The following is a 62604-nucleotide window of genomic DNA, read 5'->3' as shown; positions in this document are numbered from 1 at the left end:
ATCCCAACTTGTGTTTCAAAAGATTGATTTTTTTCTTTTTGCATAAAAAGATACTACCATATAGGGCCTATAAGATGATATTACCAAGCTGACATACATAATTTGCCTAATCCGTAATTTCTCTATCTAATTTTCTTGAAATTTTTAGGATATATCGGTTATTTTTATACTTCCTATATTTAAATTTTCTTATTTTCATATATGGTGAAGTTGCCATATAAAGATACAAAATGATACAAAAACAAAAACTTTTGATCGTTTACTAAGGGAGAAATTTATGCACATTTTACGGATTTTTGGCTCAAATCTGTACTTAGATTGGAAGCTTTTAAAAGCTGACATAATTCTAGTTTGTTTGAAAAATCATACTTATATGATATACTCAGTATTTTGAAACTTTTGTCCCTTAAATTAATTTAACTTACATTTGAAAATGTCTTCCATTGTGTAAAAATTATAACTAAATTCATTGTTCTATAAAATTTTGAAATTTCAAGGCCTTTTCTAATTCCTAAGGATATCAAGATGCTTAGAATTTTGTTGTAAAATTTATCAGAAAAAATTGGAACGAATCTATGCTTATGGTGCTCTTGTTAACATAACCAAGAGTATTGTTTTTAGCTCACCTGAGCTGAAAGCTCAAGTGAGCTTTTCTGATCACCCATTGTCCGTCTGTCTGTCTGTCTGTCTGTCCGTCCGTCCGTCTGTCTGTTAATTTTTCACATTTTCAACTTCTTCTCAAGAACCACTGGGCCAATTTTAACCAAACTTGGTACAAAGCATCCTTGGGTAAAGGGAAATTTAAATTGTTAAAATAAAGGGCCAGGTCCCCTTCCAAGGGGAGATAATCAAGAAAATACAAAAATAGGGTGGGGTCATTAAAAAATCTTCTCAAGAACTAGTGGGCCAGAAAAGCTGAAACTTATGTGGAAGCATCCTGAGGTAGTGCAGATTCTAAATTGTAAAAATCATGATCCCCAGGGTAGGGCGGGGCCACAATAAGGAATGCAAGTTTTACATAGAAATATATAGGAAAAATCTTTAAAAATCTTCTCAAGAACCAGTGGGCCAGGAAAGCTGAAACTTAGGTGGAAGCATCCTGGGGTAGTGTAAATTTTAAATTGTAAAAATCTTGACCCCCGGGGGTAGGACAGGGCCACAAAAGGGAATCCAAGTTTTACATAGAAATATATGGAAAAATTCTATAAAAAATTTCATCTCAAGCACCAGTGGGCCAGGAAAGCTGAAACTTAGGTGGAAGCATCCTGGGGTAGGGCGGGGCCACAATAGGGAATCCAAGTTTAACATAGAAATATATAGGAAAAATCTTTAAAAATCTTCTTCTCAAGAAACAGTGGGCCAGGAACGCTGAAACTTATGTGGAAGCATCCTGGGATAGTGTAGATTCTAAATTATAAAAATCATGACCCCCTGGGGTAGGACGTGGCCACAGTAGGGAATCCAAGTTTTACATAGAAATATATAGGAACAATCTTTAAAAATCTTCTTCTCAAGGACCACTGGGCCAGGAAAGGTGAAACTTATGTGGAAGCATCCTGAAGTAGTGTAGATTCTTAATTTTAAAATCATGACCCCTGGGGGTAGGGCGGGGCCACAATAGGAAATCCAAGTTTTACATAGAAATATATAGGAAAAATCTTTAAAAATCTTCTTCTCAAGAACCAGTGGTCCAGGAAAGCTGAAACTTATGTGGAAGCATCCTGGGGTAGTGTAAATTTTAAATTGGAAAAAATTTTGACCCCCGGGGGTAGGGCGGGGCCACAATAGGGAATTAAGTTTTACATAGAAATATATAGAAAAAATCTTTAAAAATCTTCTTCTCAAGAACCAGTGGTCCTGGAATCATCCTGGGGTAGTGTAGATTCTAAATTTTAAAAATCATGACCCTGGGGGGTCACATTAGGGAGTTATAGTTTTATATAGAAATATATTGAAAAAATCTTGTTCTCAAGCACCAGTGGGCCAGGAAAGCTGAAACTTAGGTGGAAGCATCCTGGGGTAATGTAGATTCTAAATTATTAAAATAAAGATGGGGGTTGGGAGGGGGTAGGGGCCACAATAGATGTAAGTAGAGGGGAAATCTGGTAAAGAACTGCATCACCAAAGCTACTCAGGTGAGCGATGTGGCCCATGGGCCTCTTGTTATGGTTTTGAACTTGTTCTAATGGATAAAGGATGGCAATCATTATCTTTCAGAGCAGTGAGCGTCACTGATTAATTGTCGGTACTATTGTTCCTTTACTATGAAGAAACATTTCCTTCAAAGGAATAAAAATAGTGATAGTGTACTCCAAAAGCAAATTAAAATTGTGACTCAGTTGATATCAGGAAGGATGTTCACATCTCTGGTTTATAATTTAGGAAAAAAACGCGCATGAAATATTTTAGTTGATGCAATAGTGTTTAATGGAGGGTAAGTAAAATCTTCATTCATTGGATTATTTTTGTTTCGCATATTTGAAGCATTATAATATGTTGAATTTATGGTCAATTTGAATGCTTATGTGCATTTTGGGACGCCGTATTGTCATGCCCGTAGCAGTGGTTTCAATCAGGACGGGGGGGGGGGGGGGGGGTTGGCTCCCCCCTCCCACCCCCCAAAAAATCTGACAATTCAAAAGAAAAAAACCCTAATTACTGTCCATATCTTGAATTTGCCAATTGTCGACCAAAATTAAAAGGGAGTCCCCCCCTTTCCCACATTCTACGGGCATGTTATCCATAAAAGTACTCTTAAATTATCATGATATTGTCGTAGACATTTTTGTTAATTAATATTCAGGCGCTTGGTTGGACGATCCGCATCTTTCTTTCCTCATTGCTGGAAGTCTTATAGAAGCTGTTGGAGATCCAGGAAATCAGCGACTGAGAAGACATATCATGGATGTTATGGATCGGTTAGTATCTTCCAACAATGACATAGAAATCATAAGATCAGGGGGCAATGCAGAAGGATTTCGAATGCGAGGATCAGATGTTGACCAAATGCATGTCACTAAAGGAATTAAAGTTGTAACAGATATTCCAAAATCTTTGGGAAAGTATTTGGCGGTTGTCAGAATGATTAAGAATGCTGATGATCCTCCAGGCTACGTTAAACTTATTGTTCTGACACCTCGAACACCCTTAGAACACATTAGAAATGCAATGAAAATGGTGGACGGGAAATATTATTTACTGAACGAAGCATTTTTAAGAACATTTCAAACATCTTCGAAAGATGGGGTTCGTCATGGTCCTTGTGTCTTGGAGACAACTGAGTACGGGACAGATCATGATAGAGCCTATTGTTTGGAGTACAAGGGCTGGCCAGTCTGCGCAGAGGAATGGGTCAGACGCAAACGAGAATATGGATGGCCCTCTAGAGAACTTATTAACAGAATAAAAAACACAGGATGCCACGTGATGGCGGTAGGATCCAAAAAATTAAATTTACAGATGGAAGATCTCGCTTCATCAGATGAATCGTGCTGGACAGAAGATGAATTGCAATGGCGAATATCGTTTTCCGTTGTTGAAAAGAAATTAGTTTACACCTTCAATGACACTCAGTTTTTGACGTACGGAATTTTCAAGCTTTTAAATCAAGAACTATTTTCCAAAGATCCTATTCTGAAAAAAGGTATTTGTTCTTATTTCCTCAAAACTGCATTATTTTGGACGATTGAAGAGACACCATCAGAATACTGGAAACCAGAGCGGCAAGTTTTTTGTGTTAGCCTCTGCTTTCGACGTTTAATTACATGGATGGAGAATGGATTTTGTCCAAATTACTTTGTTAAGGAAAATAACATGTTTTTAGGAAGACTACAAGAGTGGCAATTAGCATATATGGCGACTCGGGTTTCAGAGCTATATACAGAAGGTTGGAGGTGTTTGCTAAAATGTCATTCCTTGTATCATCTTAAAAAGGCGCTGGAAACCGCTCGAAAAACAATAACACCATATTCTTTTCCGATCTCTAACCCAGAAGAAGATTTCAGAATTCTTAAATCTAACCCTATCAGCGAGACTACAAGAGAACAGATTCTCGATCTAGGGTTGTTTAGTGAAATTCTTTCAATGCACGCAAAACTTCCATCTGTAAAAGAGCTAGAATTGGAACTTAGAAATTCTGCAACATTAGAGATTACAGAAAAGTACCTAGAGACTTTAGATATTGATATACTGAGACTTCGTCGCTACCAAAACCTCTGTTATCTTGCTCTTTTTTACTTTAATATCTCTGTGATGAAAAGCACACCACGTAGTCGTTATAAATACATCAGGAAAGCATTTTCGTACTTGAACCATGCTCGATTTGCGGATATCAGCAAAGGAAACTTAACTCTGGCTACAGCTCACTATTGTCTTGGAAACTTTAAAACAGCTCTTGAATATGTCAAACAATACGAGGACATTTTGGAACATTGTCTTGGATACATTTATATAAGCGTCCGCCACGGCTGTTATGCTGTTGGGAACTATGAAGAAAACTTCTGTGGACGACAAATGAGTGCACTGGAAAAAGCATCACTGGCAGTCTCGTATGAATTTGAAGTCCACAGGATGATGCCGCTTGTTCCTATTGAAATAGCTTTAGAAATTTTCTTAATGAAAAACACTGAATCGCGTCTTGTCATACCACCAAAAATGTACTCGGTGTTTCTAAAAATTCTTTGCCAATCAAATTTGTGCAATCTGAATGAGGTTGAAAAATTGTCACAATCATTGAAATACTGTCATCAAGAAATCAAAGGAGATTTTCAAAAATACAACACAGACCGTCTCTACTTGAGCTACACTATGCTTGCTGTGACAGCAATCAAACTAGGGAAGTATGAAGAAGCATTACGCTATTACTGTCTAGCCCACAACAGTAAGAGAAGATTGATGTGGCAGTCTTCACAGTGCCCGGAATGGCAAACCAGAACTTCTGGTCTATTTTACATTGCCCAACTTCTCAGAATTTTAATGTGAAAACGACTAAATTTACATTGAAACGCTTGATTCGATTTTCTGTCACTGACAGTAAAATTCTACCATTAACATGCTAAACTGATACATGTATCCTCTTCCCAAATACAAGTATGCTTTCTAAGCAAAGTGGTGTATTTTTCAAGGAATTTTAAAGGAAAAATCTCTCTTGGTAATTAAATGATTACCAGTCTGCAAACTTCTTTTGTTGTAATAACCTCTTGGCCAAAATCCTTTTAACCTTCACAATATTTAGATTAACCAAAAAAAATAATCAAACACGCTTCCATCAATATACAATTAAAATACAGATGTAAAGGGTTTGCAAATTCTTAATACATTTTTTATTATATTTCTAAAACACAGAATCCAATTTAACAAAGTTTTCAGGTCTTTTTTTCATCATTAAGTCAAAGGCTAACTGGTTTTTTTCATACACAGGTACCTGTGGACAGGAACCCCTTCCCCCACTATACATTCCTGGTCAAAATATTTTTCTCTTGATTTATTCTTCTAGTTCTTATTTACAATGCATTCCATATGAAAAATCCTAAATTCAGATTTAACGATTTCTTTAAAGTCATATCCGTGGTATTATGAGATTTAACAATTTCTTTAGAAAGTCATACTCGTGGTATTATAAAATAATAAAAATATAAGAAAAAATTTTTGGACCAGGGGTGTATATGGGGGGAGGGTATCCTGTCCACAAGTACCTGGTGCTTTCATACTGATTGTTAGGCCATTATTTTTTTTACACAGTGAATTGTCGACGAATTTTCCCATTTTTTGGAACATGACAAGGTGCACACGGTGGGTGTGACCGGTCGACAGGGGATGCTCACTCCTCCATGTCACCTGATCCCATCTCTGATGTTTTGGAGGTCCGTGTTTGCTCTGCTACTATCTTGTATTGTTTCATTGACTTTTGAGCTCGAATACTGCTTGCTATCACCGCATATTTTCTTTTGCCTAATGTCTGGCATAATCTTTTTCATAACTATAGTTGAACGAAGTTAAAGCAAGAACACTTTAGTTTTGTTCTAGATGTTCAATATCTAGGCACTGTAAAGTTTGTTCATGATTGAAATGGTTGGAAACAACAGTTCGGGAATATCCGTAGGAAATGCAGGGCGTTGACCAACTTGAAATTTAGTGATATGCAAGACTGAACTTATTTTTATGATGAAGAATGTTACTAACATTCAAAACATAATTATAAGTTTAAGGAGCTGACAAGTTGAGCCAGTATTGGTCCCAAACTCTAGTTTGTGTTCTGCAGTTAAAGAATCTCAGTATGGACTTGCTTTAGCTTCTTTAATTAATCCAATATAAATATACAGTTTTTTTCAATGGTTGGCACTGTAGCTCTCCGGTCTATCAGTATTTATAGTTTCGGAGAGCTACAGTTCTGCAGTTAAGTAAAAGATATTACAAGGTGCCTAGAAAATTGAATTAATGGCGAATAATGTTAATCAAATTAAAATTTTAGAAAAAAAAACCCTAAATCTTAATTGTAAGGAATGCTACCGGCCTTAAGATAAATTTCTGACGGATTATTTGAAGGTATACTAGGCTACTATATACAAAACAAATTTAATAAAAAATGAAGTGACTAAAAATTCAAATTCAGTTGATTATACCTACTTGCACTATCGAGATTATCAAATGTAAATATTATACATGGATTGTATTGTCCCAATGGACTTAGATTCTTTGCCATACGGTTAAACAGTTTCCTCAGTCACAGTCTTAGAATGCTATAAAGTTTTCCTTCGTGCTCATTATCTTAAACACAGACGACACGAAAAGTAAATATATCTACAAACACACACACACACCCTCACACACACACACACAGAGAGAGAGAGAGAGAGAGAGAGAGAGAGAGAGAGAGAGAGAGAGAGAGAGAGAGAGAGAGAGAGAAGCAATGCTTTCTAAAATACATCTCTTTGTTGACAGCTACAAATGTACATCCCTTTGTTTGTGACTCACTAATATTATATGTACCTAGGAGATAATTTTTTAGAACATATTCCTGGATTATATGTATATTTTTGAGTATGGGTGTTAACCTAGGTTGCTCGAATTTCCTGGTTATGTCATATACTCTAAAGCAATATGTATTTTTGGCCATATGAACATATATTGAGAACTTGTAAGGCAGCAATAGAAGTGTGCCTCAGAATTATTTCCTCATCTGTGTAGGAACTGTAAAATTGTGGTAATCAATGTTCAAGTCCTAATTAAATACATCATAATTAATCATAAAATTATGCCAATAACAAAATTAGATTTATGAATCTCATTCTCTTGCCTTTTCTAATATAATTCTTTTTATAACTCATTCTTTGAATCAGCTTGTAATAAATTTATACTGCGAAATAATAAGATGACATGAAAATTGTAAAAGTTATGTTTTGTTCATTTGTATACAAAACAAGTTTTTCTGGAATGTTTTTTCTTTTTTGTATTTTTTCAAATGTTTAGTCTAGAATAATTTGAGAATGTCGCTCTCGTCTAATGCATTTTCGGTATATGAAAAACTTTTTTTTAAAATAAAACATTTTACATGTTTACTGTTTTTGATCGTGCTGCAGCATGAAAATCAGAATATAAAGTCTTATCTTTGTACTTAGGTAAGTGAAAATGAAGGAAATATCAGAGTTTTAAAAAGATTATGTTCTAAGACCTTTTGGAGATAGCCCCCAGTAAGAATAAACTAATTTTTACATTTTTATATAATATGCTGATATTTTCCCCTGGAATCCATTTCCTGAAATTTATTTTGAATAAAACCCTGACATAACACCACAAAAAAGAGAAAAAATCAGGAAATTCTCCATTATATCTTTCTTTTTTTAGCCGGGCTTATTGCTCAAAGAGCAATTGCCGGCTTAAGTGATGCTGTTCAAGGCAGGATGTTAACCCCATAGTCGCCATTTTAAAGTTACGTGCAAAAATATAGTTCTTACTCTCAACCGCTTTTGAGATAATACAAACGCTAAATAAAGCAACAAAAATAAAACGAAGTTTTATGTATATAAAATAAACATTAGTAGTAATGACTTTGAAAACTTCATAAGTCAAAGTTCATCAGCGTAAGGATTTTTGATAATCGGTGTTACCGTAGTTCTCTACACATACGAGGTAAAGCAGGAGATGGAACCAGACTGGCCTGTTTGTTTACATTCAGCCGCGGTACCAGATTAATTCTGATTCTGTCAAAATCGGACCGTGGTATTAGGATTGAAAAACTCACTCTCAGTGTCTTATCATTTATATTAATAGTTTTAAAATAATTTTTTCATCAGAATATAAACGTGATTCATGTAAGAAATCCATTCTACTCTGTAAATGAGCCCGGTGTCGTATAGCGAGACTTCCCCCATAGTGAGGCTTCCCCCGAAAGGCTCACTATATAGTGAGTCTTCCCCCCGGAAGGCTGGCTATATAGTGAGCCTTCCCCCCGGAAGAATGGCTATATAGTGAGACTTCCCCCACGGAAGTTTCACTATATAGCCGTTCTTCCGGGGGGAAGGCTCACTTTATAGCCAGCCTTCCCCCATTCATAGCGAGACTTCCCCTCTTATTATAGTTTCCGGAACATTGTTTTATTATTTTAAAAAATTCTAACAGTGTTAATTTATGACGAAATTATTTTCCATATATATACATGTATTTATATATTTATTTTATATGCATGAACAGTTTGAATATCGTTTTAACTGTTTGATATCCATTATAACATATGCATGTACATAGAGATGATATATATAACATGTATACCCTAATCCTTTACATGTATTGATAACGAATAATTTTATTAGTTCACGAGTCACTTATTTGAAATGTTCTGATTGTTTTCAGCATTGGAATAAAAAAAAATTGGTAACAGTTTTGTTTGTTTGTTTTTCTGTTTGTGTACAAACATTAGCTATTTACACATTAGATATGGTTCAACCGATTTAATAAAAAATGTAGAGAAAAGAAGAAAAATTTATAGTACTTTAAGACTATGCGAGAAATAAAATAATTGTGCTCGAATGTGAAAAATAAAACATGCATTCCAAATCTCAATTATGATTTTCTTAGTTCCTAACTATATTTATCGAAAGTTTCATGTACATAAAGTTTAAATCTACTTTAAGGATAATTTTAAGCATCATTTAATAGATATGCTGAAATGTAACATAAGTGACAATTGCAATGCAGTATATATATTTTTTTAATTTTACATATTTTTTATACGTGTATTCAAACATCCAATCGTCCAAACCCAGTTTAATAAAATATCTTTAAATAATTTTTAAAACATGACCAAAATGAAAAAATAATTGTATGAATTGATGTATGGGTGTGATGAGCAGGGGATGCAAACATTTTCATACAATTTTTCCGGTCATAAATTTAAAAAAAAAAAGGGGGGTTAAGCCCTATCCATGCATCCGGTGCCTTTGCTAAAATATGCATGACAGTCAGAATTTGATTTAAAGTGTATTAGAACTCAGATCCATCTAATTTGATTTTATAGTGATGTAATTTCATTAATATCACGCAAATTTAATTTCAAAATGAAATACAAATCCTAAAAATACTTCATAAAGTTTATAAAAGTTAAAAGGTCCCTAAAGCATACAATAAATATTTAATTATGTCAATGTATATAAAATCCAAACCGAAAACCGAAGGGGGAAGACTCACTATGGTCAATATGGGGGGAAGTCTCACTATATAGCCATATTTCCCCCCAGGGGGAAGACTCACTATATAGCCAAACTTCCGGGGGGAAGTCTCACTATGGCGGAAGTCTCACTATATGACACCGGCTCTCTGTACTTCTGAGTACTTTGATTTTTATTTTTCAGATGAACAATTTCCATTGTAGTGGAAGGATAAGATTATGGCAGGTAGGTTACTAAACACTACATTAAAACAAAAGAAAAATAAAAAATCATCAGGAAGAAAGAAAATTTGAATACTTTGTATTATAGAAATGTCAGTTGATTGCATTGCAAGATTTGTATTAATTTTTTAATCTTCAAAGTGCATTAAATTTGGGACGAAAGAAACGCAGTTTGAAATATCTTTCAAAGTGCTTTAACAGTGAACATCAAGATTTATTTTTACCAAGGAAACGCTAAACACACTTTTAAAAAATCGTAAAAAACAAAAATTCTGGACTTAGGTTTGTCATATACAGCATTATCTTCTTATATTTCTTAGCAAAAATTTTTGAATTGATCTTCCCTTATAGAGAACGAGAAGCAGGCAGGTAGATTGTCCCTCAGCCCAACTTTTTAAATTATCTTTCCTAACCAAATATAATTTATTTACATATTTAAACTTGTATGACATTGATATACTTTCTCAATAACTTTGAGCTAACGTAAAATAGATGAATTTTTTCTCAGAAAAAGTAAAAGTTTTAAGTGCACGAGGTAAAAATCTCACTCGAGAGGGAAAAAGAGATTTTCATAGTATGGAAAAATCACTCCCTTTTCCCTACGAAAAATGTCACTTATCCACCCCTATATCTACCAAACTTGTTTACAGACAGCTGGATGGAATTAATGAAAAACAAAACAAGAGGCCCATGGGCAACATCACTCACCTGAGTAACTTTGTCCGTGCTGTTCTTTACCAGTTTACCCTCCCCCATAATCCTATTGTGATCCCGCCATACCCCTGGGGCCATGATTTAGACAACTTAGAATCGACACTACCCAGGATACTTCTACATTAGTTTCAGTTTTTCTCAGTGATTCTTGATAAGTGGATTTTTAAAGATTTTGCCTATGTATATTTCAATGTAAAACTTGGATTCCCTATTGTGACCAATCCCTACCCCCAGGGGCTATGAATTCAAAAATTTGTGATGCTACCACATAAGTTTCAGCTTTTCTGGCCAAATGGTTCTTAAGAAGATTTTTGAAGATTATTCTTAATGTAAAACTTGGTTTCTTATTGTGGCCCAGCTCTATCCCCGGGGTCATAATTTGAACAATTTAGAATCCTTACTACCCCAGGATGATTCCATTTAAGTTTCAGATCTTTTGGCCCAGTGGTTCTTGAGAAGAAGATTTTAAAACGACGTCACCCTTATTTGTCTTTTTCTGATTATTTCACCTTGTGAGGGACCTGACCCTTCATTTTGAAAATTCAAACTTCCCTTCACCCAATGTTTTGTACCAAGTTTGGTCAAAATTGACCCAGCAGTTTTTGAGAAGTTCATACGGACGAACAGACCGACAGACGGTCGGACGACGGACAACAGGTAATCAGCTTTCAGCTCAGGTGAGCTAAAAAGAACTAAATTGTGTTATTTATTAAACAATCATTCCTTCATTATTTTAAAAAGTTTTCACATTTATGAGAATTTCCTTTGGGAACAAGACAGCCCCTGAAATTCATTAAAAAACGACATACAGCGATTGCAGAGGCGTATATTGGATGTTATAGACAGAGTCAGCGAATTGGACAATCGAATCGAGTTTATACGGGCCGGTGGTAACGCAGAGGGTTTCCGTTGAGAGGTTCAGACATTGATCAAATGTACGTTGACAAATTAACAAAAGTTGTGAGCACTATTCCAAAAGATATTGGAAAGTTTGTAGCTCTCTTAAGAATGGTAAAACCCTTCGAAGTTCCAAAGGGGTATGTTAAACTTATTGTATTGACACCGTTTTCTCCTCTACAACATATTCGAGAAGCGGCAATAAAATTTTCTAACGAATATTACCTTTCAAATGAGGTTTTCCTGCGCTCTTTCCAAAGCGGGGTAAAACATGGACCCTGTATGTTGCAGAAAGATGATTTTGGTACGGAACACGATAGAGCATTCTGCTTGGAATATAAAGACTGGCCGATCTACGCCAATGAATGGATCAGCAGAAGAAGAGAATATGGATGGCCTTCAAGTGACCTTGTGAAAAAGATTTCGAGAAGTGGATGCCATTTGATGGCCATTGGATCCAAATCTCAAGATTACACTGCATTTACATGTTCTATGTCGAAGGATAATTACCAATGGAAACAGGACCCATTCCAGTGGCGGTTGTCTTTCTCAGTAGCAGAGAAAAAAACTCGTGTACTCATTTAATGACACACAGTTTCTCACATATGGAATTTTAAAACTTTTGAACAATGAGGTGTTCTCTAAAGATTCTATTATGAAAAACTGTTTATTTCTTATTTTTTAAAAACATTAATGTTCTGGACGATCGAAGAGACACCATCAAATTACTGGAAACCTGAACGACTTGTGTTTTGTGTCGGGGTTTGTTTCAAACGCTTACTTGAATGGTTGAATATTGGGTTTTGTCCCAATTATTTTATTAAAGAAAATAATATGTTTCAGGGTAGAGCTCAAGAAAGCGAATTAGAGTACACATTTGACAATCTCTCTGAAGTTTACAAAGAAGGTTGAAGGTGTTTACTTCGGTGTCATTCTTTACCGTATTTAAAAAAGTGTTTGGAGGATGCACGACGAACAATGCCGCCTACGTATCAAAATGAAGATTTCAGATCATTGGTATGTTCTAGAAGACACATTGAAAAGGAAGAAAAAGAAGAAACCCGCGACGTTGGAGTCTTCAGCGAAATTAATTCAATGATTGTAGCCATTCCAGGGATAGATCCATTAGAGAAAGAGCTCCGAAATTCTGTAACAATTGAAATGACTGAAGACTTAGACCAGGTGGATTTGGATATTTTGCGATTACGCAGGTATCAAAATCTTTGTCATCTAGCTCTAATATACCTAAACATGTCACTTAAGAAAACCACTACACGCAGCAAGTACAGGTTAATCAAACGAGCCCTTTCCTACTGGAACCAAGCTCGATTTGCCGACATCAGCAAAGGGAATTTAACACTTGCAAGAGCTCATTATTGCCAGGGAAGATTCTCACGAGCTTTGTATTATATCAGGGACTATGAAGAAATAATAGCTAAAAATCTTGGTTTCTTGTACTTAAGCATCCGATATGGTCTCCATACGGTTGGGAATTATCGGACAAGTTTTTGTGGACGCAGACTGAGTTCGCTAGAAAAAGCTTCACTCGCAGTTTCATATGATTTTGAAGTCTTTTCAGTGATGCCTCTTCTCCCAAATGAGCTAGCCCTTGAAGTATGCATGGTGAAAAAGACCGATTTTCGCCTATGTATTCCACCAAAAATGTACTCTTTATATTTGAAAATACTTTGTTATTCCCAGTTAGGCAATTATGGTAAGATTAAAGAAATATTCCCTCTGCTAAAAAGCCATCTCTCCACGACGAACAGAAGAAGTGAGCATTTGAACTGTATCATGATTGCAGACACAGCACTTAAAATTGGGAACTATGAAGAGGCTGTGCAATATTATGGTCTGGCTCATAACAGCAAGAGAAGATTAATCAGGGGACAAAGTGATATCTCCGAGTATCAATCAAGAATGTCCGTACTGTTTTACATTGCATTCATGCTTCGACTTCTATTGTGACATTTCCGGTAAACAAGAAAATAGTAAAATAATTTACAGACTAATAAGTGAATATATTATGTTTAACGAATCATTTTGATGAATTTTCTTGATTTTTTTTTTTTGTGTTTTTTGCTTGATCTGAGGGATCAAGATAAAACTGTATACTGCTTTTATAATTGTACATTATTTCGGGGAGTGGGGGGGTTCAATATCAATATTGCAACATTACAAAGTGAACTGAACACAAATGCAGCACGTTCAATAAAATAAAACGATATATAAAGGACTATGTATCACTCGTAGCAGCGACAAAAAGGAAGCGAAAGGTGTAACGAATGTAGAGGATTTATATACCACAGTGACGATAGAGGAAACGGGAAAATTAATATGGCGTATGTCTATATTCAAGATAAAGTCGTGGTCAGTATCCAGACTTGAATTGAAAAAAGTGTTTTCTGCACGTTGTTTGTTCATTAAAGACACTTGCTTTATTTAAATTTCTTCATCATCAAAAATAAATACTAACCCATACCAGAGGTACAGTGACCTCTCTTTTAATTGATGCATTCCTATTCAACACAATGTGGATCAAACCTCAAAAGAATCCTAGTTTAATTATTAAACACACGTACACATGTACAGCATCTTTAATTTGGATTACTGCTCAACATTTTCCTGGCTGCAAACGAACTTCATCCAAGAAGAAAGACGTATTCTTCTTCTTTATGTAATTCTTGTCGTGGGGCGGTACTATGTTGCAATGGTAGGGATTGCAGCATGAAAATTTTATTATAATCTGCAAAATTTCATGGAAATTGAGTTAATTGTCAAATTGAAAATTCAAAAATGACCGGGTGATAGTAAATGCAAAAATATTATTGTTGTAATTAATAAATTTTCTTACACCCTTTCAAACAATTAGTACAATATTCACATAAATATGAATTTTAAAATCCTACTACAGTATCATTTTCCTCGTATACCCAATAATCAAATTAAAAAAATTAATATCAATAGGCACTAAATTTTGATTCAAAGTATTTTCTTCTTAGTTAAAACTCCCTCACTTGTCCAAATCCTTGTGGCACGTTGACACATTTAGATCCTGTGATTCCCTCGTAGTGACCGAAGTTTTGGTTGTAAAGAGTCTTAGAATGTTTATGTAGTCCCTTCCATACCACGGTCAGGTAATTGTTCACCTTAAATCTGTGGTATCGATGCCGGGCTTTCTGTGTGTAGGAGAACGTTAATTTATAGGGTTTTCCTGCAAGTTTACAAAAATTACATAATTTTACAACCGTGTGAACACCTTCAAACATCTTTGATAAATTAATACTGATGTTTTTGTTTTTTATCAGAAATGTACATGATTTTGATTAAATATTTTGTGCATCATAAGACAGTCCCTAACCTAAATATAGGTCCTCACTGGTTACGCGGATTGTCTTACTATATTTGGCTCTCGCAGCAAGAAAGTGATGTTGCTGAAAAATAATCCAGTTTATTTTTTACTCTTTGTAAATATGGACAATAGATGAATTTAACTGAAATAATAAAAAAAAAATTAACAAATATTTGGAATCTTACAAATTTTAAGGCCCAGTATCCGGTGGTAAGATCTACATGTGTTGGCTTCAGGAAGCAGTCGGTGTAGTGGGAATACCCGCAGTTATCTCCTACAAAAGATAAAATGCTACATTCGATACTCATATTCAACAAGACAAATTGAGGCCTATAAAGTTCTTGTTGATTTCCCCCCTTTGAATCTCTTACCAATAGCGTAGGGGTGAATTAATTTATGCTTGTGAGATTTAACTCTAAATAATACTTACTTCACGAGAAAAAAAACCCAGAACTTTTCAAAAAGCAGACATTTAAGGAAAAATAGGTTTTATTTGCACCAAGTTACCTGTTGCGATGCAGAAATTCTTGAACTACTATTGAAAGGGAGAATTACTATTTATCCATTGCAGAAATTTGTCGAGAAACACCAATTTAAAATGTTTCGCCCAATAGAGAGAGCTTGCTTATTACGATTTCTTGAATGCATCTTCCCACTTACGCGTAAGTTTTGTGTTCAAAAAAATTGAACTTCTTTCTTGATTTTACAAAAGCAAAAATCTACCTTTACAGTGTTTTCTCACAATTAACATGATCGGAAAAATCTCCATGAAATCTTAATAATGAAGAGAATTTTCCCCTTAAGTCTTTATAATGAAGAGAATTTTGTAAGTATATACCGGTATCTACCTCTATACTGGCAGTTGTATCCAACGTAACTTCCGGTACAGGAACAAACGCATTGTCCTCTTTCTATCACCACACTCCCCCCGTGCTCACAGACGACGCCTTTACATCGACCTGTAACAATACACATCTCTTACTAAAGTCTGGCCATTCCCTCCTCGAATAACTGTATCTCTTCGTAATACCCCCCCCCCCCGCATTAGAATAAAAAGGAAATCATAATTATCTTCTGAATTTTAATCTGTATTTATGAATTGTTCTCTATGCTGTTCTATATCCCATTAAATGATTTTTGATATCATTACCTAGCAATATCACCTACTTCTTCTGCTTTGCTGAATGGCCTTGTGTCTTTCTTCTGCGTTGTCCTCTCCGTCTGAATAATCGGTCAGAGAATGAATCTCGTGTATCTCATGCACATCTACTCCATGATAGCCATGCTACAAGAAATTAAATTATTAAAAATTATTGTAATGAATTATTAAAACAATGAAGGAGTACCTTTGCATAACAGGAGGCCCATGGGCCATATCGCTCGCCTGAGTAACTTGACCATGCTGTTCTTAACCAGGTTCCCCCTTATAATACCTACTGTGACCCGACCCTATCCCCAGGGGTCATGTTTTGGACAATTTAGAATCTGCACTACCCCAGGATATTTCCACATACGTTTCAGCTTTTCTGGCCCAGTGGTTCTTGAGATTATTAAAGATTTTTCCTATATACATGTATTTCAATGTAAAACTTGGAATCCCTATTGAGGTCATGATTTGGACAATTTTGAATCTATGTACACTACCCCCAAGATGCTTTTACATAAGTTTCAGCTTTTCTGGCCCAGTGGTTCTTGAGAAGAAGATTTTTTTTCCTATATATTCCAAAGTAAAATTTGGATTTTTTTTTGGCCCAGTGGTTCTTGAGGAGATTTTTTGATGACCCCACCCTTTTTATATTTTTATGATTATCGCCCCTTGTAAAGAAACTTGTTCCTTCATTTTTGCAAATTAAAGTCCATTTTACACAAGGATGCTTTGTACTAAGTTTGATTAAAATTGTCCCATGGGTTTTGAGAAGAAGTTGAAAATGTGAAAAGTTTACAGACGGACGGACAATGGGTGATAAGAAAGATAACTTCAGCTTTCAGCACAGGTGAGCTAAAATGGAAATGGGGAGAAAAAACGTTTCTATTCAGATTTTGACTTTAAGTTTTCAGTTATATGGTCACAAGTATCGATGCAAAAATCAGAAAACATCTGGAAACCATTTAATGCAAGGTTAAATCTTCTGGTCTTTACCTTTGTATCTCAAAATCAGTTGGGTCTTCTTTAAGTCGTAGAGAGCAATGATATAAAATTTTATTGCAAAAATTACAAAAGAAATAAGATCATAGTGTCGTTATCATATCATCTGGAAACCATCTTGTGCAAGTTACGAATTTGTGACCATGACGTTTGACTGGTACATGCATCTCAAAAAGTCCAGGGTATGCAATAAAATTTTATATTTTGAGATTAAAATCTCAAAGGTCTAAATTTTAAATACTGCAGAAAAATATATTCAATATTCTTTAGGGTTTTTCAATGAAATTATATATACTCTTTCCTATGACAAAAGTGTTATTCACAGACAGACAGACGATTGAACACATTCAACAGTCCCAAATACATGTTAGCATAAAAGTAAGGATAGCTACATGGCACAATCTGTAGTTAAAATACATTTTTGCTAACTATGACCCATTGCTCCCCCCTAACAAAATCTTTATCATCGGAAACAAAACTTGATTTCAAATCACTTACTCGTGTTAGTCTTAATTAAAAATACTATATTTCAAAGTTATTTATCAAAATATTTACCTCTATGCCCTGCCCTTGGTTTCTAGCAGCATAGTAAATTGCCGAATTGAGTTGTTGTATAGTCTGGTCTTTCTTTTCTGGTGGATTTAGAATATCTCTAAGTTGCTTGCTGATGTAGGAAGCTTCAAACTTTGGCATGAAAATGTACAGCATAAAAATGCCTAAAATAATATTACTTTTAGACGGCATTTTCTAACATCTGAAAAAAATACATATGACAAATCTTTAATCAGAGATTAAAAACACAGCGGTTTATTTCAAACTCGCTTAAATTATGAATAACTTGCTTACAAAATATCTCCGTCTCCAGATACCTCCTGACTTGTATGTTTTACGGAGAATGACATATTGTACACAGTTCTCTATGGTAAATATCCACGTTATTCGCACAATTAAACACAACAGGTAGAATTGTAGATCGGTAATACTGAAACATATAAATACTGGGGTAAATATAATCTTCTATATGTTTTATCCCTTTGTGTTAAAACATGTAGAAATAAATGAATTACTGTGGTACATTAACGCGGGGATTATCAAGACTTTAAAAAGGGTTTTCCAGCGAAATCAATTTTTTGATCGTTCAGGACAATCCGAAAATAGAATAGAATAGAATACTGTAACGCACATATTTTCGAAGGGTCAATTTTTCGTGGTTTGAGGAAAATATATTGGTTCATGGGGATTCGATTTCGTGGTTGAAGAATCTTTCAGTACACTAGTAATTACATGTAATTATATATGTGAAACATTGCATTGTGGTGGACATTAATTCGTGGGTCTTTTCATACCTTGAAAACCACGAAAAATAAACTCCCATGAAAATTAGTGATATCACAGAATTTATTCAACTAATTTGGGCCTATTCGAATGAGTGGTATCACCTATTTAATTTGAATAAGTGATATAACTTACTCGAATAAGTGATATCACGAATTCAAATTGAGTAGGTGATATTACCTATTCAAATAAGTGATACCACCTATTCGAATAAGTTTTATCACTTTTACGAATAGGTGATATCACCAATTCAAATCAAATAGGTGATATCACCTATATTTGAAAAGGTGATACAGGCGCGGATCCAGAAAATTTTTCCAGGGGGGGGGTCCACCCCAGTCAAAAGAAAAATCCAATCCCAGAAATTTCTTGACAAGCCAAAAAAAAAAAAAAAAAAAAAAAAACTCGCCCAAACGTCAAAAACCTATTTCGTGGTGGTGGTGGTGGTGGGGGGATGTAGTCTATGACTTCTATTCCCTCAAATCTTTCACTTTTCGTACCCATTTCACACATATTCGCATTTACCAGGGGGGGGGAGGGTGTCAGCGTTTTCCAAGGGGGGTCCATAGTAACTTTTTTCTTGCTTTAGTATATAATAACATTTTTTTAACCTTGTAAATTCCGGGGGGGGGGGTCTGTCCCCCCGACCCCCCCCCCCCCCTCCAGATCCGCGCATGTGATATCACTTTTTTGAATAGCTGATATCACCTTTTCGAATAGGTGATATCACTTTTTGGCTGTAAATACCAAAACGGTGCCTCATACAACAAACTAAGAATCTTCATTTGACATAAAAAATCCATGAATCACTTTAATGCGGACATTATAGCAAAAAAAAAAATGCAATTTATCCTCAGTCGGACTTGAGCTCAGGTGCAGTAACGACAGAATCTCTCAGTAAGTACTGCGGAGAATTTCATCATAGTGCCCCAAATCAATTTAAACGATGAATGCGTTTCATGGAGCACTATAGTTAACTAGCCGAGACTCGTAACACCTGATTCAAAAGTGGGGAGGGGGGGCAATTAACTTCCCAGAAAATCTGACAAGCAGAAAAAACACTTATTAACTGTCCCAGATCCTGAAATTTGTCAGTAAAAATGACAAAAAAGCGACAAAAGGGGGGCTAGCATCTGAAGGAAAATACTATGCTCAGAAAAAAAGGGGGCGGACCCCATGTATCTTCCTTTGTTCCTGAGGAGCCTGGGGCCCGTTTTATAAAAGAATTTACGACAAAGACCAATAACTGTATTGTTGAATTTTTGCAATATTCATTATTTTGTTCCAAAAAAGTTATCATTAGATTTGAATGTTTGTCGTAGACATAAGTTCTTTTGTAAAACGGGTCTTACGTTTACTCTTTGGAAAACATGGATCCACGCCTGTCCGTCCAATTGAAACCGAAAGTAGAGTGGTTTTAGATCAGATACGCAAATCAACAGGAAGATCTTTAGATGTAGGCATTAGCTGACTTTTAAATGCATATAAAGGTAAATAATTTCAATTTGCAGTAATTTTAAAAGTACATAACCAATCATGTTCGTGTTTTGTGGGAATTTCTGAAAACGCACATGACAAAAATACCACGTCAGGCACGTGATACCGTAATCACAACAGAAAACACTTTCTGACTGACCTGAGAAAGATGAAGGTGCTAGCCCTGATCCTGGCATATTGTGTGGGGATAGCAGTGTCCATCCCCAGAGACGTAGTGTTCCCACCCCTAGAGGAAGGCGGGAAGAACTGGGCACTACTGGTGGCAGGTTCAAATGGCTGGGGGAATTACAGACATCAGGTGTTGTAATGTTTATTTATTGTTCCCTTTTTCTTTGTCTTTTTCATTTCCCATTTCTCCCTAAATGTTTACTGCGTGTTATTTTCATTCAGTTGAGCAAAGAAAAAGGAATTTTAAAAAAGCCTGACAGCAATTAATAATTTTGAGTTCTCTTTTGACTGAAAATGTATCGGGCCTATTCTGATTTTAAGTTCTTTTTTCATGTACATGGAGCAGGACCTATACATGCCTTTTAAGGATTTATTGATTTAGGCCTATATGACAACTCAAAGACAAATACTCAAATATTTAAATATATTTAAAGAAAGGTAATTATAGTACATTACTTGTCTGATGCATATTATTTTTTTCTACCATTCATCTTTGCGGTCATCATACTCACACATAAAAAGACATTATACTGATTATACATGTTTTACATGTCTAAAACAAATCAAAAATGTAAAGCAAGGAGGAATGGGTTGAGATACATATTGATCAGTAATCTTAAAAGAGCAGTCAGTTGAAATCATGCATTAAATATCTATAGTCTCCTATCATGTGAATTTAATTGGAAAATAATTTTTTTAAAAAATGGTTTAACTATAGTTGATTTTTCACTCATTTTAAAAAACATGCTGTCGTAAAATGAAGTTGTCCTAAAAAATTGTTAGTGAAATATAAATGTTTTTGCAGTATTATTTATGTATTCTGGATAAATTTTAGTCTAAGAACAAACACTATGCATGTAATATCCCTTATCTGAGTCATAAGATAAAGATACACAGACTGAAGATTAATTTTATGCAAAACTTCTGATAAACCTATCCCAGTACCTGTTACAAGGTTAATAAATATCTTATCGTTCCAATGTGTGATGAAAACTGATACGTACTGTTAACCTTCTATGCTAATGAAGGAACCATATAAAATATAGCATGTGATATTGTTTTTAGTACAAGTTCAATATCAAAATTAATTCAAGAGCATAATAAATGCATGATTTAAACTGACAGAGACATAACAATGATGTGAAGGCTATTTATAGTTTGTTGAAGAGTATTTACTGGAATATTAAAAAGGCATTTGGTAAGAAAGGTGCACCTCAATACATTTCTATAATTGCATACCGTATATACTCGCCTATAAGTCGGTCCGCCTATAAGTCGGTTGTATTTAATAAGCTTTCATTTCAGATGGACTGATCTCATATAAAACCTTACTTTTGATAGCTCGCCTATAAGTCGGACAATGAGTTTAAGACCAGAGATTAACTCCCAAAAAACCGACTTATAGGCGAGTATATACGGTACTTTAACTGCAATAACAAGAAGGAAATAAAACAGTCCAATGCACATCATACTTGAACAAAAGTTTGATACCCCAAAAGCTATATCCTAAATACACTTTTACATGAGGATGTTGCTAAAAGCTTTCAATTAAAAAAAAAAAGAGATTTCCTGACTTTCTTTCTTTACTTTCCTGTTCTTTCCTCTCTGTACTTTTCTCCCAACTCTCCACCACTTTTCTTTTCTGAGGCACACCCTCTTCAAGAGTTCTAGCTGTTTCCCTGCCCTCCTTCCCTCTTAACTTTTTTCACTCCATTAAAGACCATTCCTTTATTTCGTTTTGAAAATTTAAAAATTTCAGCTTACAGGCTTATACATGTTTGGCATGAAATTTATGTAACTTGGTGGATCAAATCAAAATTTTTCTTAGAAATACCATATAATCGCTATTTACCACCCTGAACACTTACAAAAATGCGAAAAGGGGGAGGTTATTTTGGTTTTCTAGTTACAATTTTTATGTCATATTTTTACTTCGAAAAATCTTTTGAAAAAAAAAAATAAATTAGAGGCTGACTAAAAGATTGTCTAACTTTTCTGTAAGTTAAAATAATCCTCAAAATTATGCTATATGATTCATTTTTTTCTCCAAGTAATTAGAGACTACACAAGGAAAACAAATTTTTTAGGTAACTTTCACTTTCAGAAATATACTCAGAGACTTCAAAAACGCCTATATGAATTATAAAACAAATTCACAGCTTTGATTATCTAATATTTTGCCTAATAGATATATTGTGTTTTAAACATTTTGGCATGTATCCATATCATCGATAAACGAAATCACTCATCCGTAACTCAGCCCGTCTCACCCGTGCTCACTTTACTTAAAGCTGAACACTACTCGTAAAAACGCATAGTCCGCCATATTTCCTGTTCTTCAACGCTCTCCCTACAACCCGTATATAAGAAGCAGATCGCTTATCAGTTCAATGTATTTCACTGTAGAGATCTGACGAGTTTAGACGTACTTCTTTCACTGCCATGCTACTCGGATGCGAGAAAAATAATCAGAAATTATCAAATTTTTTCTAACAGGATAAAGGTATCATGAAAAATACAGGTCAATACATTACTTACAAACAGAAAATGCACTTAAAAACAAGAAATAAACGCAAAAAATATAAGACCACGAAAGGAGTACTTCATGTAGGCCACGAGTCTCGAGTGTGCAAGCGGGTGTAACGACATTGAACGGTTTATATACCCGTCTGACAGCGCCTATTTATGAGAAGGGTTCAGCTTTAAAGCCGTGCGCATAACAAACAGATGTCAAGATGTCTTCATTAGGCAATATCATCTTCATGCCAGGTTTATGACGTCTGCTTCAAAGTCAAAAAATGTTATAGGGCGTCATGGGAGACATATCCATCCCAGAACTGTGAGACGACGATTGAAAGAACAAGGAAAATTGTGTCAACGTCCATTGAAATGTAATGTCCTTACTCATACTTATGGCTGTTAGAGTGTCCCTCAAAATAATCAAGGATAACTTGATATTATGATTGATTGCTCCCCACACCATAACGCCACCTCCACCGAATCTGCCATGCTGAATGACACAGTTTGCAGCGTGACATTCATGTCGCCGCCTGTAAACCCGTTGTCTGCCATCAGCATGGGATAAGTTGAATTTCTGTTCATCGCTGAACACTACATCACACCAGTTTTGATGATTCGCAAACATATTCCATGCCCATATGATGCGCAATCCTGTAGACTACAAGCGGGTTGGCATTGACGTCTTTTAACCATCTTTCCAGCTCGTCCCAGACGTGTTCAATGGGATAAGGTCGGGAGATCGAGCTGGGAAAAAATGATTTTTAATATATTTCCTACATTATGAAACATAATGTACCAATGACAATAAAAACAATTTCAATAGGCGTTTTTAAAGTCCCCGAGTATACATACTGATTAGGTCATTCTTAAAATCTTATACTTTCAGAAATACTTTACATACGAGTTAACCAATAACCAGCTTTGATTTTCACTTTATTCAAATTATAGTGCAATTTCGATTTCCCGAGAACTGAAAAAGGCTGAGGGGGGCGCTTATAGGGGCAGGGGCGGTTAATAGTGATTATACGGTATAAACTTTAAAATGTTTGGTTTCTTGTTTTCATGTACATGTAGTTCAAGATTTGAGAAGCAGCACTGTAAGGTGTCACTGTAAGCAAAATAAGAGAGATATGAATTGAAACATAATCAACAACAACAAAAAAATATTGTGCGAACACATTTTAAATGTACTTTTTTCAGTCTGATGTTTGTCATGCATACCAAATCCTGAAAAATCATGGAATTCCTGATGAACAAATTGTTGTCATGATGGTAGACGACATAGCAGATAATAAAGAGTAAGCGTTAGTTAACAAGAAAGACACCATAATATCCATGAAATTGGCAACATGCAAACATAAACATTTTTACTTACAAACATCATTCAATTAAAGCAAGCTTACATGTATATATACATTTATAAACAACTTCATGCTAGTACGAAAGTTATGGAAATAACATGTCACTGAAGTAATGTCATGCTGTTAAATGATTCATCTTTATTAAATAATGAAAGGAATAATTAATTTCAGAAACCCTACCCCTGGTAAGATTATAAACAGACCCGATGGAGATGACGTCTATCATGGAGTCCCTAAAGACTACACGGGGTTGGAGGTAAGGTATATTATGGACATCTACATTATTGTCTTGGATATTGATTATTTGGGGGACATATTTTAGGTAATTTTTGTGTCAAACTTGGTCTGCCTAAAAATATCCTGAGAATTTCCACTTCTTTCAGGAAGTAGTTCCAGATGTGTTCTTTAAGGTGCTACAAGGCCAGAAGGATGAACTCCTAGCTAGTGGTATTGGTTCTGGAAAAGTTATTGATAGGTGAGTGAAGATTTTTGCCCCCTGTGAGGTCTGTCTTTCTGTTTAGCTGTATTTCTGTCTGTCTGTAACACTTTTGTTTCCGAGTGACATCTGGAGAAGCTTCGAGCTTTTGTAATGAAATTTTACACAGCAACTCCCTATGGCCTATGGGCCTATTGATTTTGAGGTCAAAGGTCAAGGTAATAAATTCTGTCTGTTTTAACACGTTTGTGCAATATCTCAAGAAGCTTTTGAGCTTCTGCAGGGAAATTTTATACCCTAAAATCTTGAAAATAAGCCGCGGCTTATTTTAAGTTTTGGTAAGAAAGTGGGGGCTTATTTTCAAGACCGGCTTATTTTCAAATTGCGGCTTATTATCAATGCAAAAAACTGGTAAGAGAAGAGAGCAGTCTTGTATTCATTGGCGTTTCCCGGTGTACGTTCTTTTAGGATCATCTACTTTATATTTTGAGAATGCCGATCCCGAAAAGTTAATTTCATTGTATACAGCATATGAATTTACATGAAATATAGACTTGTTTTAAAAAAGTAAAAATAATATATAAGATATCCGCTTGCAATTGAATTACTTGATAAATTAATCAAACAAACACATATTTAAACAACTCAATTTTACGGTACATTGAAATGTAATTACTACCAAGCCCTGCCGATCAGCAGGTTCTTGCCTCGGGCAGTATTACCTGGCAGTTAAATGCTTTACAAACAAAAACTTCCTTTTATCCATTTACTTATTTAATCATTACCACCTTATAACACATCGTTAGCTTGTACAGGTCTAGATGAGATAATTATTGTTTTGACAATTTCATGAAAAAAAATCACCATTTTAGCTGGTTCCGCAATTAAGTTTTTTAGCCAGTAAAAATTGGTAAAGGTTAAATGAATTAAAGAAAGATAACGTTTTATTTTGCACAGTAAATAAATATCGTCAACGTTTTCACTCTTCAAATTTTTAAGACGAGCAAATCGTCTTTCCTAAATGGCATTGTCATGACCGGCTTATTTTTCAAAACAGGCTTATTTTCGAGTAATTTTTAATGTAAGAAATAGATGGCTTATTTTCAAAACCGGCTTATTATTAAATCCGTCTTATTTTCAAGATTTTAGGGTATCTATGGCCTAAGGATGACCCCTTTTTATTTTGAGATCAAAAGGTTAAGACTCAAGACTTATACATTCTTTGTGGGTGTAAAACTTTCATTTCTGGTCGATATCTCAATTAAGGGAAGAGCTTTTAAGCTTTGCCATGAAATTTTGTATTTTAACTCCCTATGGCCTGTGTGTCCTTATTAAAGTGTCTGCCCCCCTCCCCTCCCACTTTGAACCCCCCACCCCCTAGGTTCTTGAAATCAACTTGTTTGGTTTGAATTTTGACCTTGCATTTATCAAACATTTACTTGCTACAGTGATATGTGTATTGAGATTTTAGGAAAAAAAATGTTTTAAGATGTAAAGTTTTCTTTGTAATATGCTAATTGATTCATTGATTCTGATGTTGTAGTGGCCCAAAGGACAATGTCTTTGTTAACTTTGTAGACCACGGTGGTCCTGGTATTATTGCATTTGGACGCAAATTTGTAAGTGCATATAGGACTTTAACATACTATTTTTTTTCCATTTTTTTTTCTACATAAATGTAATATAATAATTGAAGTGTTTGAGAACTGTACATGTATATGACTAGCATATTTTAATTTCAAAATGGGTAAACTCACTTGCTAAGTCAGATAAGAGATATATGCTATTTGTAAAATTAATTATTTATCACTGTCTGATATGGAAAAAAAGAACAACTGTATAGCATTGAGTGTATTTGAAAAAAAAAACCCATTAATGTGTTGATTACTGTAACATTATAGCTTCATGCCATGGACCTCATAGAAACCTTGGATAACATGCATAAAGAGAAAAAGTTTGCAAAGGTATTTTGAAGGATTTTCTAACTGGTTTATCTTGTGTTTCAATACTGTTATGTAATTTGTATTTCAATACTATTATGTAATGAATTTAGAATGTTTTGGTTATATGTTTACCATCTTACAAGAAATTGTTGTTCCCACAGATAATATATTAACAGTGATGACACTGAAAAATGAGTAAAGAAGTGGGGTTGATTGTTATTTTGGATTTCTTCATGTATATCCAGTTTTAAAAGTATTTTAAGTGAACAATGGTTTTATTGTTAGTGAAGAAGGTGGTTATAAAATGAGATGTAGCAAATTAATTGAATCTTAAAAGTCTGTAATGCAAAGGTAAAAATGATTGCTATTTAAAACTTTATAGTCTGGGAAATCACATTTTTCATGGGCAGTTCTTTGCTGTTTTTGGTGATAAATTCCTGTCCTCCACAAATTATTCAAGTTTTAGACTATCAAGTTTGTCTGCCAACCCCAAATGAACGAAATTCTGAAGATTTTTTTTCAATATTTTTCTTTAAACCACAGCATCGATGAAAGATACTAAAAATATAACTTCTTAATTTGCACACATTTTGTACTTGCTTTCAGCTGCTGTTTTACTTAGAAGCCTGTGAATCAGGCTCTATGTTCCAGTATCTACTGCCTAAAAATAAAAACAGTAAGTGACCAGCAATTTTTTTTAATCATATTGTTTGTAGAATTTTTCTAAGCACTTGGCAGCTGTCTACCTGTAAATTAAGCTAAACTTTATAAATTATTGTTGAAATATATCTAAACATGCCTCCTTCTCTCTCTCTCTCTCTCTCTTGATCTCCCTGTTCATTCCATGTATCTCGCTCTTTCATTTTTTGCCCTCTTTCTTATTTCTTAATGTCTGTCCTTTTGTTGGTTCCTCCTTGCATTTCTTCCTCTCCCTATCTCTGACCTGCCTTTCACTATCTCTGTGTTAATGTTATTACAGTTCTGGCTGTGACAGCCTCTAATGCCACTACCTCATCCTATGCCTGTTACTTTGATAAGACAAGGAAGACCTTTCTGGGGGATGTTTTTAGTGTTAAATGGATGGAAGACTCTGATAAGGTCAGTTTACTTTCTCTTCACAGGTTCTTGAAGAAAATATTTGAAGCTTAAGAAGCACCCTAGTGCTTACATATTTATTTTCAAGAGTTGAAAGATGAAGATAAATTTGAATTGATAATATTCAATGTTAGTCAGGATAGGAGAATTTATCATCAGATTTCCTCAAAGCTTCCCCTTGGCTAGTTCAAGCTCAATTCATACAGGCTACATGTCATCTTCATGATTAGAACTAGGAAAAAAAATAGTTCTCTATCAGATTTTTAATTTCCTGTTTGTCTAATGATGTTTTGACAGGAAAATCTAAACAAGGAGACAATTGAAAAGCAGTTCAAGATTGTCAAGAAGGAGACTAATACCAGTACTGTCTGTCAGTATGGAGACCTGGTAATAATGCTCACTTAATACATATACAATGTACACGTTTAGGAAGATAAAGATAAGAACTCAGCCAAATATAGATAGTCTGTATTAGTAAATATTGATTGAAATCACATGAAAAAAAACCACAAACAGTACTTTGTAAATGGTTTGCAAATCTAGGTCTCAGTGTCCCGATTCATACATATAAAATCTACATTTAAATTTTTTATAGAGCAGAACAGAACCTGCTTCATGGTCAGTGAATCACACAGCTCACCAGAATGATGTTCACTAAAAGCTCCATATTTTATAGATGGTTTAAGAAATAATGAATTGAAAAAAAATCAAAATGGAACAAAAATGGACTTATTTAGGAAATAAATATACAAGAAAGGCATACTACAATGTACATTGTAATTAGTGTTTATGATGTTGAATCCATGGATATAATGATCCTTCTGTTGCTCTTTCAGAAAATGGACTCTTTAATGGTGGCAGAATTTCAGGGATCAGGCCAGTCCAATCAAGTTGTTTTACCCATTCCTGACCCAAATGTAGGTCAAAAGTAAACATAGAATGAACATTGGAAATGTTTGCTTAAAATGTCCACATTTACAAAACTGTTTCTTTATTCCAAGGTTGGAGCAGTACCTTCAGAAGATGTTGATCTGCATATCAATATGAACTTGTTCAAACTGGCAACAACAACTGAAGAGAGAAAATACTACTCCGAAAAAATAGCCCAGGAATCCATAGTAAGTCGATGGAGACCTGAGTGTTTTGCCTCCTTTTTATCTATTAATCAAATACATGTAATGGTTTTACTTTGCATTTACATAAATATATTGTATGCATATACATAAAAAAAATATAAATGACTCTTAATGCTACCATTTTGTTTGGAAGACAAGTTTATGGCATAAATTACTATTTCTATAGAGACGAGGAAAAGTTGCACCCCTTATACAGAAGATTGTTTCCATAGCAACAAACAATAACAACAAACAGGTTGAGAGGATCCTGAAGGCGCGGATGGGTTTGTTTAGGAATGAGTGTTATAAGGCAGTGGTAGAGCATCTGGCTGACACCTGTCCCCAGCTAGAACTGAGAGAGGTGGGTCCGCATTACACAGAAGTGTATCCAGCTTCAGCAGTTTTTGTTTTTAAAGATTTGTAAATAATCACAAAAAACCTTGTTCTCCTCCTTATGCACCCATCTTAAGTTGTAATAAGTGGCATACATTTGAAGACAAGGGATTTGTCTATAAGTACATGTAAGTGCAGATATAGAGTTTGATGGTCTGGAAAAAATTGGGATGGATGACCAGAGAGCTGAGGTGCCATCTGTTGAAAAAGTGTTCATTTATTGTGAACAAAGATGTGCGCTGTTTCTCCATTGTTTCTCAGTATTATTAAGCTGCCATCTCAGAATGCTACATGTACTAACTTTGTGATTTGATCATATTACCACCCGCTTGAAAAGTGGGTGGGTATATAGTAATCGGGATGTCCACCTGTCCATCTGTTATGCTTTGGGGTACCCATCTCTTATCCGCAACTCCTCTCATACCACTGAATGAAATTTGATGAGACTTTCAAAGAATCTTTAGTACATATTGCAATTGTGCACCTATTTTACTTTTTGATCCAACACATATTTTGGGTTTCCCATAGCAAAACATGGACACTGCCATTATATTCATATGGGAGGCATAGGGTATCATTTAGTAAGCTCATTGCTCACAGTACTTCTAGTTTTTTTTTACGACTTTCATAACATTTCCCACAGAATCTACATTTACATGTAAGAATATGGCTTGCCAAATTGTCTTTCAGTCCAAAATGACAATATCATTAGACAAAAGTTTTTATGGTCATAATTTCAGGCTCAATAGGACAATTAAAACAATTGTGGGGAATGTTTATTGTGGGAATAGTAAATAAAATGTTGCAGGAGAACAGAGTAAGTAAAAATTTGAGATGACAACTTAAATACATGTATATTGGGATAAATCATGAAAAGGGCACTTACTTTTGTGTGCAATAAATATGTACCTTTTCTCTTGTTGGCACTGTAGCTGTCTGATTGTTCATCCCATATTTTCAGACCAATGAGCTACAGACCTATGGCTAGTTCCTAAGAAGTTCATTTCCAACTCCATGCTTCTCCCAATCCCATCATTTAAGATTTTGCATTTTGGTTCTCTTTTGCTTCTGAAACACTTTTAGGAATATTTGTGAAGTTTTTTTTTTCAATTCTTCTATTTTAGCAATTTGGATATGCTCTCAAACACCTGTATGCCTTTGTGAACCTATGTGAAGAGAGTGTGCCAACTGACACCATTCTGGAAGCCATCACAAAGGGATGCAGCCAATAAACATTGCCGATTCTCCTGCTGAATATTCAGACATTCCAGTCCACAAAAAACGTGCTAATCAAAAATTGTATCATGTTTGTATCGTAACTTGTGACTTAAGCTTCTGTGATAAAAGAAATGTCTGTATTTAATCAGAGTGATATATTTTTAATTCAAACCACATTATTGCTTCTGTATTGTTATTTAAGTTTAAGTGATGGTTGTTATATTTTGTAGACTACTTTTTCTTCAGTGTTTGCAAAATACAGTGCAATTTTTAGTGCTAGCTGAATACATATATTTCCCGGTTATTTCATGATTGTTGATTTGTTGCCAAGGCTTAATGTAGTTGTGAACCTTCTCAAGTTAAATAAATATTTTACAGTAAGATCAGTTTTGTTTGTTTTCAGGTCAAGAATTGAAAAACATCATGGATCGAAAATATTATTGTGAACTATATTTAACTCAGAATAACTTAATTTTGCAAACCATGACATTATTTTTTTAAACAACAGAATTAAAACAAAACCAGTGAATTTTAATAGTAAATTAAAGGTTATTTTTCACAGGTAATTAATGGCAATGTAGTTTGTCCCTTCATTAATGGGCTGGAAGGGAAGACGGGCTTCTGTGGTTGTTGAAATAATTTACAGAACTTTTATAATCCTAAACAAAAATTATATTATGATGGCAAAGCATAATGAACAGTTCGTAATATTGTATAAACATTAATATGTAAAGTTAACAAATGACTTCCTTAATAAGTGATTCAATTAATGCACTGTAGCTCATTATTCTTACTGATATGGAGAGGCACATACAGAGTTGATGTAGGCTTTAGCTATCCATATCTCTAAGAATGTATATTCTCTAAGGATGTAGGCTATGCCTTTCCACATTTCTTAGGATGTAGGGTTTCCACATTTCTTAGGATGTAGACTATGCCTTTCCACAACTCTAATGATGTAGGCTATGCCTATCCATACCTCCAAAGTCTATGTCTATCCACATCTCTAAGAATTAGGTGATATCTGTCTGTAAGGATGTAGACTACGCCTGTCCATATATCTAATGATGGAGGCTATGTCTATCCACATCTCAAGGAAAGTAAACAATGACTATCCACATCTCTAAGAATGTAGATTATACCTGTCCACATCTCTAATGAAGTAGGCTATATCTTTCCACATTTCTAAGGATGTAGCCTATGTCTTTCCACATCTCTAAGGATGTAGGTTATGTCTGTCCACATCTCTAAGGATGTAGACTACACCTTTCCACATCTCTAAGATGTTAGCTGCAGATCTGTAGTGTGATGGTTTTATATATTTGTCTTTGACCATAACGCTACAGATCCCGTAATGCAAAAAGGTGCAATTTACGGCGCAATATTTTTTGGGGAGATTTTCTTCACTTTTCAGCATCGGTCAATCAACTACCTTTCACTCCCTAATTTTAGACACATTCTGTAGCCAATATGTATATTTTATCCACCTCCCAACCATTTATAGTTGTCTCTACAGGCAATAAACTCGCTTGAAAAGAATATTCAGCAATCTAACAAATAATTTTAATCAATCGAGTTTATCACCTGTAGAGACGACTATTAAGGATTGGGAGGTGAATAAAATTATACAGATTAGTTAAATAATGTGCATAGAATTAGGGAGTGAAAGGTAGTTAATTGACCGATGCTGGAAAGTGGAGAAATTCCCCCCAAAAATGCGTAAAAAATATTGCGCCGTAAATTGCACCTTTTTTGCATTACGGGATCTGTAGCGTTATGGTCAAAGACAAATACATAAAAACCATAACGATGCAGATCTGCAGCTATAAGGGTGTAGGCTATGTCTGTTCACATCTCTAAGGAAGTAGTCTATGTATTTTCACATCTCTAAGGATGTAGGCTATGTCTGTCCACATCTCTAAGTATGTAGACTATGTATTTCCACATCTCTAAGGATGTAGGCTATGTCTGTCCACATCTCTAAGTATGTAGGCTACGTCTTTCCACATCTCTAAGGATGTAGGCTACGTCTGTCTACATCTCTAAGGATGTAGGCTATGGATATAGGCTATTTTTTCCACATCTCTAAGGATGTAGGCTACGCCTTTCCACATCTCTTAGAGTGTAGGATATGTCTATCCACATCTTTAGGATGTAGGATAATCTTTTCCCCATCTCTGAAAATGAAAACTATCCCTCCACATCTCTAATAATGTAGGCTATGCCAGTCCCTATCTCTAATAATATAAACTATGTTTATCCACATCTCTAATAATGTAGGCTACACTGGTCCCCATTTCTAAGGATGAAGGCTATGCCTTTCCACATCCCTTAAGAATGTAGACTTTACCTGTTACCTACACCAGACTACATCTCTATGGATGCAGTCTATGCCTGTCTATATCTCTTAAGACATAGGCTATGTCTATCTACATATCTAAGAATGTAGTCGATACCAGCATAGATGTAGACTATGCCTGTCAATATATCTAATAATGGAGGCTATGTCTATCCACTTCTTGATGAAAGTAAACAATGCCTATCCACGTCTCTAATGAAGAATATACCTGCATGCATGTCCACATCTGAAAGTCAACATGATGTAGGCTATGCCTGTCCAGATTTCTAAGAACGTAGAACTGCCTGTTCACACCTCAAATGATATAGGCTATCCCTATCCACATCTCTTAGAATATAGGCTATAACTGATCATATCTAAAGATGTAGACTATGTTTATCCACATCTCTAAGGATGACGGCTATGCTTGTCCATATCTCTAAGGATGTTGACTATGTCTATCTACCTCTCTAAGGATGTGGGATCTCAAAGCATGTTGAACTGCCTGTATACACCTCTAATGATATAGGCTATGCCTATCCAGGTCTCTTAAAATATAGGCTATGCCTTACCGTATCTCTAAAGATGTAGGCTATGTCTATCCACATAGTCTCTAAGCTATCCACATCTCTAATAATGTAAGCTATGCCTACCTATCTTCCTCTCGAAGGATACAGACTATGCCTGACAACATCTTTACGGATGTAGCTATGCCTGTCCAAATTTCTAAGGATGTTGGATATGACTATATACCTTTTTAAGGATGTAGGCTATGCCTTTTCACATCTCTTAAAATGTAGCACTGCCTGTACACACATCTAATGATACAGGGTATCCCTATCCACTTCCCTTAGGATATAGGTCATGCCTGATCATATCTTTAAAGATGTAGGCTATGTCTATCCATATCTCTAAGGATGTAGGCTTTGCCTGTCCATATCTTTAAGGATGTTGGCTATGCTTGTCGATATGTCGAAGGACATAGGTTATGCCTTTCCATATCTCAAGAATGTAGGCTATGCCTTTCCACGTCTCTAAAGATGTCTTTCTATATTTCTTAGAATGTAGGATATGTTTTTGTATATCTCTAAGGACGTAGACCGTGTCTTTCTGCATCTCTAAGGATTTAAGATATTTCTATATGTCTGTTCATCTTTTCGAATGTAGGCTATGCCTTAATTTCCACATCTCTAAGGATGTAGGCTATGTCTATGTCCATTTCTTAACTATTTAAGGTACATTATCCCGCTTCAGACAAATTTGTCGATTACTGATTGGATAAAAGCTAATCACGTGACGCCCTGAAATTTTCCGTATTACGTCTCCGTCGAGGCGTAATATGAAAATCGGGCACGCGATTCCGTTCGAAGCGTTGTTATTGTAAATAAAAATGGCGGCTAAGAAACGGTTAACGTAGGTAGTTTAGTTAAATTTCTTGTTACGATATTTTATGTTGATTGTTATTGGATTAAAACTAATATTTTCATAATGTGCACAAATATTTTTGTTTATATTGAAAAAGGTCTTCAGCGGGATAAATTCGTTACAAAGTCAGTTAGTGACCTAATACGGATTCATACAGGGTGTGAAATGGAAATCCGTATTGGGACTGTGTAACTAATAATATATTTTTGCCAAAATTAATCTGGAACCACAACTGTAAATTAGTTTTGTTTTTCAAGTAGATCTATAATATACACTGACAAAATTATTGGCCAGGGTTCACAGCTCAGTTACATTAAGCATTTTCCAGCACTTAAGATAACTTTTAAACACTATTGGACAATACAATCATGCCAAGAAAATATTAAACAAAAATATTGACTGGAGCGTCCAAATTAGGAGTGTCTGTCTGTAACCTTTAAAAGGCTAATCAACAAAAAAAAAAATCCGTAATATCTTTATAAAATTCAAAACACTTATTTTTATTAAATGATACAAGATACGAGAAGGTAGATATTATGAAAGCTAAATAGGTACTTCTAGTCGCATTCTCTGAAATCTTGTGCGAGAGAGAGAGAAAGAGAAAGAAAGAGGGGGAATGAGAGAGAAGAGTCTATTACAGTGCGACATTTAACTCCGGACACGACATTTGTTCGGACTTTCGCCAACCACTTTTCCAAAGATACATGGAAACCATTTATGTCATCTGGTGGAATTTTTTTAATTGCACAACATGGACTAACCTTTACACGTGAATATCTTCTAGTTTAAAAGATAATATGTTTTACGGTGTGACCGTTGGGGCGAGCGCAGTTGTACCATCAAAAACACTTGAGATCAGCCACTTCGAACGTCAAGCCGCACGAGATATCTTGACTACCTGTGACGTCATACGACGTCACAAAGCTCGTCGGGGCTTACGGAGTCTGCCGAGCGTCTGTTTGAAACTATAGAACAAGTGCAATTTTTGTCGAAAAACATTGCAGAGTTATTTCTTGTTTCTTTGAAAGATTTCTACAAACTGAAAGTCTGATATATGCTTTACGTTATTATTTATTTATTTATTCGGCAATATTCGCGCAAAGGACATTGGGTAGTGCAGGAATTCTGGGAATGTTGCACAGAGAAATTTGGCTGACGTATGTACAGATTTCAATCCGAATTTCCTCTGTTCTTACACGTTAGTCTATTGAGCTCGCTTCGCGACGCTCGCTGCGATCGCTATTACACCTGCAAACAAGAAATCCCATGGGATCATGGTGGGATTTTCTCTCCTAACCAATATCCCACCATTATTCTATGGGAGAAAAATGAGTTCTGTGGGATTTTTTCTCCTACAGAATCAAAACTCCCATTTTTAACCTTACATGGGATTTTTTATCCCATAATTTGTGAAATGGGACAAGAAGTTCTATAATTGTCACAACTAGGATTAAAAGTTCTCTATCAAAATGATTTATAGAAGATTTTATCCTACAGGAAAATGGAAATTGTTTTTATCTCTTTAATTTTTCCCTTTGACAATTTCAGTCCTAGCTCTTTCAATTTATCATTTGACGTTTAGAAAGTACTTGCTATTGCAAGCAAAATAATAGCAGTATATAGATGGAAACAATGTACAGAAAAATTATACAGAAGATTTCGTTATCCTCTCTTTACCTTAAAGTTGTATCTAGGGCCTTTACATTATGAATTTTATTTTGTTTTTAGTTAAATGAGACGATAAGGGTAATAAAACGTGCCGACAAGTGTTATCATCTCTTTGGGTAATGATGTAGATGGGCATTAAATCGGAGTTTATTAGTATTCAAGAGTAAGGCCCGCATGGTACACATGATAAGTAGAATACTAAAGCTAACGCTCAGGTACAACACATACAATCATGGCTCGGTGGATAGTTTTGTTTCTCTGTTTCGGTGAGTTGAATTTCTTAAAACAGTTAAAAGTAATCAAATTTTTGCAAATTAGAAATCGTGATTTCAAATGCAAAGTGTTAACGCTCTTTTTTTTTAGAGGGGGGGGGGGTGGTTACTTTATCTCAATATTTTTAATTATGAAAATATTGTCATAAATAATAAAGTTTAAAATTTAATTAATTAATCTATGTAGTATTTTCTTTCTAATTAAAAGGTTTAGGTGAATGTGTTTACAAGCGATGGCTGTCCAATACAAACTTTGGGAACCCTGCTAACTGGAACGCCGGTCGTCCGCCGTGTGGTAACGATGTGGCGGTCATACACGAAGAGAGTGCCGCAGTGTTCCTGCAAGTGAACACCACAGTTAAACAACTGGTAAATGATTTACGAATTGTGATATAAACCGATTTTTTGATAAAATAGAAGAATTTTGTTCTTTGCGACTTTAAAATGAATATTGTAAAATTTCTGACGCTAAAATACATATAATTTTTTTTAAGACAAACATGTTAAAAAATATCAGAACTTCAAATATTTCCGTTTCCGTTCAGGTGATGCCTATGAACGGCGAGGTAGTGTTCGGATCAAATGCTATTTTAGGATTTAGTGAGCAGCCAGATCACAGCGCCAGCTGTACGCCCTATAGTTCCGGTATGGTTCAGAATCTATGTGATGTTGTAACTGTCATTTTATGTTTCCAATTTATTTAGTGATTCCATTTTAAAAAGTTCGTAGGGAACTGGTCGTTTGGTCGTTCAGACTTTATGCTTATTGTAATAATTTTTTGTTTAAATTAAGTCAAACATGAAAGTCAAGCTCAAGGGTAAAAAATTATAGCATGCTCGGAAACATCTTGTTACAGGCGATGTTGATTAAAAAAAATATGAAAGCCATATCTCTTCTCTATCAAAAGTTATAAGGAAAGATAGCATTTTTGAAAAGTAGGTCAAATTCAAAGTTAAGGTAAAGGGGCAGAAAATCATAGTGTAGAAAATTTAGAAAGGTTCTGTACATGTAACTGGTAATACACGTGAGATAATTATATGAAAGCCCTATCTCTTCTCATTCCGAAGTTATGACGAAGGTTAATCTTTTTAGAAGTAGGTCAACTTCAAGGTCAAAGTCATGGACTAAAAAATCCTAGGTAGAGTTTTTAGAAAGGTCTTGTCACAGGTAAAACACATATGAAAAATAAAAACCCTATCTTCTTTAATTCAAAAGTTATGACCAAGGTTAAAGTTTTTGAAAAGTAGGTCACACTTCAAGGTGAAGTCACGGGATCAAAATCATAGTGTATTTAGAAAGGTCTTGCTACAAGTAATGTATAAGCCTACTTTTTCTTTTTTCAAAGTTATGGCATATTTAAAGTTATGTTTTTAAAAATGCAAATTAGGTAAAACTTCAAGGTCAAGGGGTCAGAAATCATATATATTTGTAAAGGTCTTGTCACAGTCAATGTACTCGTATATGTATGACATGAAAGCCCTATCGTTTCTCATTCAAAAGTTATGACCAAGATTAAATTTTTGAATTGTAGACCAAGCTTCAAGGTCATAGAGTAAAAAATCCTAGTGTATTTAGTAAGATCTTGTCTCAGGTAGTACACATATGAAATATGATTTTAAGCCCTATCTTTTTTCAATCATAAGTTAAGACTAAGGTTAAGTTTTTGAACAATAGGTCAAATTCCAAAGTCAAGGTTACGGGGTAAAAAATCGTAGTTTTTTTTTTTTTTAGAAAGGCCTTGTCACATGTTTTACACATGAAAGCCCTTCCTTATTTCCATCTAATCGTGATTAATTATAAAATTAATGTTTTTTTTTTTTAGATGTTGAGTTTAATGTTACATACCCCAGAGACTGGTTAGATTCAAACAACTGGTGTGAAACAGACTCAGAAACGGGTAACTGTAAAACAACCCCTCGACTGGATTCCGAAAAAGTGCCATGCATGAATGATGATGTTGTTTTTCCGTCTGGAAACTCTTTCTACGTTAATGTGGAGACAGGACTAGATATCAAAATTAACACTCTAAAAATCACAGGAAAGGTAGTAATCTTTCTTGGTATCTTATATGTACACGATTTTTACATGAAACTTGTATGTTATGTATATACATTTAAAATTCTTTTATTTTTAGGCATACACAACGACAACTTTTCAATCTTTTTTGTCCACAAACCAAGGAAAAGGGATGTTTCCACCGCCCCCAAACAACGCCCAGAGATCGACCGTCACTATTCAGAGGCGCCCATGTACGGACCCCACAGGCTGTCTCTGCGGAAACAATCAGGAAGAGGTTATTATTAAATATCTGCCAAGTGTGAGACTGAAATGTTTATTGATACTTTAGCACTTACAACGGTTTTGACCTTTACCCATAGACCTTTTGACCTCCAATTAGGAAGCACGTTTCTCTGGTCACCTCCCATCTCTTTCTCAAGTCTGCATAAGAAAGGCGAAATGGTACCAAAAACTCACAGTAACTAGTCTTGAAAATTAAAATTTATCCTAGAGCTAGCATAAATAGCATCCATCATCTCTCAGATTGCGAGTTTGAGATTAAATACACTATCAAGGTCGCAAAAAATGTAAAGAATATATTAGTAGCTATAATGTTAAATTTATAGTGACTAATTGTTATATTTGTTGTCAGTCGTTATCTTTTACCTTTTCTATTTTTCAAAGTGTAGATTATAACTCCTGAATTCATGGCTTGATTTTTTCTTATAAATAGATGCTGAATCGTATTTGTGCAATACAACAAAAGAGATGCTCCAAAGCTCAATGCCGAACGCCATTGCGGCCACTAGGACATTGTTGCGACATGTGTGGTTCGTACTCAGATTTTCAACTCCTTTTCATGCGATTCGTAAAGATGCTTTATGAAAATTAATGAAACATTCATTGAAAATTATCATCAACATAATTGTTATTGTCATCTTTCCCGGTTGTCCTTTACTTTAAGGTGGAGTTGCCGTCATGAAATACGGAACTGGCTTCCGGTTCACTACTCTAGTAAATGGTATTCACAGAAACGTTATTGACAGAAAGTCCGAGTATAAAGACATTACAATCATCACTTTCAAAGTTTATGAAGGCGGTGTTCAAATGGTTTTAATGGATGATGACGGCGTGAAAGCATCTCAGCTAGCACAAGAAATCAACACGGAGATACAGAATGGTATGGTAAATAACATCAGTAAAATAAGTATATGTATTTGCAAATTCGGTTCCCAATGCTCAGTTGAATACTCTATTTTGTGTAAAACTCTGCCTAGCTTATTTTTCACTTTCAACGGAGTTGTAGGGATATAGAACTAACGCAATGGTGTGTGTGTTTGTTTGTGGTGAATGAGTAAGTGCAGTGCAAAACGGAAGTGACGTAATTTGCTTTGGAATCGATGCTGAATGCTGCATTGGTTCATAGATATACATATGCTCTTTGCGAAGAGATGCTCCACTTTGTGGTGCCCTTGTTTTTGTTATATCTTACTTGTGTTAATGTGCTTTGGACAAGAATAGTAAAAATATGGAATATATAGAGGATATTCAATGTTTTGTAGTTGAATATGGAATTTATTTCACGAGGGGATGCTCCCCTTTGTTGTGTCCTTGTTTTTGTAACATTTTTAAAAAAAATTCTTTGATTTTTTCCTATGCCTTGTCTTTTTGTTACAGTCGCTTTCATAGTTGAGCGGTTGAATAATAATAAAACACTGTAAACATGGATTTAGCAATATATTTTTGGTAATTTTGACAGTTTTATTCGCTGTCAGAATGGTTTTTTTTATTTCCATCCTATAAAAGGAAGATTTTTTTTACAGCAATCTTTAAGGGAAATGTGTTGAAGACACACAGGATAAAATTTTGATATCCTTTCACACTGTGAATTAAAAAATAAAAAATTTTAAAAATGTAATAAATCGGGACGATCATACATTGACATACAACTTTGAATACTATAAAGGGTAATTTATGTGTTGAAACAAAGATCAAATTTGCTAGGGGCTTTGTGCCTGGAATTAAAATTTAAAACATTTGGTATCTTGATTCTTTTTTTGTCCCCCGCTTGAAAAGTGGGGGATATTAATTTGGGTTTGTCCGTCCGTCCGTCTTTCTGTCTGTCTGTAACGCTTTCGTTTCCACACGAATCATCCCTTTGAGCTTTTGCACTGAAATTTTGCATAGCAACTCCATTTTTTTGATTTTCAAAAGGTCAAAGGTCATTTTAAGCAAAGTCTGTTATAACACTTTCGCATTTTACATTTGAGCTATTTGCAATTTTTGCATAACTCCCTTGGCCTAATGCGATTTTCATAATTCAAGTAAATTTATACATTCTGTTTGTTTTTAACACTATCATTTTCGGGCGATATTTCAAGAAGATTTTAAGCTTATCAATGTAGTTTTATACCAAAACTCCCTAGGACCTCTCTCACCCCTCTCAAAGCGCACACACACAGGGGCATAGAGAGTTATGAAAAACAGGTCATTCGTAACAATTAGAACTGTTTAATAAAGGCTAAATTTCAAACACCATGGATTGTGTAAAATTTATTCTATTATATACGTATATGTGAAAAACAAAAGACATTTTCATAGTTTTTATATGTGAATTCTTAATCTAATTTTTCAAATTAATTAAAAATGAAAAATGAAAAAATCATTTACAGTGTGATAAATATTCCATATAAATTTGTTAAAGAATAAGCAATCAAATCTTTATATGCATATTGACATACATGTATTTTATTTGCTTCAGTATACATGTATACCTTTAATAATTCTACAAATTCAGTCAAAGCGGGGGACACGAATTCTCTGAATTAGCTTGTTTTTTAAATTGCTTTGTCTGATATTTACGCTTTTCTATCTATACGTTCGTTTTTAGCATCACTACAAGTCCTCTCCGTACTTTGATTTTTGATGTGTTCGGCGTCCCAGGTTAAGTTTTTTGGAGGTTTTCTAAGTTTTTTTATTTGATTAGACATGCATGAAAGATGCTTCTAATGTGTTTCACTGTACCAGTCAAAGTTTCAAAGTTTCACAGGAATGACATAATGTTTTTGGAGCAGGTTAACATTTTTGGTGCAGTTTTTGGTGTACGGAACTATAAACCCTATGTTGACCAAACTTGCATGGATGGTACATCTAAGGATGCACATAACCAGGCTTGGGCCTGCCACATTTTCCGGTTGAGTGAACATGTTAATTTTTTGTATTTTAATGTGCTTTTCAAAACTGAAAATTAGTCACTACAACTCTACATTTTTAAAACATGTTAATGTTTTTGGTACAGTGAAATCCATAAAAGCAATTTAATTGCATGTTAATAAACGTACAAGCTTCGGAAAGTTTTCTGTTGAGATATAATGTTTTTGGTGCAACCAATGAAATATTGAGAAATTTATAATTTCCTTTGAAATATATTGAACAGGTCATTTTTCAGCGGAACCGATGCCTATAATGGCTAGAAATAGCCGGTTTGGTAGACTTGGCGGATGCTGAATCTGATACATTTTCTGGTGGTCAGGTTAAAGTTTTTGATGCAGTTCATTTTAAGTAACTATGAGCTCTTTAATGACCAAACTTGCATGGATGATACATAAGGTTGAAATGGCTTCAGATGCTGTTGTCCCGTAAAATCGTGGTTTCATTTCTAATTAACTATTAGCCCTATATTGTGCAAAAAATAAACATCACTGGACTTGTTGCTGAAATTTTCACTATTAAAAAGTTTAGTACATATTTTAAGGCTTAATATACCAAACTTGCAAATTTCAAGGGATAAATATATGCTGGATTTGAAATTTTTGTGATGAAACAAAAGTTTTTATATAGTGATTTCAAAGTATGCCAAAATTTCATAAATGTTGCATTTTTAGATGTACACTTTTTGTTGGGTAATTGTGTGACTTTGCCTTATGGATTATAACGTCAACCTATGTTTTGTTTTCATGAAACAGCGTCACGTTTTATCTTTGCGATTTTCATAATGTAATATTAATATACGTATTTAGCAAAAAGAATGTTTAAGACCCCCTCCCCCGCGCACACACACTCATAGAAATGAAAAATCATTCGTAACAATGTGCAATTTTCTTGATTTATTCAATTTATCTATATGTAAAAACAAAAGACATTTCATAGTTTTTATAGTGAATTCTAATCTAATTTCAAATTAATTAAATTGAAATTTATTTTTATTAAATTTGTTGGTCCAACGAACAGCCTTGCTCTGTAAAAATCACTCCAGTCCATTTAGTTTTGATATTACCGAACTCAACTTTTTAGCCTACTACAAGTCCTCTCCGTACTTTGATTTTCTAAGGGTTGAGTTTAATTAAGGTTTTTATTTTTTTTTTTCAGATATAAATGCAGGAGGTTTTAAATACAGCATAATGAGCGTCATAACGGATACTTCATCTGGCGGTCATTCAACTTTTCAAAAGAAAATATCATATCCTAGATACATTTTTAAAACGAAAAGTGAAATCCATAAAAGCAATTAAATTCGTTAATAAGCGTACAAGAAAGTTGCTGAGATATAACAACCAATAAAATATTGAGAAATTTAGAAATTCCTTTAAATATATTCATCATTTTCAGCGGAACCGATGCCAAAGGGAGAAATAGCCGGTTTGGTAGTGGGCGGGGCAGTGATACTGGTGGTCGTTGCTCTCGCAGTCATTTTAATCTATAGACGGAAAAAGAGGTAAATAATTGAAATCTACTCAATATATAACTACTTAGCTTAATAATTTATTACATTCAAATATTTACATTCCATGCATTTTTCCTTATGAAATTCATTAGAAATCCACGACATTCAAATTTCTATAACACTCATTTCACCGTATATTTACAGTAGGAACTATATGCATTTTCTATAATCTGGGAACACCAAAATGCACAATGTTTGGATTTTAATTAAAAATTATAATCCTGTTTTTAAAAATACTACAAATGTGCTTTTAAAATTATTTTGTCACTTTTTTCCTCGCAATGTTTGTTTGCGTTATTTAAATTTGCAACGTCATCTGACGTCACAAACGGCTCTTACGTCTATTAACCGCGTCAGTTTTGAAGGGCGTTAAATTCACATTTTAAAAAAGAAGGAAAATTAGAGAATGTAAATATACGGAACATATTTTTGGCTGTCTTCCCTATAACACACCTGGCCGTTTATCATAAAACGCGCGGTATTCAATTTGTCGGCGCCATGTTTTCGTGTTAAATGTTGTAATGTTGATTTAATACAAAGAAAAAAATATTATCTTTTACCACTCATTTCGAATGCTCGTCCGTCGAAACTGCCAAAAATTAAGCAAATGGTCGTAAACTTTTGAATTTTCATTTTCTCTGCAACCACTGAACCAATTTCAATCAAATTTGGCACAAAATTGATTGTGAAATTGAATGGGGGTGGGGCCAAAACCAAAAATTAATGCAATCTTATATATTTACTAAGCAAATGATTGTAATTAGCATTATTTGTGAAATTCATGGCCCTGGGGTCAAACTTGTGCTAGGGCGGGGCTTCTATTATAAAAAAGCATTATTTCTTTGAAAATCTTTTTTGCTCCTGTGTATTAAATAAACTAACTAAGTACATAGTTATGATGAGCAAGAGTGCCTCTACCAAAATTGTGAATTTTAGCACATTCAAGCATAATATAAAAATACTTTCTTTGATTTTTCTCTGCTCCTATATTTTAAATAAACAAAAAAATAGTATCATGCACTTGTGAAATATGATATATATATACATGAATTCTTTGAAATTTTTCTCTGCTCCTGTGTATTAAATAAACTAACTAAGTACATAGTTATGATGAGCAATAGTGCCTCTACCAAAATTGTGAATTTTAGGGCCCCAGGGTCAGGGTTTCTAGTGTTAGGGCTGGGCTCTATTGATTATATAGTGAAAATACATGAATTCTTTGAAAATCTTCTTCTCTGCTCCTATGTTTTAAATAAACTAACTAAGAACATAGTTATGATGAGCAAGAGTACCTCTACCAAAATTGTGAATTTTATGGCCCCAGGGTCAGGGGTTCTGGTGTTAGGGCGGGGCTCTATTGATTATATAGTGAAAATACATGAATTCTTTGAAAATCTTCTTCTCTGCTCCTGTGTATTAAATAAACTAACTAAGTACATAGTTATGATGAAAAAAAATTGTGAATTTTATGGCCCTAGGGTCAGGGGTTCTGGTGTTAGGGCGGGGCTCTATTGATTATATAGTGAAAATACATGAATTCTTTGAAAATCTTCTTCTCTGCTCCTATGTTTTAAATAAACTAACTAAGAACATAGTTATGATGAGCAAGAGAATTGTTTTTGTCAGGGGTTCTGGTGTTAGGGCGGGGCTCTATTGATTACACATGTATAGTAAAAAACATCTTTGATTTTTCTTCTTGTGCTGTGTATTAAGCAGATGAACTACCTATATAGTTATGAGCAAAGGCCCTAATCTTCAAGAATTGTGAATTTCAAAGCCCCAGGGGCAGAGGTACCATGGAGGGGTGTGGGGGCTGTACTTATATACTGAAAATGAATGAATTGTTTGAAATCTGCTCCTTGGTATTTATCAAATATTTTTGAAAAGCAAGGATTTTTTAAAAATTGTGCAAGATTCAAGGGTTCATGTGTGGTAGAGTCACTACTGATTATTGCTGAGTATTACTGTTTGTTGAAATGCATTTTTTGTTCCCTTACCCTGCCTATGGGTATATCATTAGCAATAATGTATAGTTATGATGATCAAAATTGTAAATGCTAAAATAGCATCTGGCTTAAAACATGTCAGATTCAATCACTGCAGGAAAGTTGTTGCATAATGCTCAGGTGACCTATAAGGCCCATGGGCCTCTTGTTATTACATATGAATAATTTTGAGGTTGGGTATACATGTATGTGCACTAGCGACCCTATTTTGATCAGCAGATTTTAAACCTGTGCTATAATACAGTTAAATCTCTAGGAAAAATCTTCCGAAAAAAAGTTATTGTAACAACACATCCTGATTCAACAATAATGTATAATTAGAAATTTTGAAAGCATTTAAGTGTATTTGGTCGTTGGTTTAAAATTTAACTTTCATTATTTATTCTTTCAGTATACCTGATGATTTAGGATTTAAAGTGTTCGACAAAATCAGTTTTAAAAAACCTAATTTTCGAAAGCCTCGTGTTGAAGTTCCGCCTTCCTTTGGCTTCCGGTTTGGTGGACCGGAAAACGTGGGACCATCTCAGGGCTTTGACAACCCTATGTATGGAAATAATCCACTTGAGGTACATATATATGCAACTGGCATTTAAGTGAGACAAAAAGGGCATTAAAAAAAGACAGTTAAATATTGATCTTAGATTTTTATGAAATATAGCTCAGTCTGTAATATGAGACACTAGTAATTTATTTGATGGCGTTTAATATCCATATGACAGTCTACACCTTTGTTCTTCTGCAAATAGTAAAGGACTTTTGAATTTAATGTTGAGCACACCAATAAGTACAATTTTAAAAAGTTATTTGTTGAAATATACTTTGATTTTGTTTTCAGAACGAGAAGCCAATAGACCTGGAAATGATGCCGAGTTCCGTGCCTCTGGAACAAGAGGAACAGCCTACGTTCGATTCCTCCCGGGGATTTGACAACCCACTGTATGACACCGGGCCTCTAAATGTACGACAGTATTATATAATCCATATACATTGTAATGGGATCAAAATAATGAATGGTTTAAATAACCACTGTTACATCCACAGGCATTTGTTTGGGAAATAAATTTCAACCCATAGTCTAATTTTTATACAATCATGTACATGTACTATGGGTTAAAATTTATTTCCGAAATAAGTGCTGTGGTTACATCTTCTGAATTTGGTCATAGTGAAACAGTATTCATCCGGTTGGAGATTACCCAGTATTGTACACATTAGATCATGTTAGGTAGAGTTTACCACTTAAATATGAACCTAAATTAGCATCTTTCCCCTGGGTTTGTCATTACTTTACCTTGATTTCAGGAGTCAATGTTCACGGATCCATCCGTGGTGGAAAAAAGCTCAACAGACAAGGAATCCACACCCACAAGTTTTGTCAATCCTATTGCCATGATGGAGGAAAAAACAGAGAAATGACACAACAGAGAAAAAGTGCAAAAAAATGCAAAAGAATTAAGAAATGCTATCTCTAAAAGACATCAAAATTGAAATATATTTAGAATAACTAAAATATTAATTTAGGCGTATATATCTGTGTGCATGGCATTTATTTTTAAAATTAAAGAGTATATTAGGCTAAGAATTTTACGATTTTTTTGTTCTTGTTTATTGTTATTATTCATTTATTTTACTCATTTATACAATAGAATTATTGACACTAAGTTGAATTGTTGACATTGAGTTCTCCAGTGTTTGAAACATGTCGATATTCTCTTCCTATATATTCACAAACAGGCGATCCGCCCATCAGAAATGGAAAGTCGTCTCTGATTCTCGGATTTTCTTCCGTCTGTACCATTTTCCCGTGAAGTGTCTGAACTACAGGAGAAGAAAGCTGGTCATCCAGAGAGGATTGTAATTTGTCAATGTCTTCTTTGATTCCAGACTCCGTTGTCTGGGTCTCTCTCTCCTCATTTATAGAAGACCCCGAGGAGGTGTCTTCCCAATAAAGGTCAAAACTATCAGTTGAAGATGAGAGTATACATGTGGTGGAGTTTTCAGCATCAAAAGAAACTTGAGAGTTAATTAGTTCAACACTTTCCGTGGCGTTTGGATTTTTATTCTGAAAATCGCCTTCATTATTATCACCAATATCCTTATCAATATCGTCTGTTTGTGGAATGTCCGTAAAATTATCGTTACTTAGTTCCTCTTCATTGTCATCATCAGATAAAGATGTAGACGATAATTTTGTATCATCGTCATCTTCATCATTTTTGAAATTACAAAATAAACGAATTAATGTCTGAAATTAAATGAAATTAAAATTTAATGTTTGAAAAAAATAGAACATAATATAATTAACATTCTTATAAGACAAAATAAAACGTTAGCTTGTAAAAGTAATGTCATACGTTTAAAATGCAATAATTTCCCTTACCCTTGTAAACGAAATATATTTCCTTTTGTGAAGAAACCAAAAGAATGCTACTGTGGTAAGACCAGTCGCCCATATCAAAAGTTTTGTAGGCCTAGATCTCATTTTGAAAAGAATGTATAATGACGTCACAAAGCAGTGACGTAAAGAATAAACGCATATTTGACTTTCCTATAGGTCATAATGTGAATAATCGTAAAATTATGCCGGCTGATTTTTTTAGTGTCTTAATATTTTTGTTAACTTATGAAATCAAAATATACATTTGTTTTTGTTTTACTGATTTTCAAGCGTTTGGTAGAAACAATTTGGTCACAAAGTGGTGTGTGGGTTTTGTGGATTTAGGGGGGGGCTCCCCTTTTCTGTGCAAAATATACATAAGATGTAAAAGAAATAGGTTTATGTGTGACTGTGGGCCCCTACCCCTATCCCGACCCCCATCCCTCCTTTCAAGATTTCTAGAACCACCATTGCTTGGAAATTGATTGTCCAAATATTTTCAGCAGACAGCATGGGATATAAGGGTAAGAAGATAAAGGCATTTCCTCGAAAGACGCTGAATTGGTAGGTCATTCTTTGACCTCTTTTATCATGCAGTTTCTGTTTGCAGGTATATAGTTTCTTGCAAATATGATCATATATACACACATGTAATTTTTACATCCTTTAGGCTTACTTAACAAGTGGTTTTTAACTACTATGTTTTTCTTGGCTATTGTTACCCAGAAAACTATGTCCCCTCCCCTCTCTGAAAAAAAGATGACCTGTACTAGATGAAAAGAGTTAATGATGGATTTTGATTCTTTTTTCTGCATTTTTGTCGTTATATTAGTAAGTGACACCAAGTCCTTTTTCCTCTGTCAAAAATAGCTTTTGGGTTACATTACGTATCACGAAATATTTAAGTTAGTTTTCTTTGGTTTTCAGAAGGTAATATTAAATTCTTATTCTTTGAACATTTTTTGTAAATTTTATTATTTTGAAGCCAATCTATTAAGAATACATGCAACATAATAAGTGATGCAATTAAAAAGGCCTTGACAGTTTTTAGTGAGCATTTGGCAGTGCAAGGTAATAAGCTCACAGTATAAAGCACTTAGCTGTCGTACATGTAACAAACAAACAACAAACAACATAGAAATCAAGAACCTTTGTCGTGATTGGAGCATTTTTATAGACTTATTTTTAAATCAATGATCCTCTTTAAAAAAAATCTCATTAATTCATAAACAACAGAGAAAAAGAGCAAGAAAGAGTTCGATCCAGAACAATAATTGTCCGGGATTTTCTGTGTACATGTATGTGATGGAAACAAATGATATTAGAAAAGCAGAGAAGTATCAACAGAATATTTATAAACACTGTTTATTTCTTAGATATTACGCAGTTTTTTTAATGAATAGAATAAAACCATTGAATTCCTTAAGAGAATGGATTTTTATTTTGCCTCTCTCTCTCTCGTAAGGACATTGCAATTTTAAAATGGAGACAAAGTTGAAGCGATCGTGAGAAGTCGAGGATATCGTCTTTCTGTACAGAACCAACAATATTTTTTTCCTAAGGACATTCGAAACTTTTAAAAGCTATAAATGAATAATGGATACTTTTTTTTCAAATAAAAGCAATTATGCACAGCTCAGCTGTGAAGAACATTAATTTAGTCCGAATTTTCCGAAACTTCCAAATAGCTTAAAATTATCATTTCAGAAAAAAAAATTGTGAATCATTTTCCTGCTAAATAGTATTAAAATCCTCTCAGTCGACTACATAAATATTCAAAAATCATCTAAGCATAAATCAGTCAATTTCGATTAATTTAGGTCGGTTTAAAATCGACGATTTTATTAAAGCAAAAAGTCATTTCTGACTGCCTCTTTTCACGACTCCACTGATGCGATAACGTCTACTGATTCTCTCCTATAGAAATAGCCGATAAATATAAATAATACAACATTACAATGTCACCGATCATGCTTGCTTTCCTTTTTTACATACACCGAACCAAACGCAAGAACAGGTAGCAGAGTATCTGAATGGCAATGTAACCTGAATCGAGGAACATATTTGTTACTCATTGGCCTATAGAACTCAAAATCGCACTACAAGTCAAACTGTATTTTGTGAAACAAATAAAAATAGCTTTTTAAAGTTATAACGCACCCTTTCGGAAGTAATCACAAAACATAAATAGTAAGTCGCCCGCGTGGCATTGCGGTTACATGTACAGAGTGCGAATTAAGTGAGGAGTAAATTAATTGGTTGAACCGTACTGCGGGACGTTCAGACTGGTCTATTGGATGAATCCGTATAAACCGAGGTTTCGTGTCGCGGAGAGTGCTGGTACGAAATAGATTTCTCACTGCCCAGAGGCCCTGAGTGTGGAATTTAGGTCTAGTACATGTATTTGCAGCTTTCCACCGGCAAGCGGATTTACCACGTCTAAGTGTGAGTGAAAAAAAATTCTATTAAATTAAACAAAAACAAAACATACAAAAAAATGAACAAATGAAGTCATTATCATTAATTTTTTTAAAAACATTTTTTTGAAATTGATAACAAAAGAGATGATGGTCTGACTGTCCAAGAATACTCATTAAAATCTATAATGTACATGTATTTAGATTCTTATGATCTATGCTGCATATTTAGGTTTGTCAAAACTCATGTACATGTATACATGTTTTAAAGTTTTATACCTACATTAAGAAAACACAGACTTTTTCTACTTTTTATTTTAAACCCTTAAAATACTCTTCTTATAATGATGGCCTACTCCGCAATGTTGCGTTGGACTCGGTGATTAGTCTGTGCGAAAAAGTGTACGAAAGACGGGAACAGCAGCAAATATAAAAATGGACTACGACGATCTAATCAAGAAACTTGGCAACTTTGGAAAATTTCATTTTCGACTTTATGTTGTGCTTTTCTTTCCCGTTCTTTTCAATTCTTTCAGCACCCCCATTATTGTATTTTTTCTGGGTGACCAGTCATACAGGTACGTATTTTCACCATCACTGTTTGATTGCTGAATATTCACAGAATGTATTATAAAACACAATGTGTAAAGCAGTTTTTTTAAATATACAAAACAGTTGATGTTGAGTAAAAAAAGCTTGTATTCATCTCTTTCTAATGCATTTTTGTTTTTTTCTTAAAAAATCGAATTAAATTAGCATTTTTTACTGATCTGACTACACTGGTTTGCTATTGTTTTAAAAGATTATCCTTTTGAGTGACACAAAAAAGAACACAATGCTTGAAACGGTATTAATACGATTTTTCTTTATTCAGTTATTTCAGATACCTCTACTAAAAAGGAAGAAAAATCTTGAGCTGAAAAATTCTAATTCATTATTTTTAATTTTTTTTTTAATTATAACATCACGCATTTTATGTGTATCTTTCAAACAACTCAGCATTAGTCTGCTGCATGGGATAGAAGATTTTTTTTACAAGGATCAATCTCTTGGGTTAGGGTTAGCGTTAGAGTCAAAAACTGATCCGTAAAGTTCCTTTTCTACCATTTATATTTTTCAACGTGGGGGTGGGGTGGTCATCTTTCAACGGCGAAAAATAGTTTTCGGTCATTTCTCTTACATCGGCAAGTTAAAAATGTGTAAAATATATTGCATATGCTTTCATAGGGTGGCCAGATATAATTAAAAAAATATCTTTTTATTCTGTAAACTCTCATTTTTTTAACCTGAACTAAATGATAAAAATAGAAAGCAGTTAATATGGAATCTATTTTTCCTTTCTTGTGACTTTTTTGTACTAAATGATCATGGAGATTTAAGTTTGAAAATCGTCTTACCCACACATTCCCATTTATATATTTTACAATGCAGATGTAGATAAATAGCCCAAATAGTGGGTATAAGACCGTGGTATCCCTTTATCAAATACACTGCCAATTTTCTCCAGCTTTCAGGTTCAATGATTTCCCGATCAAAAGATAACACTCACTGGAATAAACTTTATTCCTTGTTTATAAAGCTGTAAAATAAAAACCCCGCAAGAAATCTGGCGAAATTGCTTGTATTTTAAATATAATTTGGATTTCGTTAAGAAAAATTATTTGCTTTCAAACCAAAGTTTTAAATACGTGAACAGCTGGACGAGATCATCCAAGACACTCACTCAGGTGATCTATAGCTATTCATCAGTATTTATTCATGTGTTCTCTGATGTCGTGCGTTGGTCGAAAACGTTCAACTTTTCAATAATATTGGCTGCTGCTCTTGAACTGCTGAACCAATTTTAGCCAGTTTTAGTATTTATTTAACATCAATACAGGAAGGGGTGAATTTCATGACCCCTACCTTCCTTGGAAATGAAAGATGGGACTAAAGCAATGAAAAGTAATCGATGCTAATTTTTAAAAAGCTTCTTCTTTACTCTGAGATAAAGTTGTATTACTAGTATTTGCATGTTTGCAATAAGGATTTAGCCTTGTTCCAAAAAAAAAAAAAAAAAATGTCCTCGGAGTGAGGGGTTTTGATGTAGCTTTTTTCGATTATATATCGAAATTTTTCGTCAGAAAGACTTCATCACTAGCTAGAAAGCCATGAAGGGTCATGGGGATTTTCAAAAATGTATAAAAGTAAACCAAATTATACAATCCGTTCTCTCGAAATGACAATCTGTTATAACGAATAACCAATTCCAATTCGTTCTCACAGATTATCAATGAGTTCCCTCAAATTGCACAATCCGTTATCTCTAATTCATTCTCTCAGTTTAAACAATTCTTTCCCTGGATTATTGAATTCGAGATCTCGAATTATAAATAAGGGAACGGATTGATAATCTGTGGGAACGAATTAGAAATCTCGTACCAATTTTTACTTTTTTTTTTGAGAAATCGACGTGTCCCTTCAGGGCTTTCGTAATAAACTAACATATTGCATAGTTTATAAAACAAAATGTGCGTCTTCCAAAATTGTGAATTTGGTGGCGCCAGGGTAAGGAATTCTGGCGTTAGGTGGGACTGAATTGAATTTAGTATAATTCTCAGTTAATTAAACTTGGACTTTCAGTAAGGCGTGGCATTCTCGACGTTACAAAATTACCGTCTGAAATTTACACAGCTTTCATTCACTGTTGAAAAATCAAAGAGTGAAGAAATTAACCAATACAGCGTCTCCTACGGCAAACAGGTTGGGCTTCAGTCGTCTCATCGTTGTCAACAACAATTTAAAGTTCCTGATGTTTCTTAACCAATGACAATCTATTCGTCATTTGACAGACGCTTATTACATAGCTCCGAGAATGCCACGCCTTACTGAAAGACCAAGGTTAACTGAGAATTCTACCATAGTGTATAATGAAATGCATAATTATTTAGGTAACTTCCTTGATCCGCGGCAAGGCCTATTGTAAAAAAAAAAAATAATAATAAGAGAGGTCAATTTAGAGCCCACTGTGAAATGGTCTTCTGTACTCATTAAATATGGTAATATGATGAGTGTAAGGGGACGATTTATGAAAATTTCGAACAGTAAACAAGCTCAAAAATCCTTTCAAACAGTACAAATCAGAAGCTGAGCAAATACAAACCTCAGAAAACATTAGAGGTGGGATCAGGTGCCAGGTAAGGATCCTCTGTTTAATATCGGCAATATAGGTCTTATCATTAATCATGTCTGAATGCTTCAAAATAGAGAAGTATCTTAGTACAACAATTTTCAAGAACATTTTAAAATTTTTCGCATTAGCTGTAATTTATATAAAAGAGAAGTGTAAAAGTTCTGTTTTCTTAATTTAGCACGTTTGTAAGTTGTTGACTTCATGCGCGGATCTAGAGGGGGTCGGGGTGGGGTGGGTGGAGTTCAGGACCCCCTCCCCCTGGAATTTGCAGCGATATCAAATTGATACACTAAACCAAGTAAGAAGTGACCTTGCCCCCCCCCCCTCCCCGAAAACGGAGATCCCTCTTGAAAACGCGGACCTTTGGTAAGTTGTTATGAAAAGTAATAGGTAAAATTCTGTGTTGGATTTTTTTTTTTGACTGGGGTGGAACCCCCCCCTGAAAAAAAATTCCTGAATCTGCGCCTGAACTTACACCATAACCATAAAGTACTGTCTTCTATATTAAAGCAATATGAGCTGCATTTTTGAGAAATTTATTTTGATGGCAAAATATGTTATTTTGATTAATGTGTATGTACTTTAAACCCTTATAATCAATAGAGCCAGAATCAAGTTTAGAAATGTTTCAGAAGAAATATTTTTGTACAATTAATTACAAATTTAAATTTACAACAAAATTTTCCCACGTCAAAAATGCAGCTCATATTGCTTTAAACAATAACTTTCAGGTGTAAACTTCCGGACTGGCCAAATGACACGTATGCTGTACAAAATGAATACCACCAGGGTATTATAAATTCATCTATACCTACAACGTCTGATGGTAAATATAAAGAATGTGAAATCATCAGGAATGGGACGGCTGGAAGGTGTACAGAGTGGGTCTACGACATATCAACATTTTCCAACACTATTGTCTCACAGGTATAATATGATAATTGATGAAATACATGTATATGAAGATAACGGTCGAACATTACCGGTATTCAAGCTCAAAAGTCCATTCACAAAATACGTATCAGGAGCAGAGCAAATTTATACGGACCTCCAAAAAATCAGTGGTGGGATCAGTTGCCGACCGTGCGCTCCTTGTCATGATCGTGAAATAACGGGGAAATCCGTCGACAATTCTGTGTAAATAATGCCCTAACGTGCAATTAGAAAGAAAAAATAGTACGTCAGCGTTTGACTCAATGATAGATAAATTGTATTTTAATACAAGGTCAACGACCGCAGAACTTACTTAATGACGACTTCTAACAAGACCTTCGATATTCTTGTTTCTTCGACTTGTTTGTCAATAACTTACAGGATCCTCTTTTTAGAAAATTTTCATAAGAATAGAGCATGCTGTTGTGTATCGCCTCAATTGAGTGATATATACTCTTGACATATACATATGATAAGGGCCGGTATATTGCTGCATAAGTAAGGAGAGTTACCAATTGAAAAGTTTAAGTCACGTTTATCATAAAACTTGATTGTTAGATTAGTAAGATTACCATTATTTTTTTTCCTAGTAAAATATCCAAATATGGAACAGATGTGTAAGACTCTGAGGTATCTTTTTTTACATGCTCACTAGGATATATCGAGTCGAAATATGAATGGAAATAACTATTCTTATGAAAATACGTCATAGATATATATATATATATCTACATGTCGATTTGAAAGCCACAGCAAGTCTTCTTCTCATGTATACTTGATGTCTCTGCCCGAAGTCTGTTCGAAAGAAAATCTTCCGGAATTTGTCTGCGCGATAGGTGTTGAAAAATGGCTTGTATTTCTTGATATTCAAAATAATTAATGACAGTGCGACATTTAACTATGATTGTATACAATTTCAGTTAGAAGTACTATGTTATACGCCATGAAAATAAAATAATACTGTATTCTCAAGTAAATTCTGTAAAATAGGGGCGGGAAAAGGGACCATGCTACTATACTTAAGTGGAAAACTATACACTAACCCACAGGCACCTGAAGTTACTTATTTTTCTTTTGATAAAAAAATATACCCTAGGTTTATTATTAGGTAAGGATATATCTTTTTATTAAAAGAAAAATAAGTAACGCCAGGTGCCTGTGCACTAACCGTCTGATTTAGCTTAGAGGGAGTTATCATCTTAAATATTATAGCTAATACGTCATGGTGTAAAAATAAGATCTATTAATATAATGAATCATTTACATTAAATATATATCACTTAATATCAATACATGAATACAGTTATTATATTTTCACCCCTTCAGTTTAACCTGGTGTGTGACAGAACTATGATCCGCCCCCATGCTATGATGACTTATTTCATTGGTTATGCTTCATCAACGGTTTTCTTGTCCATAGTTGGAGATATGTGAGTATATAAAAATATACAATTCTTCAAAGGGAGATACAATGAAGATAAGATAGTAGAAATGAATTTAATAATGACATTTTGAAATATGAGGAGAATACAGGGGAGTAGAATTTTAGGGACAAGAACACCAAAGATATAAAGATATAAAGAGAAATAAGGCCTTATTTTAAAGTAAATGTAGTGCAGTGAATATATTCTAAATCATTACCTAAAAATCATGGACAAGTTTTTTGTCTATTTGTTGGTGAACACCACCCTCATGAAATTTTCACCAGTGGCGTAGCATCGTTTTTGAAAGTGGGGGGGGGGGCCAGCCAGAGAAAAAAAAAACTAAAACCTACTTGAAAAAACTTGACAAGGAAAAAAAGGTAGAAATTGTCTAAAATCGAAAATCCTATTTCGTGGGGGTGGGGGGGGGGTTAGGTAGACTTTTTCTTTTTCTCAGTGTCAACTACTTTTAGTACCAATTCTAATACTACATTTTCGGTACATCACTAAAAGTGGGGGGCCAACCAGGCTTTCAATTAACATTTCCTCTAGTATAAGTAAGGTTGGGAAAAAAAGTGGGGGGGCAGGCCCCCCTGCCCCCCCCCCCGGTTGCTACGCCCCTGTTCACAAACATGGAGACACCACCACTTGCCGGTGGATGGCTGCAAATTTAGATCTTCACTTGGTGCTATTGAGTAGCGAGTAGCTATTGAGTTTTCTTGTCAACACCTACTGCGAAATTGGACCATGATTTATACCGTCTCATTCTAAGGACCGGTCTCCACGTCCCATAGTGTGATTCAAACCCGCGACTCTATAGCCAATGCTCTAACCACTGCACCATGCTGATAAATCAATAAAAAATAATAAAGCAGCTGAATATCAGCTTATAAAGGCTCACATCTCATAAAGAAAACTACAGGACATGTAAATACAAATTATGACTTCACAATTTAAAAAAATACATTTGTAGTTAGAAAATTTTATTATAGATTCTTATGTACCACGCAGGAGCGTCAAATAAACGTGAAAGCTTAAAGAAACGAAGATTGTTTTTAATATATGCAATAAGACCTTTTATTCCAATCAAGAAATATTTTATTTCATGTACAAGGATATTGAAGATGCACTTCATTATTCCCTTGCAGGAGAGACAAAACATGATCTTAAATCACTTTGTCACAACTGGGAAGGGGGAGGGGTTATCGTTCATATTCTGCATTTTTTTCTTAATTTCAGATTTCTTTGTGATTAAATTTAAACTTATAACATCGACAAAGGTAAGATTAATAAGGTTTTAAATTATCTTAATGAAAATTTAGCAGTTCAGTTTTTCAAAATAACAAAAATACATGTATTGTGTTCCTTGTATAAACTCTAATGTTACCTCTGCTATTTAGGACCAGAAGAGCCCTAGAGATTGGAAGGTGTCTGTCGTCTGTCCGATTTTTTTTTTCAAAATGCCTTTCCTGCCAAAAATTTCCTTTTCACTTAGCTGCAAAATTAGAGTCCTCCTATCTATTTACTGGTCCTTAATTTTGATGAAAAGTGTGCCTATGTATATAGAAAAATCTGCACAAAATTCTTTGACTTTACTCTCAAAATTCCCTCCTACATATTTGGTTCATTTTCAGTACGACTTGGTATCTAGGTAGGATATAATAAGATATAAAATTTCAATCTTTGAATTGATTGCTGATTTCATGACATCATTCTATAAACAGAAACCTCCTACTGCTTTAATTTGATCATTTTTTTCCCTTAAAACCTATATAAATGTACTAAGAATAGGGATTATAATGCTTTTCTCGATGATGCAACAACGATGTACTGAAAATGACCATCATATTGTAATATATCACTTGATTTGTAAACGTAATATTATGCGGTCGTCCAGTTCTCATTCTTGTTAAATCTATGTTCAACATGTGCCTGCCAGGAAAGTTGTTCGTTTATGATTTTATTGGAAATAATATGTCAGCTTATCTAGATACGATTTTAGTAATAGCTATTATCATCATAATTTACCTGTTGTCGCTTCATGTAATATCGTAGGAGTTATAATATCGGGGAATAGAGGGTGGATTTTACTTTTCATGTTTTGGAAGCCATCATACTTTACTCGGATCGTCATTTCCGGTTTGGTGACCTATATGTATTTACTAGTAATGCATTGTTCTATTGAAGTTATGAATATGGGATCGTATTCTACTTTTTAGTTTGAGTTGTTTTGTGATTTGAAGCTACAAGTTGTTATTTATTGTTAGCATTCACTTTATAATCAGTAGGGCTGAAACGATTCACCGAAATATCGATATTGTTCGATATAAGTGCTCGGTTCAATTTTCGATTCACCATCTCGATTTTCGGTTCGATACGTTTTTTTTATAATCGGGTTTGGTTAACTCTTTGAAATAGATCGGGTTCGACCTTATTTTAACAGTTTGACACACACGAGGGAGAAAATTGGGACGGTAAAGTTTCAGAGTAGGATGCCTCTGCTATTATTTATACGAATAAAGTGTTCTTAATCAACAGAACCACAAGTATCAGAGATGTGCAATTAACAAATTAGTAAATTCGGGCTAGTAAAAATTAAAACTACGCATGTAATACTTAAAGTACAAACGGTATTTTACTCATTTTTTGCTATCAAATTCCCAACCAGTGAATATTTTCCAGGCAACATGCTCCTACTGTCAATAAATCTCCATAATTTTCTCCATTTTTCAGTACTAACTTCCTGACTTATTTACTTCAAAAACGATCTTTTTTTTTCCTAATCCGAATTTCCTACGTTTATTGTAAATACATGCAGATATTTCATAAAATTATTTACGATCACTCAATCAACTGAAAGATCAGTGTGATTCACATGAAATATATTTCTAGTGTATTTAAGGATTTAATATGAAAACAAAATGAATTTATTTTCATTCTAATGAGCTAGTGCAAAATAATCAGAAAAGGAAAGATCTTCAGATATTTTTTTAAAATTCATTTTTATTTTCTGTCATAATCATTAATTTTATATGATTTAATTTTAATAGTAAGAATAAAATTTTAATTTTCAAAAGATTGACCTTAGTACCCTGACATTTTCAATGATTAATTTTTTTTTCAACATTTGTTTTATTTTAATTTTTGTTCCTATATTTGGGCTAATAACTTTTTACTGTGGGCTGGTAACTTTATTGCTGCCACTAGCCCGTGGGCTAGTACTTGAGTTTTTAAATTGCAAAACACTGGTAGTATATTTCTATTGTATCACCACCTTTTACTCTTTGTTTTGTAAATCTGAATACGTTTTCTTTAACCTTATGAATAGTTTCGTTCTTAAATTGTATCGTATTGAAAAAATTGAATTGTGACACAAGTATTGCAATACATATCGTATCGTGGAGGGGGCGTATCGTTTCAGCCCTAATAATCAGTCAGCTTTATCGGGACTACATTTGTGTACGCTAGTGTCGGTAGTTACGATATTCCTACGCTACATTGTTCTGCATATATTGTACAGTCTAGGGATGTTTTATAAACATTGAAGGAATTTATTAATTCGTCTAGTCAAGCTTATTTTATGTGTTATATTTCCACTTGTTAATTTTACATAGTTTAACTAGTTACGATGTTGTACGGTAGCTTGTGTGGCAGAAGTAGTTCTGTGTGGGAACTTGTGTGGGAACTCAGCCTCCCGTACAAGCTTTTGATTGGTTAATAGTTCGTACGGCATAATTTTATTGGATAATTCGAGTCATGTGACAGGGAATAGGAGGTTATATAAGCAAGCGCGTACTACGTTACGACAGATTTCAGCTAGTTGTATGGCGGCTATATTTGAAAGTTAAAATGAAGAAAACAAAAACGGTGAGATACTTATAATGTTATTTACGTATATTTAGCCTAGTTAGAAATCTCCTACCACACTGGACGACCTAAACTTGTGTTTCTGAAGAATCAGCTGTTTTATATTGATGTTTATATATTGTATTGTTATGATTATGAGATGCTGCACATACAATAAATGCTGAGTATGACTGATCAACCATCTTGAGTATCATTCAACAAAGAATCTACACAGAGTGGTGCCTGGTTGTTTAATTTATATTACAACAAATTTAATTACTGGTACATCCTGACAAAAGATGATTTATTTAGAAGATAAACTATGGCCTATATAGATGCTGAGGAATCAGAAATACTAGCCACCCCTGGGGTAGCTTACAATATTATAATATTTCAAAACCCTTTTCTGTAAAAGCGCTTCTCCTACTCTTTTGATTTGATTCCTGGGTCAGAGTGCATGTTTCTGTGCGTGTCAAACTGAAAAAAATATGTTTCACTCCAGATGTTGTTTATATTCTAGATAGATTTTACAAATCCGTAGAGCTACAGTTTCACCAGAGACTTGTGGTATTTTACAGAATTGGACGACGTCTGGAGTGTTGTTTATGTCTGACGTTCATGTTCCTGACCAATATCACCATGCCGTTCTCTACCTCCGTCTACATGTTTGCTGCCCTCCGCTTCTTTGACGGATTTTGTGGTGCTACCATATATCGGACAACTTTTATACTGGGTATACAAAACTCATAATACTTTTGTTTCCCTCGTCATAGATAGTTTAATATTATGATACATAATGGTATGAAAAATGATATCTTTGTCCTTCTTTCTAATGTGTTTCTCCCAGGTTCTCAGTTTTCAGTTAATAACAAATCTAAAGTGGGTTTGCTATGTTGGGAGAGTATTGTGTTATAAAAAGGCTTTGAAAATATATTATATGCCAGGCTTTGAAAATATATCAGTAGAAACACTAAATTTTATGGATAAGGAATTTCTTTCGTGAGCTTCACAACGGTGCCAGAATTTGGAGATAAATGTTAATACAAAGGATAAATTTGAAATGATTAAAACAAAAAGAAATTTTAAATATTTACGTTTTTTTCTTTTCCTGAGTAGAGTGAACAAATAAAAGTGTTTTACTTAAGTCAGGAACTTATGGTTTTTTTCCACGCCAGGGTTGGAGTTTGTTCCCCCACACTTACGTCTGATATCCGGTACACTGATAGTCCTAGTTTACTGTGGAGGAGCCTATATCCTGGTGCTTATCGCTTATTTCATCAGAGACTGGAGATGGTTACAGTTAACAGTTGCCACCCCAATGGCGATACCCCTCATCTACTGGTGGTACGTTACTTCTTCTACAGTAGACCTCAATTTAACATATTATAGGAACATTTTCTACGTTGAACCAAATGTTGAAACTTGATCGGGAAATTCTTTCCTCGTCAACCAAAACTAAAACAATGTAAAAGTGTTTCATTTAACGTCAGTGCTCTTCATACTAGTTTTTAAAAAGCCTTTTTGATTTCAACATAAAATGAAATGATCATGGTCTAGTATTGCCATAAACTGAAGTTCATAAAAACTTCCCAGATCTCAATCTTTTCGACCTTCTTTGGCTCTTAGATCAGTTTAAAGTTTCTTGAATTTGATAACAATAGATTTATTTCAATAATTCAATAAGAGTCGTTTGATGACAGAAAAGTCAGGGTTAAATAAGGAGATAACGAGCAGTAATCAAGCTGAAAAGGTCATTGAAACAATACCAATCAGGAAAAGAGCGAACACGGACCTCTTAAAATCAGGGGTTGGATCAGGTGCTATGGAGGAATGAGAATTCCCTGCCGACCGGTCACACCCGCCGTGTGCTCCTTGTCATGATCAGTGTGAATCTCCGAACACAATAAGTATGAAGAATTTTATCAGGATTTGACTTCAATTTCATTTGCTTACAATTCAAAGCCCTTCTTTCCACCATAGAACTTGCGAAAAATGATTTTGAAGGAGACTGTTGATATTCTTGTCTCATCAACTAATCAAGTAATTCAGGAATTGTTCCTATTTTTATTCTAATTTCGCAAATAATGCTATAAATGGATGGATGACTTGATTTGAAAAACCTCTGCTTAGATGGAGTTGACCTGTAATATAGCATTTTCACCAAGAAATACATTAAATTGCCAAAAATGAATTAATATACCTAGGCCAAGAATTTATCCAGAATCTCCAAGATGGTTGTTATCTCGTGGAAGGCACAAGGAGGCAATGGAAATCTTAAAGCACGCGGCCAAGATCAACAATACGCCACTGGATGAGGATATCACGTTGTTGAAAGTCAAACTAGAAAAAGAGGAAGATAAGGGAATCCTTCACATTCTGAAGATGCTTATTAGTTCCCGCAAACTGGTCATTCGTTGGCTCATTGTTACGGCCAACTGGTAAGTGTCCAGTGATACATCTTACCTATTGATGTATTTAAGTGAGGGAAACATCGCGTTTATAAAACTTTGAAGTTTTATTACAAATGAGGGTTGATAAAAAAGTGCTATGAAATTGTTCGAAATAAATACCACCAACGCCTTCTAGCAAAATGAAAATTAAATATAAGCATGCGAGAATATGACTTGCAAAAATATTATCGACGTTGTGATATATCTATCTTGTATTTTTATTACTGGATAAAATTTTTTAAAAGGCAAACATCAAAACAGATTAGAGGATTTGTCGTATGAAAAAAATGATGATATCATTTGATTATTAAAGGGACATGGACACAGTTTCAACTAAATTTTTTAATCCAATTTTAATGATTACAATTCCTACTTAAGGATCATCTATTGATTAGCAAAAATTTGGACATCATTTGTTGATTAACAAACAAGATACAGAAATTAAAGTTCTTCATAATGTAAACAAGGCTCGTGCCTTGTTTTTGTTTACATATAGAAAATATTTTATAAGTACACATTTTATAAGTAAACCTTCGTTTGTGATTTCTTTAGATGTCTACATTGAAGTGTATGAAGGAGTAATAGGCAATTTCTTTTCTAGCTGAACGTAAACATACGATAGCACTTTGCTAATATTTCTTAAACCAGGTTTTCTTAACTGATGTGATTTGAACATATTTAATCGTAATATAATTACGAAGGGATTGGGCACAAGTTCTGAAGTTTCTTAACTAAATTTGAGGACAGTGATGGTGTTGTCTCCTATAAAATTTATTGCATAGACATAGCATATTAGATGTACATGTAATTAAATATTAAATAAAACAATATTGAAATATTATTGGAAAACGACATTTTTAAAATATTATCTTCTTCATCTTGTCTTTGTTAAAAACAGGTTTGCCATTGCCTTTATCTACTACGGTCTAACTGTAAATCTGGGAAAACTCGGTGGGGATTTGTTCTCAAACTTCACGATGTCAAACACAGCTGAAGTACTTGGATACTTAACGTGCTTTCTCCTGGATAAAACAGGAAGGAAGCCTATGCACCTGGTTGTCCTTTTCGGTAGTTCTGTGGCTTGTCTCCTCACCCTGATACCGATTCTACTGCTGGACGAATGTAAGTCTAATCACCTTCATTACTTACACTTTAATATTATTGATTTTCTCCACCAAATACACTATCATGAAAAATGTGAGTTTGATGTCCAGGATTCTAATCTAAACAGTTCATGTATTTTCTAAAGTAATTTAAAATGTAAAATGAAAACTGCTGATATATACATGTTTATATATAAATCTGTCTAGAAGTTTCGTCTCAGATGTAGGCGGATCCATCAATTATTTGGATATAAGTATGTACCTTATCTGGATAAAGGGGATTTTTTTTTCATTAAAAGGTACTTTCCCTTAAAAAAAAAGACACAAAATAACCTTGTATGCGGAAAAAATGCATCATGCTCAGGACACAATGAAACTCATG

The 62604-nt window shown here is 34.4% G+C and overlaps 5 protein-coding genes across 5 annotated transcripts in view; 3 read left to right on the top strand and 2 right to left on the bottom strand.

Moving 5' to 3' along the window:
• The first annotated feature begins 2427 nt into the window (after positions 1 to 2427).
• LOC134239961 (uncharacterized) lies at positions 2428 to 4993 on the top strand. The gene is made up of 2 exons (XM_062722092.1): positions 2428 to 2434; positions 2804 to 4993. Exons 1-2 carry the CDS (start codon positions 2428 to 2430, stop codon positions 4978 to 4980), a joined length of 2184 nt encoding a protein of 727 aa, XP_062578076.1. The 3' UTR covers positions 4981 to 4993.
• Positions 4994 to 13954: 8961 nt separating this feature from the next.
• LOC134239959 (uncharacterized) lies at positions 13955 to 17954 on the bottom strand. Its single transcript, XM_062722090.1, has 8 exons — positions 17839 to 17954; positions 17548 to 17746; positions 16014 to 16131; positions 15695 to 15805; positions 15032 to 15120; positions 14856 to 14928; positions 14512 to 14708; positions 13955 to 14240 (listed from the first exon to the last, which is right to left on the bottom strand). Exons 2-8 carry the CDS (start codon positions 17734 to 17736, stop codon positions 14109 to 14111), a joined length of 909 nt encoding a protein of 302 aa, XP_062578074.1. The 5' UTR covers positions 17737 to 17746; positions 17839 to 17954; the 3' UTR covers positions 13955 to 14108.
• A 1788-nt stretch (positions 17955 to 19742) lies between these two features.
• Positions 19743 to 45924, top strand: LOC134239956 (uncharacterized). Its single transcript, XM_062722088.1, has 24 exons — positions 19743 to 20122; positions 23713 to 23810; positions 24045 to 24129; positions 24257 to 24348; positions 25853 to 25928; positions 26211 to 26273; positions 26859 to 26928; positions 27232 to 27350; positions 27645 to 27734; positions 28184 to 28264; positions 28349 to 28465; positions 28650 to 28823; positions 29980 to 30079; positions 35985 to 36145; positions 36322 to 36421; positions 37599 to 37819; positions 37911 to 38069; positions 38508 to 38604; positions 38739 to 38954; positions 42143 to 42220; positions 42362 to 42488; positions 44937 to 45069; positions 45339 to 45461; positions 45806 to 45924. The coding sequence occupies exons 1-24, from the start codon at positions 19973 to 19975 to the stop codon at positions 45917 to 45919; spliced, it is 2844 nt and encodes a 947-aa protein (XP_062578072.1). The 5' UTR covers positions 19743 to 19972; the 3' UTR covers positions 45920 to 45924.
• Positions 45925 to 46096: 172 nt separating this feature from the next.
• LOC134239955 (uncharacterized) lies at positions 46097 to 47063 on the bottom strand. Its single transcript, XM_062722087.1, has 2 exons — positions 46884 to 47063; positions 46097 to 46748 (listed from the first exon to the last, which is right to left on the bottom strand). Exons 1-2 carry the CDS (start codon positions 46983 to 46985, stop codon positions 46161 to 46163), a joined length of 690 nt encoding a protein of 229 aa, XP_062578071.1. The 5' UTR covers positions 46986 to 47063; the 3' UTR covers positions 46097 to 46160.
• Positions 47064 to 49692: 2629 nt separating this feature from the next.
• Positions 49693 to 62604, top strand: part of LOC134239954 (organic cation transporter protein-like) — a 13858-nt gene continuing 946 nt past the window's right edge. The window contains exons 1-7 of the mRNA XM_062722086.1: positions 49693 to 49875; positions 53201 to 53396; positions 54729 to 54832; positions 59248 to 59402; positions 59845 to 60013; positions 60874 to 61107; positions 62018 to 62241. Coding sequence (XP_062578070.1) covers positions 49733 to 49875; positions 53201 to 53396; positions 54729 to 54832; positions 59248 to 59402; positions 59845 to 60013; positions 60874 to 61107; positions 62018 to 62241 — 1225 coding nt within the window. The 5' untranslated portion in view covers positions 49693 to 49732. The remainder of the gene's footprint in view (positions 49876 to 53200; positions 53397 to 54728; positions 54833 to 59247; positions 59403 to 59844; positions 60014 to 60873; positions 61108 to 62017; positions 62242 to 62604) is intronic.

This window comes from Saccostrea cucullata, unplaced genomic scaffold, assembly GCF_032062105.1.
Source record: "Saccostrea cucullata isolate Sc308-1 unplaced genomic scaffold, CSIRO_AGI_Scuc_v1 ctg1417, whole genome shotgun sequence".
In the NCBI taxonomy this organism is placed as follows: Eukaryota; Metazoa; Mollusca; class Bivalvia; order Ostreida; family Ostreidae; genus Saccostrea; species Saccostrea cuccullata.
Note: the sequence above shows the minus strand (reverse complement) of the source record. Positions and strands in the feature narration are given on the sequence as shown.

Excerpts from the sequence above, each read along its gene's own strand:
- LOC134239959 (XM_062722090.1), bottom strand. The coding sequence starts at position 17,736 with ATGCCGTCTAAAAGTAATATTATTTTAGGCATTTTTATGCTGTACATT. Across the intron at positions 14,709-14,855 it reads CAGTGAGGACCTATATTTAG|GAAAACCCTATAAATTAACG; the intron begins GTTAGGGACTGT and ends GTAAACTTGCAG. Across the intron at positions 14,241-14,511 it reads TGCCACAAGGATTTGGACAA|ATTATAATAAAATTTTCATG; the intron begins GTGAGGGAGTTT and ends GAAATTTTGCAG.
- LOC134239956 (XM_062722088.1), top strand. The coding sequence starts at position 19,973 with ATGAAGGTGCTAGCCCTGATCCTGGCATATTGTGTGGGGATAGCAGTG. Across the intron at positions 24,130-24,256 it reads AAGACTACACGGGGTTGGAG|GAAGTAGTTCCAGATGTGTT; the intron begins GTAAGGTATATT and ends CACTTCTTTCAG. Across the intron at positions 42,221-42,361 it reads TGGCGGTCATTCAACTTTTC|AAATATATTCATCATTTTCA; the intron begins AAAAGAAAATAT and ends AGAAATTCCTTT.
- LOC134239955 (XM_062722087.1), bottom strand. The coding sequence starts at position 46,985 with ATGAGATCTAGGCCTACAAAACTTTTGATATGGGCGACTGGTCTTACC. Across the intron at positions 46,749-46,883 it reads AATATATTTCGTTTACAAGG|ACATTAATTCGTTTATTTTG; the intron begins GTAAGGGAAATT and ends ATTTAATTTCAG.